The sequence below is a fragment of the Zea mays genome, chromosome 4 (genome assembly GCF_902167145.1).
Source record: "Zea mays cultivar B73 chromosome 4, Zm-B73-REFERENCE-NAM-5.0, whole genome shotgun sequence".
Classification (NCBI taxonomy): Eukaryota; Viridiplantae; Streptophyta; class Magnoliopsida; order Poales; family Poaceae; genus Zea; species Zea mays.
The window spans coordinates 201,799,658-201,870,815 of record NC_050099.1 but is presented as its reverse complement, the minus strand read 5'-3'; the positions used below and the strand labels follow the sequence as shown (position 1 = coordinate 201,870,815).

The window sequence follows — 71,158 nt, the reverse complement described above, 5'->3', positions numbered from 1 at the left end:
TCGCTCCTGTGGCGAGGACGGGAGTGAAGACCTGCCGGTGCGCACTTGGGCGGCCGCCATCCGCCGGTGTGGCGTTGGCGCGCAGGTGGCCGCTGTCGTCGGTGCTGAGGTGGTGGTCGCCATAGGTGAGGCTTCCCCCTGCAGAAGCGGTTGCCTCCGTCGACGAGACCGTTAGTGCCACCTGCGCTCCGGACCTCTGGCTCTTTGGCTTTAATGGCTGGTTCTCGTCCCCCGTAAGGGGACGTGGGCGAGGGTGAAAGTCGCCTAGAGGGGGGTGAATAGGGTGAATCTGAAATTTATAAACTTAAGCCGGGTTAGCGTTAGAAATATTAACGAGTCCGAGAGAGAGGGCGAAAAACAAATCGTAAGCAAATAAAGAGTGAGACACAAGGATTTGTTTTACCGAGGTTCGGTTCTTGCAAACCTACTCCCCGTTGAGGTGGTCACAAAGACCGGGTCTCTTTCAACCCTTTCCCTCTCTCAAACGGTCACTTAGACCGAGTGAGCTTCTCTTCTCAATCAAACGAGACACAAAGTCCCCGCAAGGACCACCACACAATTGGTGTCTCTTGCCTCGATTACAATTGAGTTGATCACAAGAAAGAATGAGAGAAAGAAGCAATCCAAGTGCAAGAGCTCAAATGAACACAAGTCACTCTCTCACAAGTCACTATTTGATTTGGAATGAACTAAGAACTTGGGAGAGAATTTGATCTCTTTGGTGTGTCTTGTATTGAATGCTATAGCTCTTGTAAGGTGTGGGAAGTCAGAAAACTTGGATGCCATGAATGTGGGGTGGTTGGGGTATTTATAGCCCCAACCACCAAAAGTGGCCGTTGGGAGGCTGTCTATCGCATGGCGCACCGGACAGTCCGGTGCGCCAGCCACGTCACCCGACCGTTAGGGTTCGACCGTTGGAGCTTCTGTCTTCTGGGCCACCGGACAGACACTGTTCAGTGTCCGGTGCGCCACCAGGCCCTACTCTGACTCTGGCACGCACTTTAGCGCATTGAATGCCGTTGCAGGCGACCGTTGGCGCGGAAGTAGCCGTTGCTCCGCTGGCACACCGGACAGTCCGGTGCTACACCGGACAGTCCGGTGAATTATAGCGGAGCGGCCTCCAGAATTCCCAAAGGTGAGCAGTTCGGAGTTGGAGACCCTGGTGCACCGGACACTGTCCGGTGGCACACCGGACAGTCCGGTGCGCAAGACCAGGGCACACTTCGGTTGACTTTTGCTCTCTCTATTTGAATCCTTTGTCGGTCTTTTTATTGGTTTATTGTGAACCTTTGGCACCTGTAGAACTCATAGTCTAGAGCAAACTAGTTAGTCCAATTATTTGTGTTGGGCAATTCAACCACCAAAATCAATTTAGGAAAAGGTGTAAGCCTATTTCCCTTTCAATCTCCCCCGTTTTGGTGATTGATGTCAACACAAACCAAAGCAAGTATAGAAGTGCGTAATTGAACTAGTTTGTAGAATGTAAGTGCAAAGGTTGCTTGGAATTGAACCAATAAATATTCTCATAAGATATGCATGGATTGACTTCTTCATTTTTAACATTTTGGACCACGCTTGCACCACATGTTTTGTTTTTGCAAATTCTTTTCAAAGACCTTTTGCAAATGGTCGAAGGATAAAAGAGTAAGATTTTTGAGAAGCATTTTCAAGATTTGAAATTTTCTCCCCCTGTTTCAAATGCTTTTCCTTTGACTAACACAAAACTCCCCCTTAATGAAATTCTCCTCTTAGTGTTCAAGAGGGTTTTAGATATCAATTTTGAAAGGGGTGTACCAATTTGAAATAAAATACCAATTGGAAAATTCATCATTTGAAAAATCTTTTCTAAACACAATTTTCTCAATTGGTGTGGTGGTGCGGTCCTTTTGCTTTGGGCTAATACTTTCTCCCCCTTTGGCATGAATCGCCAAAAACGGATACTTGAGTGAAATACAAGCCCTTTTACGTTCTCTCCCTATGGTAAATAACATAAGAGTGAAGATTATACCAAAGTTGGAGAGTGATGTGGAGCGACGGCGAAGGGTGAGTAATTTGATGGAGTGGAGTGGAAGCCTTTGTCTTCGCCGAAGACTCCAATTCCCTTTCAATCTATGACTTGGTTTGAAGTACACTTGAAAACACATTAGTCATAGCATATAAAAGAGATATGATCAAAGGTATATTAATGAGCTATGTATGCAAGACATCAAAAGAAATTCCGAGAATCAAGAATATTTAGCTCATGCCTAAGTTTGTTAAATGTTTGTTCATCTAGGGGCTTGGTAAAGATATCGGCTAATTGTTCTTTGGTGTTAATATATGCAATCTCGATATCCCCATTTTGTTGGTGATCCCTTAGAAAATGATACCGAATGGCTATGTGTTTAGTGCGGCTATGTTCAACGGGATTATCCGCCATGCGTATTGCACTCTCATTATCACATAGAAGAGGAACTTTGGTTAATTTGTAACCATAGTCCCTAAGGGTTTGCCTCATCCAAAGTAATTGCGCGCAACAATGGCCTGCGGCAATATACTCGGCTTCGGCGGTAGAAAGAGCTACGGAATTTTGCTTCTTTGAAGCCCAAGACACCAGAGATCTTCCCAAGAACTGGCAAGTCCCCGATGTGCTCTTTCTATTAATTTTACACCCCGCCCAATCGGCATCCAAATAACCAATTAAATTAAATGTGGATCCCCTGGGGTAACAAAGGCCAAACTTAGGAGTATAAACTAAATATCTCAAGATTCATTTTACGGCCCTAAGGTGAGCTTCCTTAGGATCGGCTTGGAATCTTGCACACATGCATACGGAAAGCATAATGTCCGGTCGTGAAGCACATAAGTAGAGTAAAGAACCTATCATCGACCGGTATACCTTTTGATCTATGGATTTACCTCCCGTGTCGAGGTCGAGATGCCCATTGGTTCCCATGGGTGTCTTCATGGGCTTGGCATCCTTCATCCCAAACTTGTTTAGAATGTCTTGAATATACTTCGTTTGGCTAATGAAGGTGCCCTCTTGGAGTTGCTTCACTTGAAATCCTAAGAAGTACTTCAACTCCCCCATCATAGACATCTCGAATTTTTGTGTCATGATCCTACTAAACTCTTCACATGTAGATTTGTTAGTAGACCCAAATATGATATCATCAACATAAATTTGGCATACAAACAAATCATTTTCAAGTGTTTTAGTAAAGAGTGTAGGATCGGCCTTTCCGACTTTGAAGCCATTAGTGATAAGGAAATCTCTTAGGCATTCATACCATGCTCTTGGGGCTTGCTTGAGCCCATAAAGCGCCTTAGAGAGTTTATATACGTGATTAGGATACTCACTATCTTCAAAGCCGGGGGGTTGCTCAACATAGACCTCTTCCTTGATTGGTCCATTGAGGAAGGTACTCTTCACGTCCATTTGGTAAAGCTTGAAGCCATGGTAAGTAGCATAGGCAAGTAAAATGCGAATTGATTCTAGCCTAGCTACGGGTGCATAGGTTTCACCAAAATCCAAACCTTCGACTTGTGAATATCCATTGGTCATAAGTCGGGCTTTGTTCCTTGACACCACACCATGCTCATCTTGCTTGTTGCGGAAGACCCACTTGGTTTCTACAACATTTTGATTAGGACGTGGAACCAAATGCCATACCTCATTCCCGGTGAGGTTGTTGAGCTTCTCTTGCATCACCACCACCCAATCCGAATCTTGAAGTGCTTCCTCTACCCTGTGTGGCTCAATAGAGGAAACAAAAGAGTAATGTTCACAAAAATGAGCAACACGAGATCGAGTAGTTACCCCCTTTTGAATGTCGCCGAGGATGGTCTTCACGGGGTGATCTCGTTGGATTGCTTGGTGGACTCTTGGGTGTGGCGGTCTTGGAACTTGTTCATCTTCCTCATCTTGATCATGGGCATCTTCCCCTTGATCATTGCTCTCCTCTTGAGGTGGCTCAACTTCTTGATCTTCTTCTTCATCATTTTGAGCCTCATCCTCATCTTGAGTTGGTGGAGATGCTTGCATGGAGGAAGATGGTTGATCTTGTGCTTATGGTGGCTCTTCGGATTCCTTAGGACACACATCCCCAATGGACATGTTCCTTAGCGCGACGCACGGAGCCTCTTCATCATCTAGCTCATCAAGATCAACTTGCTCTACTTGAGAGCCGTTAGTTTCATCATACACAATGTCACAAGAAACTTCAACTAGCCCAGCAGACTTGTTAAAGACTCTATATGCCCTTGTGTTTGAATCATATCCTAGTAAAAAAGCCTTCTACAGCCTTAGGAGCAAATTTAGATTTTCTACCTCTCTTAACAAGAATAAAACATTTGCTACCAAAGACTCTAAAATATGAAACATTGGGCTTTTTACCGGTTAGGAGTTCATACGATGTCTTCTTGAGGATTCAGTGTAGATACAATTGGTTGATGGCGTAGCACGCGGTGTTGACCGCCTCGGCCCAAAACCGATCCGAAGTCTTATACTCATCAAGCATGGTTCTTGCCATGTCCAATAGAGTTCGATTCTTCCTCTCCACTACACCATTTTGTTGTGGCGTGTAGGGAGAAGAGAACTCATGCTTGATGCCCTCCTCCTCAAGGAAGCCTTCAATTTGAGAGTTTTTGAACTCTGTCCCGTTGTCGCTTCTAATCTTTTTGATCCTCAAGCCGAACTCATTTTGAGCCCGTCTCAAGAATCCCTTTAAGGTCTCTTGGGTATGAGATTTTTCCTACAAAAAGAATACCCAAGTGAAGCAAGAATAATCATCCACAATAACTAGACAGTACTTACTCCCGTCGATGCTTATGTAAGCTATCGAGCCGAATAGGTCCATGTGTAGGAGCTCGAGTGGCCTGTCATTCGTCATGATGTTCTTGTGTGGATGATGAACACCAACTTGCTTCCCTGCCTGACATGCGCTACAAATCTTGTCTCTCTCAAAATGAACATTTGTTAGTCCCAAAATGTGTTCTCCCTTTAGAAGCTTGTGAAGATTCTTCATTCCAACATGTGCTAGTCGGCGATGCCAGAGCCAGCCCAGGTTAGTTTTAGCAATTAAGCAAGTGTCGAGTTCAACTCTATCAAAATCTACCAAGTATAGCTGACCCTCTAACACTCCCTTAAATGCTACTGAATCATCACTTCTTCTAAAGACAGTAACACCTATATCCGTAAAAAGACAGTTGTAACCCATTTTACATAATTGCGAAACAGAAAGCAAATTGTAATCTAAAGAATCTACAAGAAAAACATTGGAAATGGAATGGTCAGGTGATATAGCAATTTTACCCAATACTTTGACCAAACCTTGATTTCCATCCCCGAATGTGATAGCTCGTTGGGGATCTTGGTTTTTCTCATAGGAGGAGAACATCTTCTTCTCCCCTGTCATATGGTTTGTGCACCCGCTATCGATGATCCAACTTGAGCCCCTGGATGCATAAACCTACAAAACAAATTTAGTTCTTGATTTTAGGTACCCAAACGGTTTTGGGTCCTTTGACATTAGATACAAGAACTTTGGGTACCCAAACACAAGTCTTTGACCCCTTGTGTTTGCCCCCAACATACTTGGCAACTACTTTGCCGGATTTGTTAGTCAAAACATAAGATGCATCAAAAGTTTTAAATGAAATGTTAGAATCATTTGATGCAATAGGAGTTTTCTTTTTAGGCAATTTAGCATGGGTTGATTGCCTAGAGCTAGATGTCTCACCCTTATACATAAAAGCATGATTAGGGCCAGAGTGAGACTTCCTAGAGTGAATTCTCCTAATTTTGTGCTCTGGATAACCGGCAGGGTATAAAATGTAACCCTCGTTATCCTGAGGCATGGGAGCCTTGCCCTTAACAAAGTTAGACAACCTCTTAGGAGGGGCATTAAGTTTGACATTGTCTCCCTTTTCGAAGCCAATGCCATCCTTGATGCCAGGGCGTCTCCCACTATAGAGCATGCTTCTAGCAAATTTAAATTTTTCATTTTCTAAGTCATGCTCATTAATTTTGGCATTAAGTTGAGCTATGTGATCATTTTGTTTCTTAATTAAAGCTAGGTGATCATGAATAGCATCAACATTAATGTCTCTACATCTAGTGCAAATGGAAACATGCTCAACGGTAGATGTAGAGGGTTTGCAAGATTTTAGTTCAACAATCTTAGCATGTAAAATGTCCTTTTCACTTCTAAGATTGGAAATGGTAATATTGCAAGCATCTAAGTCCCTAGCCTTAGCAATCAATTTTTCATTTTCAATCTTAAGGCTAGCAAGAGAGACATTCAATTATTCAATCTTAGCAAGTAAACTAACATTATCATCTCAAAGATTGGAGATTGAATCATCACAAACATTTCAATCAACCTTAGCAATTAGTCTAGCATTCTCATTTCTAAGGTTGGCAATAACATCATGGCACATGCTTAGCTCACTAGATAATTTTTCACATTTTTCTACCTCTAGAGCATAAGCATTCTTAACCTTAACATGCTTCTTATTTTCCTTAATTAGGAAGCCCTCTTGGGTGTCCAAGAGTTCATCCTTCTCATGAATAGCACTAATTAATTCATTTAATTTTTCTTTTTGTTGCATGTTTAGGTTGGCAAAAAGGGTTCGTAAATTATCCTCCTCATCACTAGAATTGTCCTCATCACTAGAGGTTGCATATTTAGTGGAGGATTTTGATTTTACCTTCTTCCTTTTGCCGTCTTTTGCCATGAGGCACTTGTGGAAGACGTTGGGAAAGAGGAGCCCTTTGGTGACGGCGATGTTGGCGGCGTCCTCGTCGGAGGAGGAGTCGGTGGAGCTCTCGTCGGAGTCCCACTCGCGGCACACATGGGCATCGCCGCCCTTCTTCTTGTAGTACTTCTTCTTTTCTCTCCTCTTGCCCTTCTTGTCGTCGCCCCTGTCACTGTCACTTGATAATGGACATTTTGCAATAAAGTGACCGGGCTTACCACACTTGTAGCACACTTTCTTGGAGCGGGATTTGTAGTCCTTCCCCCTCCTTTGCTTGAGGATTTGGCGGAAGCTCTTGATGATGAGCGTCATCTCCTCATTGTCGAGCTTGGAGGCGTCAATGGGGAGTCTACTTGATGTAGACTCTTCCTTCTTCTCCTCTGTCGCCTTGAATGCGACCGGTTGTGCTTCGGGCGTGGAGGGGCCATCTTGCTCGATGATTTTCTTTGAGCCTTTGATCATCAACTCAAAGCTCACAAATTTTCCTATTACTTCCTCGGGAGACATTAGTGTGTATCTAGGATCACCACGTATTAATTGAACTTGCGTAGGGTTAAGAAAAACGAGTGATCTAAGAATAACCTTGACCATTTCATGGTCATACCATTTTTTGCTCCCGAGGTTGCGCACTTGATTGACCAAGGTCTTTAGTCGGTTGTACATGGCTTGAGGGTCCTTGCCTTGGTTGAGTAGGAACCGACCGAGCTCCCCCTCGATCGTCTCCCGCTTGGTGATTTTGGTCACCTCATCTCCTTCGTGTGCGGTCTTGAGTACGTCCCAAATATCCTTGGCGCTTTTCAATCCTTGCACCTTGTTATACTCCTTTCGACTTAGAGAGGTGAGGAGTATAGTGGTGGCTTGGGAGTTGAAGTGCACGATTTGGGCCACCTCGTCCTCATCATAATCTTCATCCCCTACGGATGGTACCTGTACACCAAACTCAACAACAACCCATATGCTTTTGTGGAGTGAGGTTAGGTGATATCTCATCATATCACTCCACCTAGAATAATCTTCACCGTCAAATGTCGGTGGTTTGCCTAATGGGACGGAAAGTAATGGAGTATGCTTAGGAATGCGAGGATAGCGTAGGGGGATCTTACTATACTTCTTGTGCTCTTGGCGCTTAGAAGTGACGGACGCGGTGTCGGATCCGGATGTAGAAGGCGAGGAAGAGTCGGTCTCGTAGTAGACCACCTTCTTTATTTTCTTCTTCTTCTCGTCACTCTTGTGCGATCGAATGCGTGAAGGGGATCCATCCTTCTTCTTGTTGGCAGACTCCCTTGATGGAGCCTTCCCGTGGCTTGTAGCGGACTTCTCACCGCCGATCACCATCTTCTTGGCGTGATCTCCCGACATCACTTCGAGCGGTTAAGCTCTAATGAAGCACCGGGCTCCGATACCAATTGAAAGTCGCCTAGAGGGGGGTGAACAGGGCTAATCTGAAATTTATAAACTTAAGCACAACTACAAGCTGGGTTAGCGTTAGAAATATTAACGAGTCCGAGAGAGAGGGCGAAAAACAAATCATAAGAAAATAAAGAGTGAGACACAAGGATTTGTTTTACCGAGGTTCGGTTCTTGCAAACCTACTCCCCGTTGAGGTGGTCACAAAGACCGGGTCTCTTTCAACCCTTTCCCTCTCTCAAACGGTCACTTAGACCGAGTGAGCTTCTCTTCTCAATCAAACGGGACAGAAAGTCCCCGCAAGGACCACCACACAATTGGTGTCTCTTGCCTCGGTTACAATTGAGTTGATCACAAGAAAGAATGAGAGAAAGAAGCAATCCAAGTGCAAGAGCTCAAATGAACACAAGTCACTCTCTCACAAGTCACTATTTGATATGGAATGAACTAAGAACTTAGGAGAGAATTTGATCTCTTTGGTGTGTCTTGTATTGAATGCTATAGCTCTTGTAAGGTGTGGGAAGTCAGAAAACTTGGATGCCATGAATGTGGGGTGGTTGGGGTATTTATAGCCCCAACCACCAAAAGTGGTCGTTGGGAGGCTGTCTGTCACATGGCGCACCGGACAGTCCGGTGCGCCACCGGACACTGTCCGGTGCGCCAGCCATGTCACCCGACCGTTAGAGTTCGACCGTTAGAGCTTCTGTCTTCTGGGCCACCGGACAGTCCGGTGGTGCACCGGACAGACACTGTTCAGTGTCCGGTGCGCCACCAGGCCCTGCTCTGACTCTGGCGCGCACTGTAGCGCATCGAATGCCGTTGCAGGCGACCGTTGGCACGGAAGTAGCCGTTGCTCCGCTGGCACACCGGACAGTCCGGTGCGCCACCGGACAGTCCGGTGAATTATAGCGGAGCGGCCTCCAGAATTCCCGAAGGTGAGCAGTTCGGAGTTGGAGACCCTGGTGCACCGGACACTGCCCGGTGGTGCACGGGACACTGTCCGGTGGCACACCGGACAGTCCGGTGCGCCAGACCAGGGCACACTTCAGTTGACTTTTGCTCTCTCTATTTGAATCCTTTGTCGTTCTTTTTATTGGTTTGTTGTGAACCTTTGGCACCTGTAGAACTCAAAATCTAGAGCAAACTAGTTAGTCTAATTATTTGTGTTGGAGAATTCAACCACCAAAATCAATTTAGGAAAAGGTGTAAGCCTATTTCCCTTTCAGAGGGCCTTTTCACAGTAGCGTTTGCCCTGAGGCAATCGCTGCTGTTGTCTAGCCGCCCGAGGCGGAGGTCGTTGTCGCTGCTGGTGCAGTGGTCGCCGACGAGCCACTTGGAGTTTGTTATCTCGCAGCCCCTCTGGTGTGGAGGTAGTTCATTCCTGCGGGAATGGAGCTGGAGTCTCGTTTGTAAGGGAATATACTGGTATTTGCCTGAGAGCAAAATGTAATTGCTTCAAGTACTAAGACATCTGTCGTAGGTCGGGAAAACTGCCGAGGGCGCTGCCGATGTCTAAGTCTAGATACCATAGTTACCCTAATTATGTGTGTTTGTTCTTTGTGGCTGCTGAGGCCTGAACATTTGGGTATAAAGTCGTGCTTCTTTCCTCTTGTTTCGAGCATTAGGACTTGTTCGTCGGTAGCAGAATCACCTATCCGAGCGTGAGCTACCTTTCGCGGAAGGTGACGAGTGAGGTATCCGTATCCCGGAGGCGTAGGAGTCCCTCGGCTCGATCGGCCTTGCTGTTCAAGGTCTCTCTCGCTCGTGTTTAGGATTCCGTTATCGACGCAGTCGAAAGGCACGCCCAAGCTATGGCCTTACAGCAGCGTGCCCGGGCCGAAGGTATGTTTTGCCCGCTTTGTGACTTTGTTTTTGTCTCCATTCTTCACCTCGTGTCTGAAGAACATTGTCCGGTTGTCTGCAGGGTTCAAGATGGCTCTTAACGAGTCCGTCAAGAACTGCAAGGCGCTTGCCCAGGCGGCTGAGCAGAAGGAGGCCGACCGCGTGGCCATGTCTGAGGCTATCTCGGCCTTCTGCCGGGCCTTTGGCCTCGACGACGTCCCCTCGGGTAGCTCCCTGTAACACCCACTTTGTAATTTGCTAGAAATAACACCAATAGAGAAACAATTTCTCTTTATGTGAGTTTGATCTTTATGCATCATCATATGTGAACACCATGTCCAAAAACAATTAATAAAAAGATATGCTACTAAATCATTACATCATGCTGAATATTTTATTTGTGTGTGAATTTTTGTGACAATATTATAATAATGTAAAAAAAGAAATATGTTAAATATCCAGATGGGGATTTAAATCCTAAAATAAACCTAGAATTAAGAAAAGAGAGAAGGAAGAGATTATACAAAATAGAGGAAAATAAATATACGAAAGAATACATTTTGTTCCTACTAAAATTTTAATTTAGGTATTTAACTCAGTTATGAAGCTCACAAACAAGTTTGAATTCAAAATGGAGATTTAAAAATGAAATGAAACAGAAAATAAAAAGAAAAAGAGAAGAAACTTACCTGGGCCTCGGATCCCACTTTCGGCCCACTAAAGAAAACCCTTACCTTGGCCCATTTCTCCACCCGCACTGCTGTGTTAGACGGTGCCGACAAGCGGGCCACCCAAGTCAGTCGCGGGCGCGCCCTCCTCCTTCCCTTCTTCCGCTGACGTGCGGGCCCCTGGGGTCAGCCACCTCCGCGCGCAAGACCGTCCGTGACCGGTGGGGCTAAGTCGTCAGATCAATCGCGCTCACGCCAACAGACTTCGCGCGGCGACCTCCGATATCTCCGGCGAACCTCCCCCGCCAGAACCGGACCACGCGGACCACGCTGAGGTGCATAAAAGCTTCGGTCGTCGACTCATTCCACTCGTCCCCCTTTTCCCCGGCTCCTCCTTCTGCCTCCTCGCGCGAATTTCGCTCGCCAAAGCCACCGCCGCTACCAGTGCCGAGCCGCCATCGTCACCTTGGGCAATCAGCGCCGCCCGAGCCCCAGAAAGGAGTCCACGGACTTCGTTTGGCGCTGCTGGTGCTCGCCGGGGACCGAACACCACGTTTAATCAACTGCGCCGTCGGCATTAGCTCATCGGAGTCCCACGACCACCGCGAATCCACCTCGCGTCGCGAACTGTGTGCTTGCGATCCTTTATCCCGGTAAGAAACTCGTCCAAATGGGCCGCCTTCACTTCCCCATTGCGTAGCACCATTCAATTTTGGACTTGGGACCCTGGTGGCGTTGAATCCGGTGAGCGCCGGTGAACCTCCACCGCGGCGTTGGCAGCGCCGCCGCGGGCTGGCTGGGGTTTGGGGGAAGCGATTCTGGCCGTTAGATCTGTTGCCAATGCATAGGATTAGATCTGGATAGCGCATCGTCCGCGTCCGTTAGATGTCGATCGGATGGCTCGGGGTGGACTTCTGGTATTTAAAATCTGGTGCATTCGCGGGGGATCGGACGGTTGCGATTGCGTACCGATTCGGATAGAATTGTTTTAATCCCGGCCGTTCCTATCTAATCCAACGGCCGATAGCACACGATACCCCTTCGCGGCGCGCGATTTGTAAAAGAGACCCTAGGAAATGGGGAAATCAACTCGCAGTACTATCAATAGTGTTCTGAGCCTTGAATTAACTTGCACCGTAGCCCCTGACTTCCCTGGTAATTGAGGCGCAGTCCAGGAATTAAATAGAACCGGAAAATAGATTTAGAAATTGAATTTTAGTATAAAAATAATTGTAAAACTTGGGTAATTCATAGAAAATTCATATTAAGCCCAAATTAATCCATTCCAATTCCTTTTCTAATATTATTGTATATCATCTAGTACCACTGTTTTGACATGAAAGTCACATTAAAATTTATATCCCATTTAATCTTATACAAAACACACAGAATCTTCAGAAAATCATAACTCCTCCGTTTTAACTCTGATTTGATCCATTCAAGTTGCGTTAGTCTCATAGCAACGCGTAGATTATTATTATTCAGTTTGTTCTTATATTTGGTGTGATGTTAATTTTATCTATACCATGTTTGTTTGTATTGCTACGGCTAGCGCGAGGACACGTGTCATCTGAAAAGCAAGTTGGTACCTGGAATCTCAAGTCCCAGGCAAGTTGTGCCCTTGATCACTTCTTTTTACCCAGTCATGTTCTGATTAATCATAATGATCTGCATAGGTTAATTTTGATGGGACCCAATAGGTTACCCTAGTTTGATTATCTTTATACCTTGATTACCACCACACTTTTTGGGTAGTACCTGCTATTGCTTTATGTGGTTATGGGTATGGAGATACATTTTATTCATGATTATAATTTTATTATCAGTTGTTATTTACTGTTCGTGATAAGATCATTATGTTAATTGGAACATGGAGAACCACCCGGGAAAACAGTGCTACCACAAGGGTTTATGGAAGCCCTTGGCTAACTAATTAGGAAAGCTAGTGGAAGACTACCTTACCCGAAAGGGGCAAGGGCAGTAGGGGAGTGGTCAGTGTAGGGAGGTCCTTGGTTGATTTTGCTGCGATGGCGGTCAGGCAAGAACCCTGCATTGGAGCTTCCTATAAACTGTAGCGGGTTTTCTGAAGCTAGTGGAACTTTGTAAAGGCCTCGTAGTGTTACCCTACCTCGCCTCCTCGGTAGAGGTGTATGGGAAGTCGCGATCCCTTGGCAGATGGGTAACATGACTTGTGGGTAAAGATGTGCAACCTCTGCAGAGTGTAAAACTGGTATACTAGCCGTGCTCACGGTCATGAGCAGCTCGGACACTCACATGATTAAATTATGGAACATAAATTCAATTTGTCATATGCATTGCATCGCAGGTGATGTTGTTACTTTTGTTCTACTATTTAATTGGGTTGGTATTTACTTATACTTAGTAACTGCTAATAAAATTTTGACCAACTTTAAAAGCAATGCTCAGCTCTAACCATCCTCTTTGGTAAGCCTTACACTTCACATGAGCTCCCACCTTTGGTGAGTTCATGCACATTATTCCCCACAACTTGTTGAACGATGAACGTATGTGAGCTCACTCTTGCTGTCTCACACCCCCCACAGGTCAAGAACAGGTACCGCAGGATGAGGCGCTTGGAGGATGTTGTGGTGTGTTCGTGAGAGGTCTAGGTCGTCGTCTCCCAGTCAACTTTGGGTTGCTGGACCGTTGTCTCCTTATAATGTAATTATTTATTTTGTACAGAACTCTTATTATATAGTAAAGATGTGACATTCGATCATGTGCCATGATTCATCATATGTGTGAGACTTCGTCCCAGCACACCTGGTGATTATGTTCGCGCCCGGGTTTTGGACCCCTAAAATCCGGGTGTGACACTCCCCCCAGAGTCACCTACGGGCCTTGGGCGGCCACGTGTGCAGCAGACTCCGCGGGGCGCTGCACCATGGCGTTAGGCGGGCCTTCGCCGTGCTCGCTTCCCACTACGACGTGGATCTGGAGCGGGTCAACGAGGGGTACTGCTTACCCGACAAAGAGGAGGCCGCCTTAGCCAAGGTCCAGAGGCTTGACGCGGCTGTCGAGGGCCCAAGCGCGGCGCTGGCTTCCTCCTTTGAGGTGGAGATCCTTCCGCCCGTGTCGTTGTCTGAGGCCAGGCCAGATTCTGCCGAGGGTGGAAACGACGCCGAGGGTGCTGCTCCTCCCCCTGCCGATGTCTGAGCCTGCAGGAACAGTTTGTTTTAAGTATGCGTATGTTTCTTGCGGCCGCTGAGGCCTAAACATTTTTATTGTCGGATTATAAAGCTGCATTTTCTTTCCTCTCATTTCGTGCGTTAGGACTTGTTCGTCGGTAGCAGAATCACTTATCCGAGCGTGAGTTACTTTTCGTGGAAGGTGATGAGTGAGGTATCCGTATCCCAGAGGCGTAGGAGTCCCTCGGCTCGGTCGGCCTTGCTGTTTAAGGTTCCTCTCGTTGTTTTTAGGATTCTGTTATCGATATAGTCGAAAAGCACAAAAGTCGTTTTCTTTCCTCTTGTTTCGTGCGTTAGGACTTGTTCGTCGGTAGCAGAATCACTTATCCGAGCGTGAGTTACTTTTCCCGGAAGGTGATGAGTGAGGTATCCGTATCCCGGAGGCGTAGGAGTCCCTCGGCTCGGTCGACCTTGCCGTTTAAGGTTCCTCTCGTTGTTTTTAGGATTCTGTTATCGATATAGTCGAAAAGCATGAAAGTCGTTTTGGCAGAAAACTTTTTCGAGGAAAATTTTGTTGCAGAGGGGGTTCCCCCCTTCTAGCCCCCGAGGGAGGTTCAGTTTTTGCTGAGGCAAGGCCGATCCTCCCTTGACGGTTAGACTTTATTTATACACGTAAAGAAAGCGAGATACATGAACGACTTGAAACATTTTAAGGGTAGAAGCGACGTAGCTGTTGGATGTTCCAAGCGTTGTTGTAGACTTCGCCTCGATCGTTGGCCAGCTTGTATGTCCCGGGCTTCAAAATCTTGGCGATGATGAACGGCCCTTCCCAGGGAGGAGTAAGTTTGTGGCGCCCTCGGGCGTCTTGTCGCAGCCGAAGTACCAAGTCTCCCACTTGGAAGCCTCAGGGCCGAACCCTTCGGGTGTGGTAGCGTCGCAGAGACTGCCGGTACCGCGCCGAGTGTAGTAAGGCTACGTCCCGAGCCTATTCCAGCTGGTCTAATGAATCTTCTCGGCTGGCCTGGTTGCTTCGGTCGTCGTATGCCTTTGTCCTCGGGGAACCGTATTCCAAGTCCGTGGGTAAGATGGCCTCAGCCCCATAGACTAGGAAAAATGGCGAGAAGCCCGTGGCCCGGCTCGGCGTCGTCCTCAGACTCCAAACCACCGAGGGTAGTTCTTTTATCCACCCCTTGTCAAACTTGTTGAGGTCATTGTAGATCCTCGGTTTTAGTCCCTGCAAAATCATGCCATTTGCGCGCTCCACCTGCCCATTTGTCATTGGGTGAGCCACGGCGGCCCAGTCCACACGGATGTGGTGGTCTTCACAGAAGTCGAGGAACTTTTTCCCAGTAAACTGCGTGCCATTGTCGGTGATGATGGAGTTTGGGACCCCAAAGCGATGGATGATATTTGTGAAGAACGCCACCGCCTGCTCGGACCCGATGCTGGTTAAGGGTCGGACCTCGATCCACTTGGAGAATTTGTCGATGGCGACCAACAGGTGCGTGAAGCCCCCGGGTGCCTTCTGCAAGGGACCGACGAGGTCCAGACCCCATACGGCAAACGTCCAAGTGATAGGTATTGTCTGCAGGGTCTGAGCGGACAGGTGCGTCTGTCTAGCGTAGAATTGACACCCTCGGCAGGAGCGTACAATCCTAGTGGCATCGGCCACCACGGTCGGCCAGTAGAAACCTTGTCGGAAAGCGTTTCCCATGAGGGCCCGAGGTGCTGCATGGTGACCGCAAGCCCCCGAGTGTATTTCTTGTAACAACTCTTGTCCTTGGGCAACAGATATGCATCGTTAGAGAATGCCTGAGGGGCTGTGGTGGTACATTTTTCATCACCCAGTAAAACGAATGACTTAGCGCGCCGAGCCAGTCGCCGAGCTTCGGCCTTGTCGAGGGGCAGCTCTCCTCGGAGGAGATATTTCAGGTACGGGGTCTGCCAGTTCAGGTTTGGCGTAACCCCATTCTGCTCTCCCTCGACGCGCAGGGCCTCACCCTCGGCGGGCGAGGGTACCTCGGACTGGGCCGAGGTCTCCTCGGGTTCGGGCGTGTCGTCGATTTTGACGGATGGTTGATATATGTCCCTGGAGAAGACGTTCGGGGGAACTGTCGTTCGCCCCGAGGCTATTTTAGCCAGCTCATCCGTAGTCTCGTTGTATCGTCGAGCAACATGGTTGAGTTCCAGCCCGTAGAACTTATCTCCTAAGCGCCAAACTTCGTCGCAATAGGCCTCCATTTTTCGATTGCGACAGTGGGAGTTCTTCATGACTTGGTCAATAACAAGCTGCGAGTTGCCACGAGCGTCGAGGCGCCGAACCCCTAGCTCGACGGCGATGCGCAACCCATTAACCAAAGCCTCGTACTCGGCCACATTGTTTGACGCCGGAAAATGGAGGCGTATAACGTAGCACACATGTTTCTCGAGGGGTGAGATGAAGAGCAAGCCAGCACCTGCTCCAGTTTTCATAAGCGACCCATCGAAGTACATGGTCCAAAGTTCGGCCTAGATTGGAGCTGTCGGCAATTGGGTGTCGACCCATTCAGCCAGGAAGTCTGCCAAGACCTGGGATTTTATGGCCTTCCGAGGGGCGAATGAAAGTGTTTCGCCCATGAGTTCCACTGCCCATTTTGCTATCCTACCCAGGCCTCTTGGCACTGGATGATCTCTCCCAGGGGGAAGGATGACACCACAGTCACCGGGTGAGACTCGAAGTAGTGACGCAACTTTTGCCATGTCAGAATCACTGCGTACAGTAGCTTCTGGATTTGTGGGTAGCGGATCTTGGTCTCGGATAGCACCTCGCTGATGAAGTAGACCGGCCTCTGGATGAGCAGTGCATGCCCCTCTTCTCGTCTCTCGACTACGATCGAGGCGCTGACCACCTGAGTGGTTGCTGCTACGTAAATCAAGAGGGCTTCTCCCTCAGCGGGGGGCACCAAGATGGGTGCATTAGTAAGGAGTGCTTTAAGGTTTTCGAGGGCTTCTTTAGCCTCGGGAGTCCAAGTGAAGCGCTCGACCTTCCTTAAGAGGCGGTACAAGGGCAATCCTTTCTCGCCAAGGCGTGAGATGAAGCGGCTCAGAGCCGCAAGGCATCCCATGACCCTTTGTACTCCTTTTAAATCTTTGATGGGTCCCATGTTGGTGATGGCCGCGATTTTCTCTGGGTTGGCCTCGATGCCTCGCTCGGAGACGATGAACCCTAGGAGCATGCCTCGGGGGACTCCGAAGACACACTTCTCGGGATTGAGTTTTACGCCCTTCGCTCTTAGACACCTGAATGTTATCTCAAGGTCAGAGAGGAGGTCGGAGGCTTTACTTGTCTTGACAACGATGTCATCGACGTAAGCCTCGATCGTTCTGTCGATGTGCTCTCCGAACACATGGTTCATGCACCTTTGGTAGGTTGCACCTGCATTCCTCAAGCCAAATGGCATAGTAGTATAACAATACATGCCAAAAGGTATGATAAAAGAAGTCACAAGCTGGTCGGACTCTTTCATCTTGATTTGGTGATAGCCTGAATAGGCGTCGAGGAATGACAGGGTTTCGCACCCAGCAGTGGAGTCCACAATTTGATCGATGCGAGGCAGAGGGTAGGGAACCTTCGGACATGCTTTATTTAACCCAGTGTAGTCTATGCACATCCTCCATTTCCCACCTTTTTATTTACAAGCACAAGGTTAGCTAACCATTCTGGATGGAATACCTCTTTGATGAACCCTGCAGCCATTAGCTTGTGGACCTCCTCGCCTATGGCCTTGCGCTTTTCTTCATCAAAATGACGCAGATGCTGCTTCACAGGTCGGGCACCAGCTCGGATGTCCAGTGAGTGCTCGGCGACATCCCTCGGTATGTCGGGCATGTCCGAGGGACTCCACGCAAAAATTTTGGCGTTTGCGTGGAGAAAGTCGACAAGCACTGCTTCCTATTTGGGGTCAAGCTCGGAGCCGATCCTGACTTTCTTGCCAGCGTCGTTGCTGGGGTCGAGAGAGATGGATTTAACCGCCTCGGCTGGTTCGAAGTTGCCGGCGTGGCGCTTCGCATCGGGCACCTCTTTGGAGAGGCAATCCAGGTCGGCGATGAGGGCCTCGGACTCGGCGATGGCCTCAGCGTACTCCACGCATTCCACGTCACACTCGTAAGCGTGGCGGTACGTGGATCCGACGGTGATGGTTCCGTTGGGGTCTGGCATCTTGAGCTTGAGGTACGTGTAGTTGGGGACGACCATGAACTTGGCGTAGCACGGTCTTCCCAGCACCGCGTGATAGGTCCCTCAGAACCCGACTACCTCGAAAGTGAGGGTTTCTTTTCGGAAGTTGGTGGGAGTTCCGAAGCAGACAGGCAAATCAAGTTGCCCAAGGGACAGGACGTGCTTGCCGGGGACAATCCCATGAAAGGGTGCTGCACCGGCCTGGATCGTGGACAGATCGACCCCCAAGAGCCCTAGGGTCTCGGCGTAGATGATGTTGAGGCTGTTGCCTCCGTCCATGAGGACCTTGGTGAGCCTAACGTTGCCGATGACAGGGTCGACGACGAGCGGGTACCTTCCTGGGCTCGGTACGCAGTCGGGGTGGTCACCTTGGTCGAAGGTGATGGGCCTGTCGGACCAGTCTAGGTAGACCGGCGCCGCTACCTTCACCGAGCAGACCTCCCGACGCTCCTGCTTGCGGTGCCGAGCCGTGGCGTTCGCCACTTGCCCACCGTAGATCATGAAGCAGTTGTGGACCTCCGGGAACTCCTCTTCCTTGTCGCCCCCCTTCTTGTTGTTGCCTTGGTCTTTGCCACCTTCTACCGAGGGTCCGGCCTTGTTGAAGTAACGCCGGAGCATGTCGCACTCTTCAAGGGTGTGCTTGACGGGACCCCTGTGATAGGGGCACGACTCCTTGAGCATTTTGTCGAACATGTTGGCCCCTCCTGGAGGCTTCTGAGGATTCTTGTGCTTAGCAGCAGCGACGAGATCCGCATCAACGACGTCGCGTTTTGCTTACGCCTTCTTCCTGGTCTTCTTCTTCGTGCCACGCTGGACGGACGCCTCGGGGGTGTCTTCCTTCTGTCTTCCCTGAGGCTGCTTGTCCTTCCGGAAGATGGCCTCGACCGCCTCCTGACTAGAGGCGAACTTGGTGGCTATGTCCATCAACTCGCTCGCCTTGGTGGGAGTCTTGCGTCCCAGTTTGCTCACCAGGTCTCGACAAGTGGTGCCGGGGAGGAATGCCCCGATGACATCCGAGTCAGTGATGTTGGGCAACTCGGTGCGCTGCTTGGAAAATCGCTGGATGTACTCTCGCAGGGATTCCCCTGGCTGCTGGTGGCAGCTTCGGAGATCCCATGAGTTCCCAGGGCGTACGTATGTACCTTGGAAATTTCCAGCGAAGGCCTTGACTAGGTCGTCCCAGTCGGAGATCTGCACAGGAGGCAGATGCTCCAGCTAGGCCCGGGCAGCGTCGGAGAGGAAAAGGGAGAGGTTGCGGATGATGAGGTTCCGTCCCTCCCAACTGGCACGCCAGCCGGTAATCCGCAAGCCACAACTCTGGCCTTGTCTCCCCTGAGTACTTGGTGATGGTAGTCGGGGCTCGGAACCGGGCCGGGAACGACGCCCGTCGTATGGCCCGGCTGAAGACTCGCGGACGTAGTGGTTCGGGCGAGGGGCTCTGATCCTCCTCACTGTCGTAGCGTCCTCCGCGCCTGGGGTGGTATCCTCGATGCACCCTTTCCTCGAGGCGGGCTCGACAGTCGCGGCGGTGTTGTTCGCTGCCGAGGCGGTCCGGGGCTGCAGGCGTCCCGTCCCGTGTGCGCTCGGTGCGGACCGAGGCCTCCCTCATGCGTCGGGAGGACGTTGTGTGATGCTCCGAGGGGCACCCTCGCCTTCGGGAGGCAGAGCTTTCGGCTCGTCGGACTGCGGCATCTTCCAGGAGATCCTTGAGTTCGCCCTGGATACGTCGCCCCTCGGTGGTGGATGGCTCCGGCATTATTCGAAGTAGCATCACCGCTGCAGCTAGGTTCTGGCTAGCCCCGCTGAAGGCCGGGGGCAGCCCTGCCCTGGCATCGTCAATGATACGGCGCTGGACGTCCCGGGCCCGATGACGCACTCCTCCGGTGAGGGCTCGGCCTGCCCACTCCTGCTCGATATTTTGTCGGAGCTGCACAAGCCGCCCTGCTTCTTCGTCGAGCTTGGCCTGCATCTCGCGGAGTTGCTCGAACTATGTGTCCTGACCCCCCGCATGGACTCGGACCACAGCTAGCTCCCGCGGGATCTCAACACGAGACGCAGGCTCAGGGGCGTCGTCATCTTCTGGCATGCCGAGGTGGTTGTCTTCATCGTGATCCCCCTGATCGATGTGGAAACACTCGCGACTTGGGCCATAACCCTCGTCGTCGAGGTTGTGGTCATCGTCGGAACAGCCGGAGAGGCAGTAGTCACATGCAGACATGAAGTCTCACATGGAACTGGGATCACTGAGTCCGGAGAAATCCCAACCGAAGTCGGGGTCGTCCTCTTCCTCGGAACCCGCGGGTCCGTAGGTTGAGACGGCCGTTAGTCGGTCCCAGGTTGACCACATATGATACCCTAGAAGGTCAGGATATGCCCTTGCGAAAGCGCTCACCAAAGAGGGGTCGCTTGGTGGATCGAAGCTGAATCTAAAGGAAACAGGGTGGAAAACGGATGGTACCTCTTGGTTTATGGACGGTGGTGAAGTCGCATCGGAGACAGAATGCACGGTTATCTCAGGTACGAGGCTAACACCCAAGAAGTCCTTCGCGAGGGTGCTGGCGTCATCAGTTCGCTTGGGGTTGGCACGTTACTGGGAAGCGACACCCGTCGTTGTCTCAGGTGCGGGGACAACATCCGACATGTCCTCCGCAGGGGTGCCGGCGTCGTCGGCTCGCTCTGGTCCGACAGCCGACGAAGTGCTGCCTCGTGCCTGGCCACGATTGCTCTGTCTCCTCCTCCGGCGAGGAGGGTGGCGGGGCAAACCCGGATGCTCCTCTTCTGCCGCGGGGAGATGCCATCGTCGAGTTCGCCGCCGCCGGGTGAGCCGACGATCGTCGTTGTTGTCGTGCTACGAGGGGAGGAGTACCATGTCGTAGCTGCCGTCGGAGGACATGAACTCGAGAGTCCCAAAGCGGAGCACCGTCCCCGGCTGAAGAGGCTGCTGAAGGCTACCCATCTGGAACTCAACGGGAAAGTGTTTATCAACACGCAGCAGGCCCCTACCTGGCGCGCCAACTGTCGGCGTTTCAGACCCGTGAGGACCGTCAACCGACCAGTGAATTTGTCGCTACGTGTCCCTGCCCAGATGGGTTGATGCAAGATGGAACATAAGAGGGAGGATGAGGCTTATGTTATCTTGCACCGGGGTGCTCGTAGTAGGGGTTACAAGCGTCGCGAGAGAGAGGGAGGGTTTGGCCCTGAGGTGAGCTGTCTGAGTTAGCCTCCTCTGCGTTTCTCCCACTCTGCCTGCCTCTGGTCGCCTTTTTCCGCCCCCTTAGGAAGGCCCTGGACATCCCCTTTTATAAATACAAGGAGATGGCCCAGCTATACAACAGGGGTGTAGCTATGTGCTAACGTGGCCGGCGGAGAAGTGCATGAGCCCTGTATAGGTGCTAACGTGGCCGTCGGAGAAGTGCTTGAGCCCTGTAGAAGCGCAGCTGTCGGTGCGGCATGGATCCTGGCATCCTGCTGACGTTTCCTTGCTTCCGTAGGAAGCTGATAACCATCGACGTCATGGACGCATGCGGGGAACCATCATTACATGTTACCGGAGTAATCTAGATGGGACACCGGTCTTGTTCCTTCGTAGCCTGAGGCAGCTAGCTAGGGGTAGGGTAATGATGTATCCCCAGTGGCGCGGTCGGTCCGAGGTCGAGGTCGGGCGAGGCGGAGACTTCTCTTGAGGCTGAGGCTGAGGTCGGGTGAGGATGTGACTCCTCCCGAGGCCGAGGCTGAGGCCGAGGCCTGAGGTCGGGCGAGGCGGAGCTCCCTGTTGCGCCCGAGGCTGAACTCGGGGGAGGTCATGACTCAGTTTTACCCTGGTGATTGGCACAGTAGTCGGAACGGGGTGAATAGTGCTATTTTCCTGTCAGAACGATCAGTAAAGGGGCGAAGTGACTGCGGTCACTTTGACCTTGCCGACTGAGGCGCACATGTCAGGATAAGGTGTCAGGCGATCCCTGCATTAAATGCGCATGCGATACGGTCGGTTGGTGAGGCGATTTGGCCGAGGTCGATGCACGACAAAGTTTGCCCGAGCTTGGCTTCGGGCGAGCCGAGGGTGCGCCCACTGCCTGAGGATGCCCTCGGGCGAGGTGTGAATCCGTCCGGGACTATTGTTCTTGCCCGAGGCTGGGCTCGGATGAGATCACGTCCCTTGGTAGACGAGGCCTTGACTTGAAAACCGTGCCTATCAGTCTTTACGGTCTGTTTTGAGGATGTTTTTCAGCCATGTTAAGGAGTATTGGGGGTACCCCTAATTACGGTACCCGACAGACGTGGTCCAGAGCGGCTGCACCGCGTTGTCCATCGTCAAGCAGGGGGACCTCATGGTCGTTGCCAACGTCGACGACTCTCGGGTTGTTCTGGGCACCGCATCCAACGACGACATCATCACGCTGTCCAGCTCATCGTCCATTTGAATCCCAACCTTCCATGTAAGTCGCTACTAACCGGCCATGAATTCTTGTGTGCTGGGACGACGTTTGTTGTTGACGTTGTGTGAGTATCCTCGAACATGATGTATGTAGAGGAGTAGCCCATCCGGTGGTGCAACGGCCAGGTGTATTACCTTGCTAATGAGCCCGAGGTGCACTTCGTGTGGCAGCCCAGCCAAGAGTCATCGGTACTCGTCATGTCGCGCGCGTTCGACGACTACTATATCGTGGACTGTGGCGTCATCTCAGCACCGGAGGTGACGAAGAGGAGGACCGACAACAATGATCAGTTTGTCATCCTCCCCACCGTCGGGGTAGCTTTTTGTGCTGGCCTGCCTTTAATTATCTTCGTAAACACACACAATTGCTTTTTTTGACGATTTACGAGGGAACTTCTTCCGACAGGCGTGGGACGTGCTCTCCAATGATGAGACCACGGAAATCGTGGCATATATCGAAGTCGGCATGATATTGATGGTTGTAATGTAGTGATGAAACAAGTAGATTAAAATAACAAAATTTATGTATGACCAAGATCACAAATAGATTATGAAACATTTTCTTATAACAGTATAACACATATTTTGTATATAAATTACCGTGGTATTATATGTCCCCATTGCAACGTACGTGCACTCATCATAAATAGATTATGAAGTTCAATTGAAGAGGGATTAAATAAGCTAAAATCTCTTATTATTTAATCGTTTGTCTTGTAACTTTATTATCTATCTATTTACGAGAGTGCCTATACGTTTGCCCAGCTACATATAATAATGGTTGTAGAAGTGCACCGTTGTAATGGTTCTCGGCTCCGATCATGGCCGGCCGGCCGACCGGCTCTGTTCGATCTAGCTGCATTATCAAGCAAGCAATGAAGTTGTTTGGCATCTCCATCACTTTAGGAGCGTGTTGTTGTTGTTGCTGTTGTCTAAGGCTACCCGTAACGATTTCTCCTAAATTTTCTCTAAAAGTGCCGCACTATGCAACCAATTCATCCATATTCTATCCCTACATTTTTCGTCTCCGCAGCGATTCTCCTAAATTCTCCTCCTATACGCTATTATTACCATAAAATATGATTTTATCTACTTATACATCACCTTATCAATATATTTTCTACTAAAAATATGCTGCTGCACACGTTACTCGAGTGCGGGGGCCGACTCGCCCTCTAGATCTGGTGAATCTCTGTAGCATGTGTTACTACTGTAGCAGCTTTAGCGATCACCAATGCGAGCAGTGGCGAAGCTAGAGCAAAATAGAGAAGGATGCAACTAGCTTAAGGGTGCATGATAATAATCGGTAGAGGATGCATATATAGTAAAAATCTGGTATAAATCACTAATTTTATAAAATTTCGTGGGTGCATATGCACCTCTATTTTCTACCTAGCTTCGTCCCTGGATGCGAGAGCTAGCGTGGTACTATCGACTAAACGACGTCTGTCCGTACGTCTACTACCGCTATTGTAATACCACAACAATCTCTGCAACATATTAACACACCGTATTGTCATTAAAAAAATAGTGCAGGCTGATGATTTGGTCTAAATAGTAATACATTATTTCTAGCTTATTAGCTGTCTTCTCGTATAACACGATTCACATGACAGCGTCCCCCTATATAATAATATATATAACCAAGGATGAAGAGGCACCAAGACGGCAACCGCAAGGCACTTTAGGCACATGAGTTGTTGCTGCTGCTGCCGTCTTTTGTTTTGCCGTAACATTTAAGATTTTTTTCTCAATCAAGTGTTGCAATCACAAAGAGAACAACTGCATCCTCATTAGGGGTAGATAACTGGTCAACTGCACCCTTTTGAGGTTCCTTTGAAATTGACATATAATTTTATTTATAATGGTCTTCTGAATTTTATTTGTGACCCAACTTCAAATACTCAATGTTAGTAGTTTTTTTTAAATGGCAAGAGAGTCGTGTGTTATATTAAGAAGAAGAATAACATGTTATAAACATCTCAAACTAATAGTTAGCAGTTATAATTAGATAACGGGGTTAGAGTTTAGAACAGGTCAGCTAAGAGCGTCTTCAAGAGACTATTTTTAACTCTCTATTTGACTCTTTATTTGTCACTTCATAAAGATTAAACTATATATATATATATATATATATATATATATATATATATATATATATATATATATATATATATATATATATATATAACATCTCATTCCAACATACTCTCCAATATTCAAGTTAGCTTGACTAGTGAAAGTTGCTAGCCAAATTTAGGTTGACAAGCTATTTAGCTATTTAATTATTAGTCATACTTTCAAATAGTCGTTAGTTATTAGCTAAAATCAGCTAATAGGTGGTTGATGACCAAAATGTCTCTGACCCTTCCTAATGTCTGCTCGTTTTTTCCATGTACGAAGAGGTCGAAATTTCTATGCCATTTATAATATTTTAAAAAATTATTTGTAATTTTTTTATTTCTTAAATATTCATACCAGCGGTAGCGTACCGGTGAAAAATATGACCCAAAAACAAAGAAAAACAGACATAGATAGTAAGGTCATTTAACATATTAGAACAATCTATTAGCTTCTGGTTCGAGACACCCTGATTAATAGCTGGATTGTCTCCAATATATCGTACAAAAGATCATATAAAATATTGTTTTATATTTTTTATAGAATGAAGTTTAAAATAAGAGATAAAATCGGAGGTAGAATAGGTAACCTGATGGAATCAGCCTTAGCTCACTAATTTATCTAGCAATTTATGAGCCGACTAACAATTAACTTTACAAGTTTAGAACATGACCGAAAGCTAATAACAACTGAACAATAATGCCACACCCTAAAAGTTGATTTGGTGCTAAGAGAATTAGAGTAGGTCCATAGGGAGGAAATTCATTCATATTCAAAATTAAATTTGGACGGTGTTTTCTTCCCTATAAATCCTCTCTAACTTACTGATCAATAAACCAGCCTTGAAGCTAAAGTATACACATCAATGGGTCAAGAAAAAAAACAAAAGAATTACCAGATGTTTTGCTCCGTCCGCTTTCCAAACAGTGTGATTGGTTGGAAGGACCAACAGCGCCGAGCGCTCGTCGGCCTGGGTCGGCAGCGAAGCTCCTCCCATTCTTCCCCACACATGTAGGTGGGAGATGGAAAAAACACCTGTGTTGCATGCGCACATACGAGCTCGTTTGGTGCCGTACAACCAACCAAACACATGCACATTTCAAGTCAACACACCTACTCAACCTGGATATAAACAGCGCGGCAACCAATCACGCCAAAAGCCTCCCATTCATCTCAAACTTTGTCTAGTACTTGCTGATTCGTTGCGCTCGAAAATTCGTGCGTTTCTTTTCTTCCATACTTTCCAGTACATCTAAGATGATGAGAGAGCACGAACCTTTTTCTTAAGTATGGGTAGTTTGAATGTTTCCATACTGGTCATAAAATTAAAATAGATAACAGTTGCATATACTTACTGGTCATGAAACGTGTGCTCCTCCCACGGACAGCACACGTCATTTCTAATTTTTGTTTGCACAAACATACACTCACACAAAACAGCGCTGTCATCACTCAACTTTCGTTTATTATTATACAACTATAAACAACGATCACACATGAGTCATCGTGCACGTCGCCGTTCCTTGTCTCTGTCGGATCCATTTTTACCGTCTTTTATTTCGAGGTGTAACTTTGATGGCCGGTTTACCTTTACTTTTACATCAATGCAATCTGTGAAAACGTTGTTTATATAAAATAATCAACACACTTTGAATGATGACTCTCACTGCTAAACAAATGATTTTGCCTACATTAACGAAGACAGCCACAAAATTATCTGGGTATTTTAGGAGGGAGGCGGATGAAAATTGTCCGCCTCTCAAAATAATTTTTGTGGTAATAGGAGTGAACATACTTACATCCACACTGCAAAATATATAAATTTTTTGTGGGTGTACTACGTTTTAAAAAAAGGCATGGCCAAAATTTGCAACCTTTTATAGGCTAAACCCAAAACATACTTTAATTATAAGAAGTAATATTTAAATCTAAATATGTGTTTGAATTTAGTTGGGTTTGTTCATATAGTTGGTCCGGTCAGCGTCCATTCTCCATGGCCATCGTCGTCGTCGTCTTCCACAATCCAATCGGTGCTCACCCCGCCGGCCGGCCGGCCGGAGCACCTCTATAAATACTAGCCTAGGGTACCCCGGACCGGCCGGCCGGCCGGCTGCACGCACGCATCCTCCGCCTGCCGCACCCGCCACCGCAAGAAGAGGGTTCAAAATACTCAAGATGGCTCCGCCGGCACGGCCGCCACGTGCTGGGGAGGACTTGGAGGAGGGCACAGGCGAGAGCTCCCCACCTCCTCGGTCGCCACGTGCGTCCAACCCCGACTGCCACGAGGTGCAGAGGAAGATCTGCGAGCGCCTCCGCCAGACGGGGCGGCACGACCGTACGCTCGCCGACCCCACCTTCAACGCCCGCTTCGCCCGCCACCTCGAGAGGTTGCCGCGGAGGTACCTACTCGACCTCGACCTGGACGACAAGCTCGAGGATGTCTTGCTGCACTGGGGGATTCTCGACGAGTGCGCCGACCCCAATAAGCGACCCGTCTTTCGCGCGCGGTTCATAAAGGTCCACTCTTTTTTTTTTCCGTCCGATGAAAATGAAAACGAGAGAGGGAGAGCAGTAATTTAACAGGGTGATTCCGAAGCGGCAAAGAAGAAAAGAAAACAAAAGAGGATGATTGATTGTGTTTGTGTTGCTAATGCTCTGCTTGCCTTGATTGATGAGCAGTATAAGACAGTTCCTAGGGAGGATGACGGCATTGGTCATGATCAAGATCACGAGGAGCCGTGTCAAAAGTTGTTGGAGGACCTCAGTTTGGAAAGAAGAAAGATCGCGGACAGAAATGATTCCCTGTCTATCTCCTCTAGGTAGTGCATGTCCCTTTATCTGCTCCCTCTGCCTATGCTGGCTTCTTCTTCTTCTAGCAATAATTGGATTCACGTTCCTTCCTTTCTTTCATTCCTTTCCATTTTTTTTCTTAAGAAGACAGTACACAGGATTTAGATAGAAATGGTTGTGCTGATGTTTTATCAATAAAAAAAGTTGTTACTCAATTTTTTACAGGGGCGATTTGAAAACTGTCCTCCTTCATGAGATCATTTTCTCCTCCATCGACAAGCCCAAGCTCCTAAGTCGGGTAACGCCAAGTACCTTATCAGTTTATGTACCGGTCATTTTCATGTAGCCTGCTCCTCTTGTTTGGTTCAAATCTTCTCACGGCAGATGTTGGTTCAACAGCTAACTGCGTTGCTCTCTGAGGTTGGACTGAATATCCAGGAAGCTCATGTGTACTCCACGAAGGATGGTTTTTGTTTGGATGTTTTTGTTGTTGATGGCTGGAAGACAGAGGTAAATTTAAGCGTGCACATATGCTTACTGCTCAGTGTTGTGGACTATTCTTTATCTGAAATTTGACTATGGGCCCAAAATTATTTAAAGTAATGTGTCGATGTAAATCAGTTAGTACCAACTTACATTTCTAATACACAGAGTGAACCATCTAATATGCAGTTACATTCTCTTGTACTATGCAACTACACATGGCTTGTCTGGAAAATGGTGCTCATTCTGTAATTATTCATGCAGGAGACTGATGAGCTGATCGCGGCGATTAAGGAGACATTAACACAAAAAAATGTACAACACACTACTATTTTGAACATATTCCAGTAATTCTAGTTTATGATTAAGGATTAAGTCATGAATAAGCCATCTTCACACAGCAAATGTGGCGTTATGCAGAAAACTCTGATATTAGCCGGCATTTCATGGTTAACATCTTTTTAGAGTTCATTGTTATTAACATTCTTTTCTAAAGAGTTATCTCCATGTAATATGCAGGCATCACCATCTAATTCAACAAATTCTTCGACGCCGGAGAAAATAGTTGACCTACAACAACAGGTTGGAGATTATGAAATTGACTTAAGCATGCTAACTAGGGGGGACAAGATCGCATCTGGATCATCCGCAGACTTGTAAGCACTATTTTGATGCGTCAATGTTCCCAATAATATCATGACCTTAAAATTCACTTCTTTGAATTTTGAAATGTTGTGCCCACTTTGCCACTTCAGTTCTAACCTTCCTTTTGTGCCAGCCTTTTCTCTCTATAAATATCTACGGATGCTGCTTGCCATCTGCTGAAAATGAATATATGATTTTTAATTAGTAGATTAAGCCAGCATGTGTATTAACTTATGCTTTGCTTCCATAGACAATTCCATAAAATAGTTTACTGTCCAATGCTTACCATTGATGTGGTCGTTCACAGATATCGAGGAACTTATAAAGGCCATGATGTTGCTATCAAGTGTCTCAGATCTCTATATCTCAACAATCCTTCAGAAGTTGAGTTTCTGCAGGAAGTACTTATTCTAAGGCAAGATTTTGCTATACATAATTGTTAGACTGTGTGTGTGGGCCGGCACCACTGTTAGACTGTCGACCTATTAGGGTTAGGGTTAAGTCTCTCTCTATATGTACCCCCTTCTCTATGCAATACATCAAGCACTTCATTCTCTCACATGGTATCAGATTAGGTTTTCCTAGCCGCCACCCCTTTTCACCTCAGCAGGACACCAGCCGTCAGGGCCTGCCGGCGCCGCCGTCCTCGTGAGGTTCATCGTTCCCTCCCGGGGGCGACCCCCTCCCCCTGGCTTCCCCCTCCCGTCGAAGACCCTTCCGACGCCGACACTCTGCTCACCCTCAAGTCCTCCCTCATCCGCCCGCCGACAGTGGGGCATAGCCTCTGATGGTCCGAGTCATGCCTCCGGATCTGCCCCGCGCCTGCCGTTCGGGCCGCACTGGCTGCCTCGACCCGCCACCGGATCCGCCCCACACCCGCGCCAGGCCGTCGCGCCCACGGTTCCACACGCAGTCGCGGCCCCACCCTTGCCTCTGCTATGTCGGAGGCGCGACTGCCCCCCCTTCCCCAGCCTCGGCGCGGTGGCCCCTCCCCGCGGACTCCCTCCCTCCCGGCAACGCACCCGACCCCGCGGCGGCTTCCCCTGCTGCGACCGGAGCGGCCCCGCCTCGTGCAACAACCGCCAAGGCCTCACGGGCGCGCGTGCAGCAGCCGCCGCGAGCTTGCCCTGGTATGGTCGGGGATCCCCTGCGAGCCCCCTTCTCGAGGCTCTACGACGCAGCCTAGGACGTGGTCGCCGTCCTCAACCGCGCGGTCGTGGCCTAGATCCGGCGCACGTGCTCCCCTTCGCCCGGCCGACAAGCCTCCTCTTCCTCCCCTGGCAGCGGCACGGATCGAGTCGTCACTCTTCGACGCGTCCTCGCTCCCCTCCCCAACGTCATCGCCGACGACCGTGATGACCAGGCTCCTCTGACTGCACCTTCACGCTTCTTCTGTCATCGACATCACCCATCCCCTGCCAGGCCCGGCGCAAGCCCCTGCCCGGCTGGACCCGTCCCGTCGCTCTCCCGTTCATCGCCTTAGTTGGATCCGTCGCTGCCGTGGCCTTCTATGCTGGATTCACCATTGATGCGTGCGACCTTCCCGGCTAGATCCGTCGTCCCTTTGGTTGGGTCGCCATCTTCTCGGCTGAATCCATCGTTGTCGTGGCCTTCCCGGCCGGATCCGCCGCTACCCCTTCTATTCTGCAGTGGGTGCGGCCACCATGACCGGTGCAGACGCGTGCGCTACCGTCGGCCTCCCTAGCGGGGCTCCTCGACATTCGAATGATCGAAGAAGCTAGAAGGTCGGCCTTGCGGTGCTCTTTTGTTGTGTCGCCCTGCTGCCCGTTGACGCTAGAACGTCCACCGCTCCCGAAGAATAGGCTATTGCTGCGTGTCTCCCGACCACGGCCACCTCAACTTCGGCTACCTCGGCATCCAGGGGCTATCGTCTTCTTGGAGTCCACACCGGTCTCTACTACATTCGCACCTTCACGGCGCTGCGACTGCGGGGGGATTTGAACCCGTCGGCTCCTACCTTCGGCTTCTACTCTAGTTTCATCGTGTGCGGTGCCCCCGTTGCGACTGCGGAAGGATGTTAGACTGTGTGTGTGGGCCGGCACCACTGTTGGGCTGCCGACCCATCAGAGTTAGTGTTAAGTCTCTATAGATATGTACCCCTTCTCTATGCAATACATCAAGCACTTCATTCTCTCACAATAATGACTGAATAAATCAGTTATATTTTGTTCCAACTAATTCTAGATATTTTCTCTGCAGTGGTGTTAATCATGAAAATATTCTGCAATTTTATGGGGCATGCACAAAACATCCAAACTATTGCATTGTAACAGGTATGATCATTTGCCATTATTTTCTGCTATTTGGGTGGGATTGGATATTTGAATCTTAACCATTGCTGCAAACTCAAATAATGGTGATATTATTCTTCTGCACACATAAAAAGGAGAGACCCACCGGTGGAGGCTCCCACATGAGTGGGGTCTAGAGAATGGATAAACCGAGGTAAGCCTTACCTCCGCAAACGTGGAGAGGATGCTTCGAACTCGCAACCTGGTGACTTAGTGAGACATCTCTCACCACTACACCAGGCCTTGTGATATTAATATTGTGTACACATGCGACATGAATAAATGATAATATCACCCAGCTACCTGCATGCACATTTTAGAAATATAAACAGTGATAGACTTGTAATCTTTCAGTTACCTATTAGGGAACATAACAAAGAACAAACCATTGAGTCCTTTAACAATTAACGACCCATGGTCTATTTAGTTGGTGATGTGCCGATGTAGCTGTGCAGTGTCGCTTCTTCGTCTCCAGTCTACTTCTCTGTTCCTCTTCTCTGTCGAGATTGTTGGTGGTGTAGGCAGCATACAGTTCCCTGGTGCACTGGAACCATCATGGTCAAACATGTCAAGGAAAAAATAAGAGATGTTATGAGAAAAATGTTTGTCTCTGATACGGATAGTCACAAAAGGTAGCAACATAGGGGCTGCATTACCTAGAATGGTGGTGAGTGGATAACCTGGCAAAGATTCAATCTTTTTCTTTGGAACTGCCTTAATTAAGTAGTTGTGATATGTGAGATCCAACCACCTAGCAAAGATCCCACTGTTCTCTTTCTAGTCCTAGATATTGTTTCTATCCATTCACTAGTTGTTTCCATCCTAGTGTTTTTAGTGTTTGTTTTTCTGTTCCTAATGCAATATCATGAATGATGTTTCTGTGAAAAAACAAGTTTTGAGAGTGATCTAAGCAATTTCAGTGTATCCCATTTGTCTATTCTGCATCTATTATTCATTGATGTTTATATTTTGTATTCCGGTAGCTCAGCTGCAAATGCAGCTATAACCTCACCTTTCTCTTTTGTCATTGGTTCTGTTCCTTTCAGAATACATGCCTGGAGGGAATATATATGACTTTCTTCACAAGCAAAATAACTTCTTGGACCTCCATAAAATTCTAAGATTTGCTATCGATATCTCAAAAGGAATGGATTATCTGCACCAGAATAACATTATACACAGAGATTTGAAGTCTGCAAATCTTCTGCTAGGCCATGACCAAGTACGCACACTTATTCAGTATTTTGAAGCTAATTATCAGTGCACATTCTCTTCCTCATTTCCAATTCTGTACAAAATCTGGAAAATACATAAAGTAAAGCCAGTAATTCGCATAGTGCTCAACTTGGTTTTAGGTAGGTACTCAGACAGGACTGCTGCTGTATAATAATATCTTTGCTTTAAATGCCTAAAGATGATGCCAATTAGAATCCACTTCTGGCAGACTAGCAATTGCATGATAAATAGCATGTTCAACGGATATCATTTTAATTTCCAAGAAATACTTTGTAAGTTCCTCAACATATATACTGCACAGAGAAGTAAGCCCCAGCAACTGAATGAGCATCTATTACATGTAAAAAAATATGATTCTTGTGATCTCTCTATCTATATATTACAGAATTAAGATGTGTTGATGCCAGAGCTTGGTAAATGTTTGTTTTTTTCCATTGCATTGATCTGATCTGCTAAGCTGTTAACTTTTATAATATGCTTTTGGAAATAGGTTGTTAAGATCGCAGACTTTGGTGTGGCGCGACATGGAAGTCAGCAGGGGCAGATGACTGCTGAAACTGGAACCTACCGATGGATGGCACCAGAGGTATGGTTGAGATCTTGTTTCTTTCCCTCGTGGAGAAGTGGTTTGTCTTTCATTAGTATAGTATAGTATTTCATTCTTTTCATTCTGACTTGTAGTTTATTGTTCATCTAACAGAAACTTCTAATTGTTACTAAATGTGGCAAAAATTTTATCCAATCTTTTATATTTAGTTAATATTCTATATGCAAGGTTAGCAAGTATTGATTCAAGTGTTGCATGTGAACTTGAGTTTCCTCCGGACTTGTTTGGTGACAAGGAAACCCCTCCAATCCCCCTCAATTCCCTTGTCACCAAAGGAGCTGTTCAAGAGAATTCTTTTCATCTCCAAGGTTTGGTCTAGATGAATAGAATGATTTAGCATGACATTTTGTTAGACTCTTTGACTCTTTAGAAGACTATTTTAAACTCCTTGAAATTCAGGGCCCAACCCGGCAAATTGGTTTACATGTACGCTTTAATTCATTTTTATTTGTTCCACGGTTTAACATTCAGCAGATGTGTTTCCATTCTTTTCACTGAAACAAACAGGCAAACAAATGAAGTTTATTTTGTATCTCTATGTCTCAGGTTCAGGAAGTTCTGTTCCCAAAGATAACAAATCCTCTTACCCCCCTTAAAAAAAGTTTCTACCTTGAACATTGTATTTGAATAGCGTGCTCATAAGAGTCGGTTGTCTTGACAGATAATTAATCATAAGCCGTATGACCACAAAGCGGATGTATTCAGCTTTGCCATTGTTCTTTGGGAGCTGGCAACTTCAATGGTAGGGCTTGGTGTTGAATGCAGCTTGAGATTACTTCCAGGCCGTTTAAACATTAGTATTCTGTTTATTAAAGATAACATGAAGTCTTATGTGTACCATAGGTCCCATATGACAACATGACACCCTTGCAAGCTGCATTAGGAGTAAGACAGGTACGGATTTCTGTCCCAGATACTTGCCAGGCCAATTTTCTAGGTAAATGCCTTTATTGATGATGCTTGTTTTAGAAACGTAGCGTTAATCTATATACTATTGCCATTTTTGTATGACAATGAAGCCAACACCACCGTGTAAAATGTAGCAGTCGGCATCCTGAGACTGGTTTCTGTAATCAATTGCATCTGTTGGGAGATTCTTGTCGGTCGAACTTATTTGTTTCTTAACACACATTCATTACCTTCCTTTAGGGATTGCGCTTGGACATTCCGGGCAGCGTGCACCCAAGATTGACCAAGCTGATTCGACAGTGCTGGAACGAAGATCCTGATGCGCGTCTGACTTTTGCAGAGATTACTAAAGAACTCCAAGATAGTCTACACCATATCGAGGTATTATGATCCACTATAATACCGTGCAACTCTTATATGAGGGTGGGTGTGATAATAAGCAAATAAAGTCTGAGCCATTGTTTCTTGAGAGCTAGTTGCCATGTGTTTTTGTTTACAGTAACTGTGACCCTGAGCATATATTGCTTTTAACAGGCACCCAAGGGAGCCAGCCGTCGATCTAGAGCAAAGATGCAGAAGAAATAAGAGGGCAAGGTTTCCTACTTTTTTTTGGGTGTGTTACACTAGTTGCAGTATGAGTGTTTAAGGTGTATGTCGCGGTTATAAATATTTTAAGGCCAAGGAAGTGTTAAAAACCGACCTTAGCTCAGTTGGTAGAGCGGAGGACTGTAGTGGATTGCAGATGAAATCCTTAGGTCGCTGGTTCGAATCCGGCAGGTCGGAGTTGTTTTTAAAATAACATTTTTTTGCTCAACAATGTTAGGCTACTCGCCTACTCACCTGTCGCTACTCTGTACTCACTACGGTTAAAGTCGTGCTCTTTTTCTTAACATTTTTACAAATGTCATTTTGCACAAAAAAAGGAAAAAGGGGATGCATATGTGGTCACATTATTATTTGCATAAAAGCCATGCAGATCAATATTCAGGAACAGAAAGGCCAAACGCCTGCGAAAGTTGTTGTGAGAGACCGTTGCTTAATAAAAGGCAAAACAGAATGTAACTATCCCGTGAACAAAAATTTCAAGGCCACGTTTTCGTTCTTATAATATAACTAGGTGTATGCCCGTGCGTTGCTACGGATTTAACATCTTTTAGAGGTTAAAAAGATCTACATACATTAAAAGATATATATATATATATATATATATATATATATATATATATATATATATATATATATATATATATATATATATATATATATATATATATGTGTGTGTTTGCTTTGCCATACAAATTTAAAAATTATCAAAAAGTATTTATACAAAACTGTAATAGATATATAGATAGTATCTTTAAGCAGTGTACATGTGTAGATACTATCATAAATTCAAATCCATCCTATAGCCCCAACCCCACCACATCCCCGGGAAGATAAACTGCATGATAAAAAACAAGGGGCACATGTTTAAGTTTTGAGAGGAGAGATCGATTTGGATCAGGTTAGAAATAGAGGATCAAATCGATCTCAGGCCAGGTGTTTAATACTTGGAGGGTCTTGTCCACGTTCTTGGCCCTTTTCTTGGGCCGCTGGGGCAGCTTGGTGCCCTTCATCGCAAGGAAATCGTCGTCCTTCTCCTTCTGTGACAGCGAGATGTAGATCAGCGACAGCTCGAACCGCTCCACGCCTAGCTTCTCGCCGACGGTGGCGGTGGCGGCATCGTTGCCCGTCAACGGCGACTCTTAGTGGTGGTGGTGGTAGACGGCGTCCATGGTGGACCTGTGCGCCTTGTCCAGCGATGACCGCTTCTGCCCGACGGCGGCGCCGCCCGATCAATCCTCGACGGTCCTGAAAAGAACGGAGAAGAAATGTTAATGATGACGCGATTGCGATGATGGAGTGAGTAGTCGGGGCGACGGTTGACAAGTTGAGGAAAAAGGGTGGGGGTCGGGTGGTGTGGTGGATCGCCTACCAGAGAGCCTTGGGGCTTCACTCCTACACTCTCAGCCCAGCCTCAACAAATGTGGACTGAGCAAAGCACTGCTCCTGTTGTTGTATACTATGTGGTGTCTACAACTCTAGATAGAAAGAATGGATAGGAAGCTGAGATTTGTATATTTATAACCCATCTACTCTATAGTGTAGCAAAGACCCTAAAATATGCAATTCATTCATCCCATTGACAGCATCCCAAGAGAATATTGTGGTTGGTGCAGAAGAAAGTGTGCATAGCGACACTAATGAAGTTGCATTACACAAGGGAGCTTTCATTGTATAATTCATGTGCACAGCAGACTGGATATGCTACATATATACCTCCGCGATGGAGAGCTCAAGGCGAAACTTTGGGCCATCATAGTGGTGTAAAACTGGACATAACGGCTTGCAAAGCTTCCTAACGCGGATCCTCACCTGACATGATGAAGGTGTCAGAGCAAGAAACCAAAGGAGATGAGAAATTGACATAGCGATAGATGTTATCAGTACCTGCGCTGGGAATCTAGATTCACCTTTACACTTCTTATCCTCCCATGCAGTGGGATCTATATTAGACCCACCGAAACTGGCAACCTGAGCAAATCCATTTGGAAAAATAGAATATAAGAGTTTCTTAGATTTGTACTGAAGTGCGATTGAAATTTAAAACTTCAAAGACAACAAGACATTTTATTTACTTAAACCAACTAAAATGATGAATCGGTGATCTAACAGAAATGGGTAGCAACAAAAAAGTATAGATCTAGATGTATACAGAGCACACCTACACCGAACTACAAAATAATGTCCTAACAGTTTTGACCAGTACACCAACAGTGCGCAAAACAATACAAATGATTGGATACAGGCTAAAACCCAACCATTAAAAGACTGCAAATCATCCACCTACAATGCAATCAAACCACGCCTCTTTTATGCATTTGCAATAGTAGCTGGATGTTCCTTTTTTTAAATGTCACCAAACCATTTGTAAGAATGGATGAATCAAAGAGGCTTTGCAGGAATAAGGAGATCAGACTATCTTGTCATGGGCACAATTTTTTAGCTCAGCCTATCTTACATATAACGAACAAACAACTGTTTAACAATTTCAGAGAGGCTTCGCGGGAATGAGAAAATCAGATAATCACACACCTCAAATACCCCATGAAGCTGGTGATTAAATGTGCTGCCACATAAGCAAATATGATAATATTGGACGAATTTAATAAGAGAGTGAGTTTTATTGGATGTGTTTCTCTCACAACTATATGATGGACAACATGTCTTTCACTACCCACGAGGCTAAAGGTAATGATGGGTGTTGCTCTAGATACAAGCGTTATAACCACGGATAATTCTTTATTTACATACCAAGAGTGTTAATTATTATAATGGGCAATCCTGTTGGTTGTTTCTTGTACTGCAGAACCCCTTAACTTTCTATATTGGTGTCTTCCTCTGTGGACCTGTGTCTGGTCATTATATGCAGAATAGCTGATAGTATTGATAACATTCAATATTCAGCCAACTTAGAACTCTTTAAGTGACCATGGTTAAACTGCCGATTAGTAACACCATATGATTGAAGCCTATTGGCTTAGATAAGTGTAAAACAAATGATAATGTTGGCTAGAGATCAACATGGTGACTATTGGGTGTTCAGGGGCAATTCATGCACTTGTGCAGCTATTGAGTAATGGAAGTCAACGGGGTAAAAAGGATGCAGCAACATCACTGTTTAACTTGTGTAGTATTTACCAGGGCAACAAGGGGAAGGCTGTTAGAGCTGGATTGGTACCTATACTACCAGAACTGCTCATGGAGACTGAAAGTGGGATGGTAGATGAGGCCCTTGCAATATTGGTGATGCTTCTGCAGTGCCTGTACTTGTTGGAGTTATCAAGAAATGCACCAAAAGGTGTTCCTAGCTGCATCTGTATATAAACCAGATCATCATGAAACAAAAAATGAGTTTAAAACACACTGGAAGACAACCCAGTCTAGCATATAATTCAGAAAAATATTTTTTGGCATACCTTTCTAGCAATATAACCATCTAGCCAATCAGTGACTGCGACAGCAAGGAAGATGCCTGTTGTGGTCATAGCTGCCCATGGACCCTCCATGTAGAAAGCTGTTGGTGGTAGAAATGATAACAACATGTAAAAATAAGAGAAACAAACCAAAAAAATGCATCGTCAGTCCAATAAACACTATTATATTGAACATAAGCATCAAACCAAAAAACTTGTAAGCAGGTATAAATAGCAGCGCCCAGTAGAAACCAAAAGAAGTATATTGTGTCTGAAGCAATAATGCATGGTTCTTAATCCTGCTACATAGGAGCAGAAGAAAAGACAAAGTTGTCCAAGAAGGTTCGTGGTCAAGTCCAACTGCATGAAAATTAAGTTTGATGCATAGGAGCGTAGTTTGATGCAGCAAGCGTAGTTTAGGGAGTGTTATCGCGTGACAGAAAATTTTAGGGAGAATCTGGTGAAGAAACCGAGTATAATCAAGGTTTAGCAAATACAAAAAATGAGAAAAACAAACAGCTGCTTCTGCAGTGTACATGTAGACCTAACATTTTCAAAGCAACTCAACAAGCAATGCTTGCCCCGTCAAAAAGAAACAAAGCAATGTTTGATACTGAACTTTTCTTCGGTACACAGTTATTAGCTACAACAATGAGAGACAATAAGAGAAATTCGTACAGTGAATTGAGAAAATAAGATAATCATGACATCGGTACTATTAACCAGTACCCTTCCTCCCTGCCACCGCTGCCCTCCGTGGCAAGGTGAGCGATGTTTCCCATGCTATGAGCACGTTGAAGAGCTAGGGTTGGTGGTGGCGAGAAGAATCTCTTTGTGAGTAGAGGATGGACGACGGAGGAGGAGGATGCTAGAGGGGGCGTATAGACGGCGGCCATACCTGAGCCAGGGCATGAAGACGGGGGCCATGAGGATCCAGAAGCGCACCCTGCCAGGGCAGCGTCGCCGGGAACGCCGCCTCTGCCTCCTCCTCCCCTACCGCTGCAGCGTCTCACGATGAGATGCCAAAGCTTATTATTGATTTACCTGTTGTTGCTCATATCTCTAGTGACAACAACCCAAGTTGTCGCAATTGCATCAATGCCTTCTATGATTGATGTCATACCGTATTGCGGGAGAATGGTTGGAATCTGCAGATTGTTAGCCCAATGAGATTTATATTCAGTCTGGTCTTTCGATAGTCAACGAAACAAAATAAACAAATCTGATGAGTTAGATCCAACCCCTGTCTGCACCAGTTAGTCCATTGATGTTTCTCTACTCTAGACTGATAGGAGACAACCCATGTTATACTCAATAATCAATATGGGGTTAGATGATTAAATATTTGCCATATCTCCTTTTTTAAACACCCCAGTTAATGTCTGGTTAAAATAGCACCATAAAAGAGTAATATGCCCAATTTTCAGAGAGAGAGGAATTGTTGTCAATAGAATATTTATTTCATGTCACGTTGTATGGTACTGCAGCTTTTGAAATGGGCCTTTGCCTTCCTAAGCAGCATAACTAATACTCGCTTTCTTTCTCGAGCTGCTAAAACATACTCAAACACGATGCTCTAATAAATCATGTCATTTTATTTTTAACATCAAGCCAGTATATCGTCTCTTGAAATTCATCTGCTGCTTGTGATAAATTTCATGTGGATCCTAGGAAAAAAATGTGGGTTATCATGATGCTAATACAGTCAGAGGTTCACCCAGATGCAAGTATTTCTAGTCTTTATTGAGGAAAACAAGTGCTTCTAACATTAAAAGAAACTACAACATCCATATTCATTCAGGTTTGAAGTAGTGTACAAGTGCAAGAAAAAAACATTCATATTCCATTGTTAGAAGTAGTGTACCCGTACAAGAAAGATTAAAAGTGTGCCAACAAACCTGGATTATTTTGTCAACAGCCTTGTAAGCTGCATCGACTGGACAAAGTAATATATCAAATACCTTATGGATGAGAGGGAGGACGATGGAGTAGTAATATTTTGTCAACAGCCTTGTAACCACATCCACATAAAGAGAAAACAAAGAAGTCGGTTCCTTTTAATTCAAAATGTGCCCTTGCATATACATTTGAAACCATGAAAGGAAGATGACCTCTCGATCAAGACAATGATACACTTTTTGATGGGCGAAGCAAAGCAGTAGCACAAAAAAGGAAAGTACTCTGAAGTCTGAACAGTTTCGTAAAGTAACTTGGAGATATTGGTTGGGAAGCATAGATCAGTTAAATAGTGTATTTCAAGAGCAAATAATGGTCAGGTGGCATGTAACTGCATGGAAGAATGGCATGAAAATTTTAATGCTTTTAGTTGAGTCTCAAACTCCCATCACGACAAGGAGATTTTGTTGTAGGATCTTAATACTACCTTACAGCACAGAACAGAAACTTCACAAGGTAGTAAACACTAAAACAATCAGAAAATTCAATAAATACTTACATGAAAGAAAGCTAAGGCAGAATGCTGCTTGCTTGTACACATTTTGCTGAAAATGAAGTTCGGAATTCTACCTGTTTGCATTGAAATAAAAATATCCAGTCATCAAAGAACCAGGGAAATTGAAACATACACCTAACTTTATGGGCAAGAAACTTCTGGGGCAATTCTTAAAAAAGAACCCCCTACAAGTTTCCTCACTAACCAAAAGAAATGAGAAGACTCCAAACTTCATAAGGTAGTCAGATTTTGATACTATTGCTATCGAAGTAGACAAACTATATTTTTAATGATAGGCACTAAAGTTATATAGTAATTGTGTCTCTAAATTAAGTTGCGTAGTTGGGTAAGGAATTTAACTGGTTGCCATCAGCCCATCAAACCATATGAAATTCTTCTCAGGCTCCTCTAATCCTTCTATAAGATGAGAGTGACACATTTGTAACAGTTGTAGGCACCTACAGGCTACAAGTCTTGATAAAATAGTAAAGCGGGCAGGAATGTACTGGAAATTTGGGAGATAACAATATTAGAATTCCATTAAAAACATGTACAGATCACCTACACTAACTATTCAACAGATTACTATATTTTTTAGACAAACACCTTGTATACAATGGCATATGAAAGCAAGAAGTAACCATCATGACAACCACCCATTGAGGAAGAGAACTGAATAAGTGGAGCATTGTACGTTCATTGATCCCAATATTTTTCAGAAGTGTCAATATGCCACATTCTCTGAAAAATAATAGTACGTTCATTGATCGTCAAGCTTTTCAGCGAGTTTTAGAGGTTAGCATTATTTCTTTCACTGGGCAGAAAATTTGTATCTATGATAAATACATTTCCTTAACCAATATAACTTAAACTTTACAGTTGGACCCTCATAATGTTGATGCTCTAGTAGCACTGGCAATCATGGACTTGCAAACAAATGAAGGTAAATTCAAAGCATGCTAAGAGAAAGCTCACCTTGTGATCTAAGCGAGCATCGGACAGTCCAATCAATTCTAGGAAGATCTAGGCTCTGAAATTCGAATCGTAAAGGAAGTCAGCCACAGTCAATCAGGGAAGTTCAGTGACATCAATGCATTCACTTCGCTTATGGAATAACAATTGAAATCAGTGCTCAAGGGCAACATCAACTCAATTACCTAAGGATATTCCTGCACCTGAGGCGCAAGAGTCTGCTTCAGCTATTCCTGCACCTGATAAAGCACCAAATTACATGACAACTAAACATAAAAATGCAACAGAAAGGTTTCACCTGTTACAAATCGTTTACACAGGTTTCCTTGACTAAACTGTGCAGACACCTGTTTATAAGAGCACAAAATAGCTTACATACCTTTGTATTTGTACCAATATATGCACAACCTGGTGAAACATCGAGAATGCTGAATAGTTGGTCTTGAGAAAGTGAAGGGTTCACTACATAAGCATCCAGCTGTTCATTAGTCAGAACATTAGAACCATGAGGCACCTTCACTGTCTCAATGCTACTCCAGAAAGCATCAGAAGTGGATTTAATACCCAAATCAACAACCTCTTCAAGTTCTTTACTCATCCATCTTGAAAAGCTGTCATTTTTCTTCAAACCAGGAGTCTCAATCGTCAATAGATCCAATGATGACTGCTTCAAGAGTGAATGTTTGATGCTACCATCATTATATCTATCTCTGTTCACCTGAAAATTTTGCATAAATGGTCATTGTCATAAATCATATTGAACACCATCAAATAGTTGTACCCATGCTCACACTATAAGGGTCATACAAGCATTAGATGTACATCTGCTTTCATTGCATATTGTTGTATTTTCAGTTCCTTTAAATCAAATGTATCATTAGCAATTGAAGTACACCTACTCTGAACGAGCTACAATGCTTTTGATGCAACATGTTTGGAGGCTACAAGCAGCTTTGGGAGAACAATCTGAAATTACCAAGTGTACCAAACAGGAATATGATGATATTGTAAATCGGTTTAATTCTCAAAGTATTAACATTAGAATCAGGGTTACACTGCCTAAGGTCCTTATTGTTGATAGCTTGGATCTAAATGGTTCCTTTTGTGTAAAGGGCATATAAAGTGAATATCCTTCAAATCTAAAAAATAAGAATGTAGTCACAGTAAAGGGGACTACATTTTGAAGCCTTTCATATTCCTATTTGGTCCTTTGTTTGGCATTTTTCTAACCACCTCTGGTGGATTACATTTGGTGATTTCAGATTGTTCCATATACTTGAATGCATAAATTGTATTATTTGAAAGTTGAATGCCATGCCATGCAGTGAAATGGTGACGAGACAAGTAGAGAGTTTAGTGAGTGAGGAGACAACAACATCACCTTCTTGATGACCAGCAAATGCTAAAGCAACTGAGATCCTTCTGTCCTTGGACTCCACAACTACAAGAGAGGGTACACGAGCCATATAAATTAACTAAGATTTAGTAAGTCCAGATCCAAAAGCAAGAAAGATATAACCCTTTGGTTAGATTAATTGTACTGGTAAGCTCATGAGAACATTCTATTCATGAATGATGAAAAAATAGCAACCATATTATCACATATAAGCAGGCAATATGCTTTTGGAGGTAAGAAGATCAAGGCCCAAGTTACCTGCAAGAAAAGGTGAATACTCTATGATAAGGAGACTGACAGGATGGTTCTTTGAGTGAATTTCTTCCACTTTGGTGGCACCAGTCTGTGGTTTCACCAGTCGCCAGTTGCCTGCTACCTCGAGTAAGCTAGAAAGATCCCTTTGTGCTCACTACAACCAAGCACCATTCAGCTTAGCACAAAATAAGAACAGAAGCATAGAAAGGAAATAATTATAAAATCATTTGACTCACGAAGCTAGAAGGTGCTGAAGTACATGTTAGCCGGCGGCGGCACCCTACCTGCAGATCTACATGTTCGAAAACCAGGGCCTTGTTTTGGATGTCCAGAATGAACCCTTGACCTTGCAAATCTGCTTGATCCGTTTTTTAAATCAAATGGAGAAGATTAACCGTCGGCAACCCAGTTCAACAAACCAATCACAAGTACATAATCGTGCAATCTAGTCGCCTAACCCACCCCGGTCACACCTTTGTTCGGGTCGTGCCCCGCAAAATGGAATCTAATGATAAACATGTAAAAGCGCAGCTCGATGGCATTCGCTGCATCGCGCTGAGCCTGCTTCGAAATAGACCTGTCTCCTGATACACCCCGGTGCAGCTATCTAAGCAGACCTAGTTCGTCTTCGCCTTGGGGACTTCTTGCCGCCCTGTCGCTTCGGGATGGAGTTCTTCATGCCCAGAAAGAAGAGCAGAGCTCCGATCAGCGCCAAATCTTGGGTGAACTTCGCAAAGAGGCCTGCAAATTCTGCCTTCTCCATATCGTAGTTGTAGAAGTCATGGATGATAGGAGTGATCAAAGCAAGGTACAACAGTAGGAGATAAGCACCGAGAGAGCTGCTCAAAATAAAAAGGAGGCTTCCAAGACCCTTAAGACCAATTGTAGCAGCAACCACATGCTTCAACTCAATGTGTGGCACAGCTACTCCCAGATGAGCAGAGAATGCAAGGGGCTCCAGCGCCAGCGGTCCAGCGGGCATTGTAGGTGATTAGGATGCGAGAACTGTGTGTGCTCTCTTCAGATTCAAAGTTCATCAGGATTCAGGAGCTTGAGCTGACTGAGTGAACACTGAACAGGGAGCCAAGGGGGGGATCACAGCCTGCGGTTCTGGGAAGAGAAGGCGAATCAGTTCGTTCACACCGGCGGTATCCGACCTGCTGGAGATTGCCAGGGGGCCCACGTGCAGTGCTGATATGATGCCGCAGCATCTGCAGGGTGTACCACAGCTTAATAATATCATATCATATCATGACGTGAACCATGGTAGATTAGGAACGATGGCACCGATGATAACATGTAACCGGCAGCAAAATACAAAAGCCTGTTCTACAACATCTGCTCTGCGTAACATCAGATCATCCTGGACTATGCATGTAGCTAACTGCTGACGGTTATGCCAGTGTCTCTACTACTGCTTGAGGACGACCGTACCGTAGCAAGGACCAAGGACGACACCATGATTACTGTGGCAAGCTTCATCAAGGAGATGCAGATCCATGGGTTTACGGCCGGCCGACACCTGACACCACCATGAGTCCACGGGTTTAATTGCGACGTTAACGTACCCGCGGCGATGGGGACCTGGCCTGTGCCTATGGAGCTCTCTCGGATGGTGGGATCGAGACGGCCGGGGCTTGATCCGTTTGGATCTGCTTTTTGCTGGATCTGAAAATAATGTTTAAGTCGATGGTTTACTACGGGAACACCTCAATCGGAGGTGTGAGGTGTGGCCCAAGGGCCTGAGTATTACCGCCTCTTTGAGATCCGGCTCGTCGCGACCAATGACATGCTTACCTCGCTGCTTGCGCGATGACTCGAGGATGAGGCTGAGCACGAAGACGAACATCTCGCTGACCAGAACTCCAGGACCAGAACTTCAGGAGCATGAGGAGCGTGAAGACGACGACCTGGGAGCTGGGCATCGCACCACCTCCTTCAGCATGAACCTCGCGACTCCGATCTTCTCGGCCACTACCCACGAGCATTGTGGGCTTCCCCAGGACGGCGCCCACGGCGGGAAAGTCGGGGGAGGTCGTCGACGCCGCCACGACCGCGGTTGCGACGGGGCGGTGAGGCGCAAGCGCTCGGCGTGGGCATGGGGATGTGCGCAGAGCGAGAGGCGGAGGGAGGAGAACGTGGGACGGTGGTGGAGACGATGGAAGCAGTTGTCAGGGAGAAGATGTGAACGCACAAATCGACAACAATGGGCCGCACCAACTGTTGGGCCGCACAAACTGGGCTGCATAAACCGCAGCGCTTCTATGTGTTTTTTTATTAGTGCCATACCGGCTACGGAGAGCATAGAAACGTGGCTTATAAGCGTTAGTGTATGTTGTCTGTTGCTCAGACTAAAAACGTTAGTGTGTTGTCTGTTACTCAGATTTTTGGGCGGCGCGGGACTGTCCGTCGATGGCAGAATGGGTTGGTGGCAGAACAGTCAGAGGCAGACTACTATTACGTACTTAATAAGTAGTAGAGATAATCAGATGACGCCCTAGTATAGCATACCAGAAAGACACGACTATTTCGGCACGACACGATGCTTAGACGTGTTTCCAAACTCACCGGGCGGCACGAACACGATCCATTTAGGTGTTGTTTGGTTGGTTCCAGGGACCGATAATGTAAATGGAAATAGAGAAACCAGAAAGACACGACTATTTCGGCACGACACGATGCTTAGACGTGTTTCCAAACTCACCGGGCGGCACGAACACGATCCATTTAGGTGTTGTTTGGTTGGTTCCAGGGACCGATAATGTAAATGGAAATAGAGAACACCGCTACCAGTTACATTGCATCGAATAGCAGGCTTTGTTTGGTTTTATTTCAGGGACAGCTAAAGGAAAAGCTACGCACACAATACTTCCTAAGCAGCAGCGTTATCTGTTAACAACTGGAGTCAGACGGGATCATAAGTACATAGACCGTTATCGGATTACAGGGTATTAGATTCCAGGTTGAGCCAAACCAAACATTAGTATTGACATCTATCCCCCTCTGTAATCTGATTACATTACAATTTGCCGAACCAAACGCCTCCTTAGTGTCGACTCATTTAACTTGATGCTATGCGGAATAGCCCATTAGATTGAGCACGGTCTGACATGACTCATTCATGATCCGACCTTACTCTAATCTAGGCACCATATATACACATATGAGTATATGACCAACTCGACCCCACTTTAAAGGTACTTTCGAGCTCCATTACAAAAGATGAAGAAAAATTAGCAATAAAAGATAGAAAAAACAAGTTGTTTTCGAGCTCTGTTACAAAACGGGTCATGAGTCGTCCGACACGGTAGCACGGCACAATGGATCGACACAACATATTTTTAAAACTAGTTGAGTCGTGCTTGACTTAGACTTTCGGCTCACAGGTGGGTACGACACGATCCACTATTTATCCGTACCGTGTCTCGGCTCGATTAAATCGGTGCGGACCTTGACGGACTTGGGCATATATGCTGCTTTCTCCCTCGAGAAGTGAAGATCGCAATCATCCTTTCCATTTCTTGGTGCCAACACCCTAGTGAATGTGAATCCACAACGTCATGCGCCTTCCTGTAGGATAGGCTCGAGCGGGTGCGGGCCCATCAAGGAGGGTGTTTCCGTCTTTTTCGCGTACATTATTCTCTCTCTCATGTAGCGCTCCGTCTGATCAGCTTCCATTTCTCTCTCGGCGGAAGCGGAACCGCCCCAAAATCCAGGTAACCCTCGCTCCGCTCCGCTCCGTTCCATTCCATTCCATTCCCTGCTAATCCAGGAGAGTGACTGTTACACGTCCAGCTCCGGCAAACCATACAACATCAGCAGATACAAATCCTGAAGCGGAGGCCCAACTTCCATGCTGTAGCACGCGGCCCATGAAGCCCAACCCAAGATATGTCGGCGGACTGAAGTAGAGTATTTGTATTATGTTAGCTGAGGGAGAGATATTTATGCATTTTGTAAACCTGAACTGAGAAGTAATCTCCAGCTTCGCTGTCCTATCCTTCTCTGTTCTCCACTTTCCCTTCCTTCCTTTCCCAGTAGCTAACAATTGGTATCAAAGACCTCGTCGATCCCTCCCCGATGGCGTCATCCACCCCCTCCCCGATCGATCCCAACCTCATAGTCATAGCAGCGATCGACACGGAGTTCGACAAGCGGATCTCATCGCTGGACACCAAATGGGAGCAACGCTTCTCTGCGCTGGAGAAGTCCGTCGCGGGCTGCAACGCTGGGTTCACAGCGTTCATCGAGGAAATCTCCAGCGATTTCACCAACCAGATCGTTCTCTCCGAGTCAACGACTTTAGCATCCATCACCCGCACAGAGCAGACCATCTACGAGCACATCGACCGCGTGGAAGGGTCTCTAGCCACACGGCTCGGTGGCCTGGAATCCGCCATGCACGCGTTCGACGATTGGTGCCCCCGGATCGAGTCCTCCGTGACCGATCTGGAACACTCCATCTGCGCCGTCCGCACGGATCTCTCACGCCTCTCCATCCGCTGGGATCGCGACGCCCGTACCACAGGGCAACTTTGCCGGGCCTCCTCCAGGGATCTGGGTCAGTAGCGAGGCGCCCACCTGCCTCCGACAACACTGCTGACGGCCATGGTTGGCACGTTGCGGCTCTTCACCACCGGGTCGATGAGTGCGGGTAGGTTTTCACCCATACTCATCACCCGGTCAAGGGTAAGCACGATACCCCACTCCCTCGATTCACTGCAAATTTTGACCCCCCACCCAATCAATTCCGAGGCGAGTCAGTTACACCCCATCCGGGAGCTCTAGATGCTCGCGACAACCTTCCCAAAATGTCGTTCCCTCATTTCAATGGCGAGAACCCTAAACTATGACGATCCCGTTGTGAGTCGTACTTTGAGATGTACTCCGTAGACTCTACCATTTGGGTTAAGGTCGCCAAAATGTACTTACAAGGTCCCGCTGCTCGCTGGTTCCAATCCATTGAGCGGAAACTCATCCATCTCTCCTGGTCCGGATTTTGTGCCCTCCTTGACGATCGTTTTGGCCGCGATGAGCACGCCATTATGATCCACAAACTATTCCACATTCGTCAAACCCAATTAGTAGCAGAGTACATAGCTGAATTTTCTAAACTGGTTGATAACCTCCACGCTTATGAGTCGGCCCCAGATCCCCTATATTACACCACTCGTTTCATTGACGGACTTAAGGGTCTGATCCGCTCTGCTGTTCTTCTTCAGCGCCCTCCCGATTTCGATACTGCCTGCGTGCTTGCTTCTCTGCAGGAAGAGGAAATGGAAACTGAAGCAGCTCGAAGATCGGAGTTCAAACGCCCCTATTATTCAGCAGCTCGACTAGAATCCCCCAATGCTATGAAGCCAACATTCTGAGGTGCCCTTCCATTGCCGTCACCACCCCAAGCAACAGATGACAAGACTCCCTTGCCGACCAACAAATACAATCAATCAGCTGCTGATAAAATGGAGGCTGTCCGAGCTTACTTGTAAAGTCTACACAGAAAAAATGGCACAAAGGGCATAAATGTTCAGCTGCAGTTCAGTTACACGCCGTGCAAGAGCTTTGGGATATCTACCAGCCTGAGGACACAGATTCAGCCCAAGTGGACGAGGACTCTTTTTCTCAACTTTATATGACACTATCCTCAACAGCTTACACAGGATCAATTGCTCCAAAGACCATGAAATTTTTGGGCACAATGCAGTCTCAGCAGGCCCGAATATTGGTTGACAGTGGCAGTACTCACTCTTTCATCAGTTCTACCCTCGCCGAGTCATTACAGGGACTATCCCCACTACCCAATGCACTCAAGGTTGTTGTTGCTAACGGCAATTCTCTACATTGTTCCACTCAGTTGGCCGACTGCATTTGGTCCACACAGGGCGTCACCTTCCAAACAGACTTCAAAGTTATTCCCCTTCAATATTATGACATCATTGTGGGTATGGATTGGCTTGAAAATTTCAGCCCCATGGAGATACACTGGAAGAACAAGTGGATGCTGCTACCTTATAACAATACCAAGGTTTTGCTGCAGGGCAATCTTCCGGAGCACCCTCCGCATACAGTAGTCCAACTCCTTCCACTCACAGCTGCTCGTTTTGCTATTGATTTTTCACAATTTCCTGAAGACTGAAAGCTCTCTTGTGAGTTTTGGTGTTTGGATGACAACTCAATTAAAGGACTAACAAGTGTACTAAGTGTTGAACAGGTGCTTAAAGTAAAGCCTACAGGGTTCAACACAAGTGAACAAATGTGATGGTCCAAGAACTGGATTATGGATACATAATGGACATCACAAGTAAGATGGACATTGCAAAAGTGAGACTCGGGTGCGTAGCTCGGAGACAACTGATCAAGCCAAGGACGGAGGCAAGAAGAGCTTCGAGGTACCAAGTGCACGGGAGAAGGTCAAGGAGGCTGAGGAACCCAAAGCCAAGGGTGAAGAAGAAGGCTTGCAAAGTCAAGGGTGATCGAGTTGAGAACAGCTACGACACATCAAGGATCACTACATAAAAACGTGACTTACATCCAATGAGGTAACAGCTACAGTTATGTGGTGTAAGTCATAAGGCTCAAGAACAAGCTCTAAGAAGGAGATCAAGGTCACTAGAAGGAGAACAAGTGTCAAAACCAGAACTGGAAGCAGCCCAAAAGAGCTAAGTTCACCTTGATCTTTAGTTTGGGTTGTTCCTATGTTTGGAGATGTTCTATGTGACCTTTACAGGATGTTGGAGCCAAGTAATGTCAATCTAGATCAAGACAAGCCGACTTGATGATTTATGAGTCCAACATCAAAGCTCAAGCATGTGGAATGCTATAGATTTAATGATTAAGAGAAGGTATGTTTCTATACTTAGTACATTGGTTTTGTGGACTAATATACTTGTCTAAGTGTTAGAAACAGAAAGAAGAAGAAAAGAAGAGAGGTGCAAAGGGCTTGGCTATGTACAGCCAAGGCAGCTCAGTCTGGCACACCGGACTGTCCGATGGTGCACCGGACAGTGTCCGGTGCGCCAGGCTGAACTCTGGCGAACTGGCCGCTCTCGGGAATTCACCGGCGACGTACGGCTATAATTCACCGGACTGTCCGGTGTGCACCGGACTGTCCGGTGAGCCAACGGTCGGCCGGGCCAACGGTCGGCCGCGCGATCTGCGCGGGACACGTGGCCGAACCAACGGCTAGATGGAGGCACCGGACTGTCCGGTGTGCACCGGACATGTCCGGTGCGCCAACGGCTCCAAGACTGCCAACGGTCGGCTTCGCCATAGAAGGAAAGAAATCGGGCACCGGACAATGTCCGGTGTGCACCGGACTGTCCGGTGCGCCACCCGACAGAAAGAAAGTATTGCCTTCCAAATGGGATTCCAACGGCTCCTAGGCCCCTTGTGCCTATAAAAGGGACCCCTAGGCGCCTTAAGCAATATAGAAGTGCAGCCAACAAGTGTAGACTTCATTGGAATCAATTCTCGCTTTCCCTCTTGTGTGTAACTCTATAGTTTGTGTAGAAGGCACAACTATAAGCCTTTAGAGAGAGGAATAGTGCTGCTAAGAGCTAGAGCAAGGTCTTGAGCGTATCGTTACTCTGCCGAGGTGCTGCCAAGAAGTTTGTAAGCAGCCGCGGTTCTGTTGTAACCCCACTCAATAGTGAAAGGCTCTATCTGTCATACTGACAGATCTAAGCAAACGGAGGAAGGAGTTGAAATAGACTCCAAGCCCAGGTGTGGCTAACTCCAACGAGGACTAGGCAAGCATTTCAGGCTTGGCCGAACCTCGGGATAAATCCTTGCATCTGTGTGCTCTGTTCTGTATTGTATCCTGACTCTCTGTCTTACTCGTCTTTATATCTGCACTTCAATACTTATCTGTGGTATAAGCTTTATTTGAAGTGCAGGACATTTTTGAGACAGGATCTCTGATTCCGCTGCAACCTACTCGAAGAGTCTTCTCACTCCACTGCGTACTAAGTCTTCGAGTAGAGTAAGAATTTAAGTTTTAAAGTAATAAGTTTTATTCGCCTATTCACCCCCCCCCTCTAAGCGACATCCAGATCCTGTTCCCGGGTCAAAGGGAACTTTCAATTGGTATCAGAGCTAGGCCTCTCCAGTGTGGGCTTAGCCGTCCGGAGATGACGATGTCGTCACAAGAGGTAACTGTAGAACTTCTTTTAGGCGATGGCTCTAATTACAAGTCTTGGTCTGTCTCTATTTATAGTGCTTTCATGAGTGTTGATCCTGATTTGAGACAGGTCTTTAGTAGTAGTATTTTTCCCTCTAATATTAGTAAAAATCCTTCCAATGAAGAACTAAGATGTTTAACTCTAAATCATCATGCATGCAACATCTTAGTTGATTCTCTATCTAGAGGTGCCTATTTTTCCATCATGAGTAGTGATAGTGATCTATTTGTTGATGCTCATGATTTATGGAATAGGATTAAAGAAAAATATTTTGTGGCAAACTGTGATGCTCCTACTTCCTATATTACTTGTGATACTAACCATTCAAAGGGAGAAGAACAAGAACGATGGCACCCAAACGATGAATCCACCTCGTCGACAAGTTTGTTCTCCACTAGTGATAAATGTTTTATTGCTAACAATGATGGTGGAGACGAAAGCCATGATGAGGAGGAATATGAGGATGATAGCGAGGATGAATCTTCATCATCACAAGGTACATTTTCCTATATTGCTTCCACTGACATTAATGACAGGGAAAATGAGACCGATGATGTGGAAGAAGAGGAGATTCGCCGTTTCTACAACCATCTCAACAAAGCGGACAAAGCTCTCTTGGTTAAGTTGTTGAGAAGAAACAAGGAACAAGGCGAGACGCTTCTCAGGCTAGAGGAGACTCTCATCAAAACCAACGACAGCCTGGAGAAGATGACCAAAGAACATGAGGAGCTAAAGTACTCTCATGGGAATTTGGTCCAACGGTATGAATCGATTTTAATTGAGCAAAGAAATAAACATGATGTATTATCTAATGCTGCTCAACTTAAAATTGAAGATTCTATGCTTAGGAATCAAATAGAATTGTTAAGTCATGATAACCTTGCTCTTACTGAAAAATATGACTTATTGTCTTGTTATCATGATAATCTCTTGGATAGACATATCATGCTTGAAGTTGCCCATGAGGTCGTAATTACGAACTTAAATTCATGTGAACTTCATTCTTGCACAAGTACACATTTAGATAATTCATCTCCATGTGCTAACCCCTGTTGTTCAAAAGAAAGCCAATATTTGAATAAGCATCAAGCTGCAGGGTCACAAAAGAAATTGTGTGGGAACAAGAAGCAAAGACAACTGAGGAGAAGACACATTGCTCAACTCTCTCAAGATATCCACGGGCGCGTGGTGAAGAAGCTTGAGAAAGGAAAAACTGCAGCAAGTGTCAAGCTCAATAAGAAAAATGTTCCTAAAGATGAAGAAATCAACATGAGCTTGGAAAAAGGTAAAGATTCAATTAATCATGTTGTTTGCACTGACCTTCTCTCCATGTCATTCAAGTACAAAAAGGGAAAAGGAAAAAGGAGGTGTTTCAAGTGCAAGAAGTTAGGCCACCTCATCGTGTCTTGTCCGTACAAAGACAAGAATGAAGGGACAAGGAGTTGTTTTGGATGCAACAATAAGGACCACACGATCACTTCATGTCCGGTCATGAAGAATCAAGGATGTGCATCCTCCAAGGTGACCCTCACCAAGGAAAATGACACACATCACGCGTCATGTCAGGTTGAGCGACGCTTCTGCTACAAGTGTGGTGAGCAGGGTCATCTATCCAAGGTATGTTATAAAGGTAAGATTCCTAAGCAAGTGAATTTGTGTCAATCTTATTCGCGTAGGAGACCCAAATCATACACTTGTGCTAGATCTATAACGAGATCACCTAGAACAAGCACAAAGGCAATTTGGGTACCAAAGGCACATTTAGATGATCATTATGTACCCATCCCGAGATGGGTACCAAACTGTGCTAACTAGACCATGCAGGTGCCTTGAGATGGACTGGAGACCATGGGAGAGCTTAGGACGGTTATCTAAAACTCTATGCTTAAGCTGTTAATTGTTTTGGTGTTTATTGACCCAAGGTTGAATTATTGTGAAACACTAATCCCATGTTCATCTCAAGTGAAATAAGGTGTATAGGTCCTGAATCATTATTGGTGAATCAAGTAAAGGAATTCGATGAGAATCTACAACTTGCTCTCCAAAGGATGGTACCCGTGTATTTTAAGTACATAATTGCAATTTAGTATTGCTCTTAAGTTGGCTTGTTGTGCTACCTGTCTTTGGAGTAGTTATGCTTTATGATTGCCTGTGTTAAATGAATCATAATGATGTTTGCTTAATCATGACTGGTGCTATATAGGATATATCTTTTGAATCATTCATGGGTAGCTCTTACATTTGTTATATCCACAACGATTAACTCTCTTGGTGTATATGGATAAACCTGTAACTTTTTGTAAGTCATGCTATGTGCAATTATGACATTTTGTTTAGTCCATGTTCACATGATTACCCTAGTTTGGTACTGTGTGAATTTCAAATCCATGCCGTGCCCTTCTGAGCTATGAGGTGCATGAGCAAAAGGAGCCCTGAATTGGTGATAACAAGTGCTCTCATAAAGGCAAAGGTATGGAAAATGGAACTGTGCAATTATTATTGAATATCTTGAAGTTCCATTGATAGTGATCATAGCTGTGTTCTTGCATTTCATTGGCAGTATCGTGGCTTAGGAGACTTATGCCTTAAAATGTTGTTTCTTTTGGTGTACCTAAAGAACCTTCTTAACTATGATGTGCTTAGACATGATCATGTTGTTTTCAATTAGTATATGTGATGTAATGATAGTTAAGTATGAAGCATGTCTAAGTTGCGTGTAAATGTTATACTTCCTGTGCGTATTCAATTGGCTTAGGTGCCACTGAGGCATGCATTGTTGTATTTAGTCAACCTTTCATTTAGCCTTCAATTGGTGTTAAGTGGCTTTTCATTTGATATTCAAATTGGCATCTTTGTGTGATGAAAGTGATAGAGTATGCCTTGATCAAGGTATGTTGTGATCCCCTCTAGTTCTAAGGAAGCTAGAATGTGCAAAGTGCAAGTCATTCAAATACTTGATGCACAACTTGAGGGGGAGCACACATAACTTGTGTCTTTTGAGACTAACTATTTCTTGAGCAATCTTGTATAGTCTCTAGGTGGAAAAGAGAAGATAAGCATGAAATGGAGCAATCAGGATTTGGGTACCTCTGTAAGTCAAGTAATTGGTATCTTAAGTCATGAGTAATTGTATATCTTTAGATTGCTCATGCTCTATAATATCTGGTGATAATAGATGCTTATTCTTAAATATCATGGAGCTATGATAATAAATGAACTTGCAATTGGTATTTTTCAATTGGTATCTTTCAATTGGTAGCTGTGATAGTTTGCTTCATTTGACATCTTTTGATAATCATTAGAATAGAAGTTTCTTCTTGTGCCCAATACTATAACTTGTTCTAAGTTTGGTGTCTTAGCAACAAGAAAAGGTTAGGATAAAGAATCAGGCACAAGTGTGGAGAAGCTTTCGAGAGATTAAAAAAAAAACTTTCAAGATGGGAAGTGCACTACAACATGGTAAAGGTACAAAAGGAAGTATTAATCTTTTTGCATATATATCTTACCTAAACGTGATAGTGCATATGTTCAATAAGTAAGGGGGAGTTTTGATAGTCGTTTTTTGCTCCTTAGACACCCTGCTGTCCCTTGACATCATCCTATGTTCTTGCTCGAGTATGGTTTTTGGTGTTTGATGTCAAAGGGGGAGAATTTGTGCATTAAAGCTTATCTCAACCTGAGAGGAAAGCTTATCCTAAGGGGGTGATGTGTTAGTTTAAGCTTTGCTAGTGTGTTATTCATATGCTTCCTGCAGTATTATATGTGTTGCATCATATGGACTAGTGCTTCCGTTGCTATGAACTAATTGGCATCTATTGTGTTCATTCTGAAATAGATAGTCATGTGGTTAATGGTGCTTTAAGATTGTTTTCAATTAGTGTCTTAGTTTGAATTGGTATCTTAATGATGAATAGTGGTAGGTTGATATGTCTGTGATATACCCACTAAATTGAATGGTGTTTAACTCTGATTATATAGTGGTAGGTTGATATGTCTGTGATATACCCACTAAATTGAATGGTGTTTAACTCTGATTATGTGCATTTGTGTGTTATAGCATCATGGTTTGATTCTTGCCACAATGCATACTAAAAAGTGCTAAGGTATAGAAATGTTTCGATTTGCCTAAGTATGTGCAAATTGGCGTCTGAGGCCAAAATTATGTTTTTGAAGTAAGCACTTATTTAGGGGGAGCATTCTATAATCTTAGAATTCAAATTTGTGCTTCAAATCTTATTCTTATGTAAGCTTTAATTGTGTTGCCATCAATCACCAAAAAGGGGGAGATTGAAAGCTCTCTTGTGAGTTTTGGTGTTTGGATGACAACTCAATTAAAGGACTAACAAGTGTACTAAGTGTTGAACAGGTGCTTAAAGTAAAGCCTACAGGGTTCAACACAAGTGAACAAATGTGATGGTCCAAGAACTGGATTATGGATACATAATGGACATCACAAGTAAGATGGACATTGCAAAAGTGAGACTCGGGTGCGTAGCTCGGAGACAACTGATCAAGCCAAGGACGGAGGCAAGAAGAGCTTCGAGGTACCAAGTGCACGGGAGAAGGTCAAGGAGGCTGAGGAACCCAAAGCCAAGGGTGAAGAAGAAGGCTTGCAAAGTCAAGGGTGATCGAGTTGAGAACAGCTACGGCACATCAAGGATCACTACATAAAAACGTGACTTACATCCAATGAGGTAACAGCTACAGTTATGTGGTGTAAGTCATAAGGCTCAAGAACAAGCTCTAAGAAGGAGATCAAGGTCACTAGAAGGAGAACAAGTGTCAAAACCAGAACTGGAAGCAGCCCAAAAGAGCTAAGTTCACCTTGATCTTTAGTTTGGGTTGTTCCTATGTTTGGAGATGTTCTATGTGACCTTTACAGGATGTTGGAGCCAAGTAATGTCAATCTAGATCAAGACAAGCCGACTTGATGATTTATGAGTCCAACATCAAAGCTCAAGCATGTGGAATGCTATAGATTTAATGATTAAGAGAAGGTATGTTTCTATACTTAGTACATTGGTTTTGTGGACTAATATACTTGTCTAAGTGTTAGAAACAGAAAGAAGAAGAAAAGAAGAGAGGTGCAAAGGGCTTGGCTATGTACAGCCAAGGCAGCTCAGTCTGGCACACCGGACTGTCCGGTGGTGCACCGGACAGTGTCCGGTGCGCCAGGCTGAACTCTGGCGAACTGGCCGCTCTCGGGAATTCACCGGCGACGTACGACTATAATTCACCGGACTGTCCGGTGTGCACCGGACTGTCCGGTGAGCCAACGGTCGGCCGGGCCAACGGTCGGTCGCGCGATCTGCGCGGGACACGTGGCCGAACCAACGGCTAGATGGAGGCACCGGACTGTCCGGTGTGCACCGGACATGTCCGGTGCGCCAACGGCTCCAAGACTGCCAACGGTCGGCTTCGCCATAGAAGGAAAGAAATCGGGCACCGGACAATGTCCGGTGTGCACCGGACTGTCCGGTGCGCCACCCGACAGAAAGGAAGTATTGCCTTCCAAATGGGATTCCAACGGCTCCTAGGCCCCTTGTGCCTATAAAAGGGACCCCTAGGCGCCTTAAGCAATATAGAAGTGCAGCCAACAAGTGTAGACTTCATTGGAATCAATTCTCGCTTTCCCTCTTGTGTGTAACTCTATAGTTTGTGTAGAAGGCACGGCTATAAGCCTTTAGAGAGAGGAATAGTGCTGCTAAGAGCTAGAGCAAGGTCTTGAGCGTATCGTTACTCTACCGAGGTGCTGCCAAGAAGTTTGTAAGCAGCCGCGGTTCTGTTGTAACCCCACTCAATAGTGAAAGGCTCTATCTGTCATACTGACAGATCTAAGCAAACGGAGGAAGGAGTTGAAATAGACTCCAAGCCCAGGTGTGGCTAACTCCAACGAGGACTAGGCAAGCATTTCAGGCTTGGCCGAACCTCGGGATAAATCCTTGCATCTGTGTGCTCTGTTCTGTATTGTATCCTGACTCTCTGTCTTACTCGTCTTTATATCTGCACTTCAATACTTATCTGTGGTATAAGCTTTATTTGAAGTGCAGGACATTTTTGAGACAGGATCTCTGATTCCGCTGCAACCTACTCGAAGAGTCTTCTCACTCCACTGCGTACTAAGTCTTCGAGTAGAGTAAGAATTTAAGTTTTAAAGTAATAAGTTTTATTCGCCTGTTCACCCCCCCTCTAGGCGACATCCAGATCCTGTTCCCGGGTCAAAGGGAACTTTCAAAGACCTGCAAGCAGTTCTATCAGAATTCAGTGATCTGTTTCAACAACTCGAAGGGCTACTCCCAATCGAGCTTGCGACCATGCCATTCCACTTATTCCGGGAGCTAGACCAGTGTCTATCCAGCCATACCGTTACCCTCCTACAGTGAAAACTGAGATTGAAACACAAGTGCAAGCCATGCTGTCTTCTGGCATCATTCAGCACAGTACAAGCGAGTTCAACTCACCTATCTTAATGGTCAAGAAGATGGATAACTCTTGGCGATTCTGTGTTGATTTTTGTCACCTCAACGCAATGACGGTCAAAAGGAAATTTCCAATCCCAGTTATCGAGGATATCTTTCAAGAATTAGCAGGCGCCAGTTGGTTCACAAAACTGGATTTATGGTCCGGGTTCCACCAGATCATGCTTCAATCGGGGGAAGAACACAAGACAACATTCTCTACTCACGAGGGCCATTTTGAATTCCGAGTGCTTGCCTTTGGACTCACGGGTGCCCCAGCGACATTCCAGGGCGCTATGAACGCCACACTCAAGCCCCTTCTCCGTCGGTGCGTTCTCGTCTTCTTCGACGATATCCTGGTCTACAGCCCGGATTACCAATCACATCTGCTCCACTTGCATCAAGTCATGTCCTTGCTAGCAGCTGAACACTGGAAAAATCAAATTAAGCAAACGCTCCTTTGCTCAACGGCAGACAACGTACCTGGGACATTTAATCAGCTCTAACGGTATTGCCACCGACCCAACCAATATTTCTACCATCGTATCATGGCCAGTTCCCAGCTCTGTCAAGGAACTTCGCAGTTTCCTCGGTCTCGCAGGGTACTACCGAAAGTTCGTCCGTAATTTCAGAGTTATCAGCCGTCCCCTCACAGATCTGCTCAAGAAATCTATAGTTTTTCTCTGGACTCAAGTGCATACCTCGGCCTTCAACACGCCGAAGATAGCTCTCCAGTCATCACCTGTGCTGGCTCTCCCAGATTTTTCTCAGCTGTTTTGTATTGAAACCGATGCCAGCGGGTCCGGTGTGGGCGCAGTCCTCATGCAAAACAGCCACCCCATCGCTTATGTCAGCAAGGCTTTGGGTCCTAAAACCCGGGGATTATCCACCTACGAGAAGGAATACCTCGCCATTCTCTTGGCAGTCCAACAGTGGCGCCAGTTCCTGCAGTTTGGAGAATTTATTGTGAAAACTGATCAACACAGCCTTGCCCACATCTTTGATCAACGTCTGCACACTCCGTGGCAGCCATGGTTGCACCCAGTGTCTCCTGCCCTTCTGCCATTAGGGCGTGGGTTCAAACCCCACCTCCTGCACCGCTTTACATTTTACGTTGATTTAACAAAATGACCCGACAGGCTAACGGGCCGACCCGACACAGTCAGCCCGACGTGCCGTGCCTAGGCCGGAGCTGCGGCCCGTGGGCGTCGGGCCTAGCGGGCCTGCGCCGGGCTGCCGTTTGGCCTATATATGCGGAGGTGTAGTTTGAGACGTGAAGTTTAATTGCGCGGGGAGGACGGGCGTGCAACGAGTTAATTTGAAAATAATGCGAGGGGTTATTTGTAAAAAAGATGACGCGGAACGACCGTTGAAACTGGTGCTTTAATATAGTAAAGAATTCAGAGAAAGTGATGTGCAGTTATATGGGTCATGAAATGAAGAAGTTATTAGGGCAGAGGCAAGGAGCTATCAGATGATACCAATTAATCCAATTCAGAGAAAGTGATGTGCAGTTATATGGGTCATGAAATGAAGAAGTTATTAGGGCAGAGGCAAGGAGCTATCAGATGAGACCAATTAATCCAATTCAGAGAAAGTGATGTGCAGTTATATGGGTCATGAAATGAAGAAGTTATTAGGGCAGAGGCAAGGAGCTATCAGATGAGACCAATTAATCCAACCTCACAACTTGTTTTTGAAAGCCAATAGCTGGAGGAAGCTTAGCAGACCGACTATATATAGCTAGCTATAGCTTCACCTTCACCTACAGGTAAGTGAAGAATGTTCTGCGAAAAGAGCCTGACGCTGAAACAAAGCGTACAACTTGAAAAGCTACCAAAGTAGATATTAGGATCGAATAAAGAAGCAACAAGAAGAATATCGCAATGCACGCTTGAAAACAATATATATACTAGCGTTAAAAAAAAGAAGTTGGCTTCTTCACTCTCCTGTACATCATGTCCTCTGTATGTGTATATTCATACTATCAATCAATCACCATGTGGTCCTTTAGTTGGCAAACATCCACAACAAGTCTAAAGTTCATGATCTGAGTAGGATATGGATATGCATATATACATCCATAATAATAATAATAATAATAATAATAATAATAATAATAATAATAATAATAATAATAATAATAATAATAATAATAATAATAGTAGTAGTAATAATAATAATATGTAGGCATTCTTCATAACTACTCCTAAATGAACAATTTGTAAATAAAGTTGTCTGGTACAAGTCGTGGTGTTTGGTTTCAAGGGGCTAATTTTAAGGTTGACTATTTGACTGTCCACTGTTTGGCTTGTGAGCTGCTTACTTGCAATTTTAGTTGTGTCAAAGGTTTAGATAAAGCTTTAGAAAGTAAATTAAGATTGACTAGCTAGGGTAAAACAAAGTTATTTGTACTGGGTGCCAAATTAAAGGGAGCCAGGTGTGCATGATAAGGAGGTGGGTAGGTGAAACGTGCATGGACACGTTTCAGGCAGCGGTTGGACCGGCCAGCCCAGCCCAGAAGAGCCGTGGTGCTATCAAATCGGACATGCAGCTTCAGGCACCTCGCCCGCCCCGAAAGCTCAGCGGTTTTACTGTGCGTATACTAGCTATACAACCCAAGCAAGCATGATGGGGATTAATTAATGGGACGATTGATTGAAAACCACCAAAAACCTGGGCGGCATGGCACCCATCCTCACCACACAAGCACCAGTAGTGGCAGCTGTACTATATATATGCGTCGTTACCTTCATTCATCGATTCTTCTTCTTCTTATTCAGACATTATCAAGAAGTTGGCAGCAGCAGCGGCAGTAGCCATGGGCATCCTGGACCACCTGTCGCATCTGTGCAGCATCACGGAGACGAAGGAGGCGCTCAAGCTCAGGAAGAAGCGGCCGCTGCAGGTACGGTATGGTATGAGAGCTAGCTGCTTGCTGCTGCCTCCTGCTGCTGCTAGCTGCTGCTTTGTCTCTTGATTCGCGCGCTGCATGCCATGGTTGCTTGGCAGACTGTGAACATCAAGGTGAAGATGGACTGCGAAGGGTGCGAGCGCCGCGTGAAGAGCGCGGTGAAGTCGATGCGCGGCGTGACGAGCGTGGCGGTGAACGCCAAGCAGAGCAAGTGCACGGTGACCGGCAACGTGGAGCCCGCCAAGGTGCTGGAGCGCGTCAAGGCCACCGGCAAGAACGCCGAGATGTGGCCCTACGTGCCCTACGCGCTCACCACCTACCCCTACGTCGGCGGCGCCTACGACAAGAAGGCGCCCGCGGGATTCGTCCGCAGCGCGCCGCAGGCCATGGCGGACCCCGGCGCGCCGGAGCTCAAGTACATGAACATGTTCAACGACGACAACGTAGACGCGTGCACAGTCATGTAGTTTCTTCTCTTCTTCTCTTTCCGTGGATCGATCGGATATCCCTGTCACTGTCATCACCGGCCGGCCGGCCGGCCTTATTATTATTCCTACTGAAACCAACGTCAATTATATCCGTTCATGCATCTTCTCCTCCAAAAGTTTCTGCTTTTAAGAAAACACTACTCCCTCCTCGATTGTCGTTTTATCCCTTAATTTTTATATCTATATTTAAATAAATGATAATAAATCTAGACACATATATAAAATAAATACATTAATTATTGTATGAATTATTTAAAAAGTAAAACTAATTTTATTTTAAGACGGAGGGAGAGTATTTATTATAGCAACCGTGACATCTAACATAATCGAAACTCGCGCAAAGTCTTAGTTACTCTTGGTGGTTGTCATCACATCACAAGTAAGGCAGTCGTGAACATATTTGTACTAACGTCTTTCAGAACCACTGATACTAGGGACTAGTAGAACAAAATATTTGTATAGACGGGTAACTGAGAACCGTCGGTGGAAATCGATTTTTATTGGTGGTCGGGCTAAGAAAACCGTCAGAGAAATCGATTTTCCGCTAGCGGTCGAGATAATAAAACCGCCAGTAAAAATCTTTTCCAGGAAACATAAAATTTGTTTTAAAAATAGCAAAAAAATATTGATCGAAATTGCAAGGGTCTCGCACAAAATTCATTTCTACGTGATTGTTGGGAATCAAACCCACATCCTCACCCCTATGTGTAGTCCCCTCTACTACTTCACTTATCACTTACTTCATGCATATGTTGCAGTTTCGTTGCTCACATATTAGAACAATTCAAGTATAAATTGACTATTTGAAGATGTAAACGAATTCGAATAAAAAAGATGTCAACTACAAAGTTTCATAACTTTTGAAGTTGTTCAACTTTTATTTTGGTACTTTTCCCATCCGAGTTCGTTTGCAAAATTTGCATTCTAAATTTGACAAATTTAAATGCAATTTTTAAGAGCCAAAATGATTTCAAATAAAAAGGTTTTAAAGATCTACAACTTTTATGTTGGTGGTTTTTTTCTTACGAGATCATTTGAAAAAACTCAAAAAATTAGGATACAAATGATTTCTAGTGACAGTTTTTTTTTTAAAAAAAAAACTGTCACTAGAAATAGCACTGACGTTTGATAACTGAAAACGTCTGTCAAAATTAAAGTCCACCACAGGCTTTTGAGAAATTTTCTACTAGTGCATATGAAGATGGCATGAAAATAGTTAGAGTTGTTATTCAGGATTTTCACCGGTCGTCTCAGATCATTCTTGCAATGGGCTCTTTGCCCATTTCATATGTGATTTTTGTGAAGAGCAGTACTATAATAGAATAGTGGGTTGTTGGAGTGAACGGTGCCTCTTCAGGGAATCACCAAGGGGAGAGTAAACTATTTCTTCAGAATTTTCTTCTGAATATCAATATAATTAAATATGATAACAATAGGCAAACTGTTGGCACCAATCTAGACGCCAATCTCTCGAGGTGTACCGGCGGCAATGCTCTCTGCGATGCCACGGACGGTCCACGGCCTAGGGAGAGACGGTCTATGATCCTGCGACAGGAGTGGGTCTTCGCTGCGTTGAGCCGAATGGTCTGCGCACGCAGGGGCGGCGGCAGTCGCCAACAACACTTGGATCTCGACCCCCGGGAGGGACCCCGTTGTTGGCGCCGATCCAGGCACCAATCACTGCGTTGAGAACCTGCGATGGTGCTCTCTGCACAGGCGCGAACGGTCCGCGGCCAGGGGTCGGACGGTCAACGACCTGGCGCAGGGCTCGGGTTCCCTGCTTGACAGGCCGGATGGTCCGCGCGTGCGCAGGGGCGGCGGAGTTCGTCGGCGGCGCCTGAATCTCGCTCCCGGGAGGGACCTCATCGGGGTGGAGAGAGTCTAGGTGTTGTCTAGGGTCAGCAGGCTGACCTAGACACCTCTAATTGACGTAGAGCCGAAGAGAAGCAAAGAATTTGGGCATTGAGAGGCTAAACTAGAACTACTCCTGATGCCCAAGGTAAAAACGAGAGATAAACTGATTATTGATTCGATTGTTAGGGGTTAAATTGGTCGTAGCCCTTCATCTATATAAAGGGGGAGGTCTGGATCCGCTGCAAGTTGTTTCCCGAGCTAATCTCGCGGTTTTAGGTAACAAATCCCGCGAGAAACTCGGAACCCTAACTGACTCTGCGCACGCGCGGACCGTCCGCGAGGCCACTTTTTGAGCTCAACACCCATTACAGAAGTGAGATCATAGGGTTGTCTTGGTGTTGGCAGGCCACCCAAGACGCTGCTTGACAATGTAGAGTTGAAGAGAGATGAGGATGGAGAAGACGAAGTTATTGCTACTCGTAGGGCATGAAAGTAAAGAAACGGAAAGATAAATTGATTTGGTTCGATTGTTGGTGCGCACAATCGGTCGTACCCCTTCAAATATATAAGGGGGTCTGGACCGGTTACTAGGTGTTCCCCAACAGAATCTGTGTGTTTAGATGGATAAAAATGAACGGAAAGAGTGATTAAACCGCCTGATCTGATGTCATCACGGATTGTCCATGGCCCGGACTGTCCGGCCTCTCCTGGTAGCACATATGGTGCTCAACACATGCCCACATCCTTTTCTTATCGTAGGGCTGCTAAATCGACCAGGTCTAACTCATAATCTCCTAAGAAAAAATGATCATGAAATTTTTGTTCTATATCCCTCCAAGAGTAAATAGAGTTAGGTGGTAGGGTGGCATACCATGCGAAGGCAGCACCAGTTAGGGATAATGAAAATAAACGCATGCGGAATGCCTCTTTGTCGATCAATTCCCCTAGTTGTGCTAGAAATTGGTCTATGTGTTCATGCGTGCTCTTGCCCTAGTCACTTGAAAATTTTAAAAATTCGGATATTCTAGTCCCATGAGGGTATGAGTCATAGCCAAATTGGCTCTCATATGGTTTCCAATATGACTGCTCTCCATGGGTCATGTTGACTTCGAGTTTGTCTCGGAATGCTCCAGCTACCTCCTCTCTTACTATGTAAATGGCAGTCCACATGTGTTGGTGTTAGAGTATCATTATGTCGCTATTTTGCCCAAGGGTTTGGGTTCTGTGGGGCATTAATGCTAGCTCTAGGTGGCCATATTGCATGTTTAGATCTTTTCGGTCTTCTGGGGTCGAAAAGGGTTCGTACCCATATGTGGGTGGGTTCATTCCACGACCTTGAGGTGTCGTTGGTGCTAGAGAGAAGCTAGTTTGAGGTTGGTGGGAGGGTTGCTAGTAACAATCTGCGTTTTGTTCTACATATCCCGTCGCTGACGGTCCAATGTAATATCCGGATGGTTTGGTAACATATTCAGACGGTCCGCGCGTGTAGTCGGATGGTCCAAGCGTGTCTGTTGTCACAAGTGTGAGCCTCGATGGTTTGTCGCGAAGGACAATCCAGCTGTCGCTGGGCCGGATGGCCTAGACTCATGTTCGGACTGTCTGGCCGTACGTAGGGGTGTGGGCAGAGGATGTGGCTGTCCGGTGTAGGAGTTCATCGGTATCCCATAAAGTGTCTGGGATTCGGCATGCCCATTTGCAGCTGATACATCTTGTGTGTTTTCTTTAGTCCCAACATCGTGCGATGAAAAATTAGCAACATCATATTTATCGAACACATGTGCTAGCCTCTTGTAATCCTCTTGCATACCCCTAATACTTGCTGCATTTGTTCGCGTTGTTCGTCTATGCAAGATCAAAGAGCTTGGATGTCGTTCGTGTTACTTACATTAGGGGTAGTCGTAGTAGGTCGAAACGATGCCATGTCAGTCTCCCATTGCTGGATGACTTTCTAATGCTTGTCCACCTTGAAATTGGATAGGTATTTCGCCCAGCCTCCTTGATTAGCTGCTTCTTGATCTTCTCGAATACATGATAATCTTTAGCCAATAGACTCTCCATAGTTGGCTCGATGATATTGCGGGGGAGATATCAGAGTTATCCTTAGAACTAGCCATATAGGGCTAATCTGTGTTAGGTCACACCTAATTATGATCGTGACCTGATAAATCTGTTCCCAGTGGAGTCACACCTAATTATGATCGTGACCTGATAAATATGTTCCCTAGTGGAGTCATCAAACAGTGTGTTGGCATCGATCTGAGCGTCAATCACTATAAGGTGTAGCAGCGGCGGTGCTCTGTGCGGTGCCGCAGACGATCCATGGCCTAGGGGCGGATGGTCTGTGACCCTATTACAGGAGCGGGTCTCCCTTGCGTTGAGCCGGATGGTCCACACGCGTCCAGGGGCGACGACGGTCGCCAACAACACTTGGATCTCGACCGCGAGAGGGACCCCGTCAGGGAGGTGGGATCCTAGAGTTGTCTTAGGATCGGCAAGCCACCAAAGACGCTTTCAGACGATGTGGATATGAAGAAAGGTGAAGATGGAGATGGAGAAGGCTAAGTTCCTGCTACTCCTAGGGTACGAAAGTAAAGAGACGAATGTTAGATTGATTTGATTCGAATGTTGGTGTGTGCAATCGGCTGTACCCCTCCATATATATAAGGGGAGGCCTGTCTCCATTTTTAAACATTTCCTAACATAATCCGCGGGTTTAGATAGATAAACATGTACGAAAAGAGAAATTAAACCGTCTGAACTGATCTAATCGTGCGTATGTGCTTAAGAGCGGACCGTCGGACCTGTCTCGTCGGGTGGCACATATGGTCACAACATTAATAAACATGCATCTTCATCCCACTAATTAACTGATCCACATAATTTATTCATAAGCTGGATATGTTACACACAAGAGCAAGAGCAAGCGAAGCGACGACGCAGAGCGCTTGCTTAGCATTTGGGGATGGCTATGCCGCACGAGGTAAAGGTTTTGGCGGTGTTGGGGTTGTTGATGTATTTTGCAAACTTGGGGTCTTTGGCGTACACGCACAAGCATGCCTCCTGCGCACGCAGGGTGGAGCAGCATGCTGCCGCGGGTTTCGCTCCGTCCATGAACGCCGGATCGCACACCACCAGCGGCTTGGGATCGCACGCCGCTGCCGCCCTGCCACCGCCTGTGCTCGTCGTCGCCATCACCACCACCAGGGCCAGGGCGGCTACAAACATCGCGGTCGACTTGGCCATGGTATCTTCAGTACAGTGATCGAAGAGAGTGAGTGAATGAAGATGATTATGTGAGGACTGGTTGTGGTGGTGCAAGGGAATGCTCTGTCTTGCTATCTATATATATTATAGGGCCGTACGTGTACACGCTTCACTCCCTTCTATATTATTGCAACAGTGGATTATTTAATATATATGTACACGCTTCACTCCCTTCTATATTATTGCAACAGTGGATTATTTAATATATATATCTAACATGTTATTATATTATGTAGATTATTAATAATTAAGGTACTAGTCGTTGGAGTCGTATCTATATCTATCTATATACTTATTATAATATTAAAGTATATCTATATCTATCTATTACGTCTATATCTATCTATATCTATCTATGTACTTATTATAATATTAAAATAAGTATATCTATCTACATCTATATCTATCTATATACTTATAATATTCAAGTACATGGAGTGTTACTATATGGTCATATACTGTTCCATGCATGTATGAGTTAGAGGAGCGTGTTCAGGATGAATGAATGGATATAGAGCCTAATCGATTTAAGATGAATCGAAAACATGATGTGATTAATCTCCTAGCCTCGTATGTCCATACGAGGTGGAGCAGTGCATGTCCATTCATGATATAAAGTTGATCACTATTTGGAAGCAATCTAGTTTTTAAGAATCTAATTTTTATCTTTAGTTTTTAAAAACTGTTTATGAAGAAAAAAAACTTTTATGGTGTTTAGAACCATTCAACCATCTCAATTTTTATAAATTATTTTTAGCTAGGGAGGCTAGGTTCTTGGTTTTTAAGAAACTGAGAATCCAGATTCTATAAACTAGGATATAACCTAGTATGTTTGAAACCAACTCAGCTTTTATGAACCAGATTTTTAAAAACTGGGTGCTTCCAAATAGGTGCTAAAACGCATTACTATGTGCGACTGCATTGCTATATCGTTCTTCAAGCCGCAAATCGCATAAGCGGCTACACAGCAACCATGTCCTGGTGGAGCTATACAGGTGTGTTTGGTTTGAGGAATGAGGTGGTCCATCTTCTTCTCACTCCTCACTTTTTTATTTGGTTTGTGGAATAGAATGAGTCGATCCATCACCACTACATTCCTCATAAGCTAATAATCAATATATAAATAAGGAATGAGTTGATTCCGCTAAAATTTATGGGATGAACTCATGATGCATCACCTCATCAACAATAAGGTGACTCCACAAACCAAACACACCATACATATCTTTCTTGCAAATGCATCTAATCATGACATTAAATTGTTTCAAAGGTGCATTTTAAATGACTTCATAAATGAACTCGTATATGTTGATCAAACTCTCGGGGTTTAAACATCCTAGATATCATAATCATGTTTATAGAATATGATATATAGGCTAAAGCAAGCTCCAAGGGTTTGGTACGAACGTCGTCAAAACTTTCTCATTCAGAAGGGCTTTAAGATCGGGCAATCAACACCACATTATTCACCCAGAAATACTATAGTGATATATTAATTTGCCAGTTTATGTCGACAGTATAATCTTTAGCTCGACAAACAAAGGACATTGGAAGGAATTTTGTGAGTTGATGTCAAAGGAGTTTAAGATGTCGATGATTGGCGACCTTATGTTTTTACATGGCTTGATATACTGCTGTTAAAAGAATTTTGGTTGTCGCCACTATCGTGGCGCTCTGGTCAATAGAGATGTCCAAACGGGCCGCCCGGCCCGGTGAAGCTCGGCCCGTTTTGGGCCCGGCCCGCCAGGCACGATTAAAAAACCGGGCCGTGCCGGCTAAGCACGCGGGCTCAATTTCTTGTCCGAGCCCGGCCCGCAACGGGCCTAAACGGGCCGGGCCGGCCCGTTTAGCACGAAAAAGCGGGCCGAAAAGCGGGCTATACGGGCCGAAAAGCACGTTTTAGTGTAAAAAAAGCGGGCTTAACGGGCTTAGACCTAAACGGGTCGTGCCGGGCTAACCCACCGTGCCTAATTTCCTGTCTGAGCCCGGCCCGCTTATTCGTGTCGGGCCGGCCCGGGCCCGCATATAACCGGGCCGTGCCGGGCTCGGACCGGGCCAAAAAGCGGGCTTCGTGCCGGGCTCACGGGCCTCGTGCTTATTGGACATCTATACTGGTCAACCATGGTGCGGGGCCTTTGGCTTGCAGCCGTGTAGTGAGGCGGAGCGGGCTTCAGGTTTCCGGGTAGGTCCCCCATTCGTTCGGGGCTTCCGCCTCGGGAAGCTCGCTCATGAGTACTGCATCGGCTGCAATGTTCCGACGCGTCCGAGTGTGCCGTGGAGGTCTGACCTTGCCGTAGGTCAGACAGTGCGATGTGTGAGCTGCATTGATGCGTGTTTGCCAAACGCCCGCTGCAGCTTCCCTGTTCACCATCGAGGCAGTACTGGCTTCCTGATGGAAGGAACTCAACTGCTCCAGGTGGGGTCTTGTCCTGGTGGCGATCCCTGTTATGGCAAGTCAGGGTGAGTTGGGGCTGACGGCATGGCGCGCACCGCGATGTCAGCGAGGTTCCCCTCGAAGTCCCCTGATAGAAAGGAGGGGGCCAATCGACGAGATCACGAGGCATTCTCGAGTCAAAATGTGGGTAGTCCCATACGACGGAGAATCGGGTTTGTCTCCTGATCTTGACAGGGAAACCAAATAGTGGTCCCTGATGGAACTCGATGACTCCAAGGCCTTGGCAAAAATGGGTTGTAGTGAGTCTGGCCGCATGTTCCCATCTTCTAAGGATCGAGGCGGAGGTGGTTAAGGCTTCCAACAATGTCAAGCGATTCGCCCATCAGGGGAGTTAGGGCTTCTAGGGCCCTGTTCGTCGTTTCTTCATTGCCGAGGGTGTTGTCAGAGTTCCCAAAGCGTTTGGTCACTCCGGGAGCCCATGCTACACCAACGTCGTTTCCAGCCATCCGGAGCTTGGAGAATCTCGTCGCGGAACGCGCAAGGCCCCTACCTGGCGCGCCAACCGTCGATGTTTCGTACCTCGCTCCGGCATGTAAATTTATTGTACGCGTTCTGGGCTCGGAGGGTGTGCACGAAGGGCACAAGATTTTATACTGGTTTGGGTAGAATGTCTCTACTTCCAGTCATTGGTGGCTTGCGCTACCAGTACCATTGATGATCAAACTAGTAGTAGTAGGGGTTACAAGCAGTCAAGAGACGAAGGAGAGGCTCCCAGATCTCTTATCTGGGTGGAAGTGGAGATTATAAGTTGCAAGGTAGAGTCCTAGCTAAGTCTTGGCTTGGCGAGGTTCTGGCCTCCTGGTCCTTGTTGGCGCTCCTTCTTTTGTTCGTCCTTATGGGTTCATCTCCGTCTAAAGGCATCTAGCTGTGTCCAAGAGCTCTCTCTTCAATTCCCCTGCCTAGAGGTCGGTCTCGACCTTTTATAGACCGGGACAAGGGTTGGCCAGCAGTGGCTTCCCTGGGAAGGAGCCATAAGGTAGGGATAAAACCAGCGTTTTACCCCGGGTGAGGTCATGCGTACTCGTGGGGCCCGGGGCTGTGAAAGGGAAATGACCTTAGCCATTTTCTATAATCAATTTTGGTGCTTGACGCCCATCACAAATCTTATTGACTAACTAGTTTGCCCAGTTGATCATTTCATAGGTGCATAAAGTTCATATATATCAATTCTAAGTCAACTGTCTGGAATACCGACAGGTGAAGCTTTTTGGAAATTCACTTGTGCGCAGACCGTCCGGGCCCTTGCGACGGACCGTCCGCGACACCAGAGTGACCCTCGGATAGGAACACTACAAAAACAAGCATTTACACTACGGACTGTTTGAAGGAGAAGAGAGCACCGTCCGAGACCAAGCACGGACCGTCCGGCCTCAGGCGTGGATAGTCCAGTCGTTGAAAAACCAGAAATACCCGAAGGTGATGGGTTCGGTAAAATGCATTTTTATAGTCCTCGTGGACCGTCCGAGTGCACGGCCGGACCGTCCGCGACTGCTTTATCTAACATCTGATGACACATTTAATGCACTATAGTCGTTGATATAGCCGTTATTGTTGACCGTTGCGATTTCAGTCATTGATGTGCAGGGGCGGACCGTCCAGACCAGGGGTGCGGACCATCCGCGGTTGGTATAAAAGGAGCAATAGCTAGGGAGTGGTTGGTGGCTATAAATACAACCCAACCACCTCCATTCAAAAGATTCAAGCATTCTACACATACACATTCAATACAAGAGCAAGGAACTCATTCTGTTGGGGACTTGTTCTCAAATGCTAAGAGTTAAGAGCAAGGCAACATAAAAAGTGTTAAATGTTAAAGTCCTTCGTCCTTCAAGACATTATGTCCCTTCGGATATAATGAATTCCGGACAAAGGTTAAGAAGGAAGAGACCTTCGTAAGCTCGATAGATGATAAAGAAGAATGCGTATATGAAATACGAATAATAATACAGATATTATCATCAACTTATTTTTTATTTGCATTATCATATCCATAATAACAAATTATAAATGTACCTTCGGATTGACGGAAAGTAAAGATACAGGCGTGATGCGAAAAGCGAATGCCAAGTCAGCGTGAACAGTACGGGAGTACTGTTCATCTATTTATAGGCACGGGGCGCAGCCCGTGTAGAATTACATTAATGCCCTTTACATTTATCAATAACTCTATAGTAATTCTTCGAGGTCTAATTTGGCTTTTCATCTTTAAGTCGGTTCCCCTTTTCTGTTGTCATGCCGAAGCTTTTCTGCGCATAGCTTCGTGATCATCTTATCCTTCGTCATAATCGCCTTTCGTCCCACTCAAGCTTCGTCCTGACCATACTCTTGTATACCCACAACCCGTTTCCGAAGATACCTGTTCACATATTTCACTTGGAAACATTGTCAAATCATGTTTTTGAGGACCTTCGGAAGCCGAAGGCCCCCAACACATTCCAAGACACATTCAAAGCTTCCGATCCTCTCCAAGTGCCACAATTGAGACAAGTGATCAATAGTAATTATTGACTTGAGATAGTGTGATTCGTGTTTCATTTGTTTCTCTTCTTGCTTGGTTTTTAATCGTTCTTTCTTCACCTTCTTCTTAACTCTCTAGTGACTTGTAAAGCTAGCAAGAGACACCTAAGTGTGTGGTGGTCCTTGTGGGGTCTTAGTGATCCTTGAGATAAAGAAGAAGCAGTCAACCGGTCTAAGTGATTGATTGAGATAGGGAAAGGGTTGAAAAAGACCCAGCCTTTGTGGCCTCCTCAACGGGGAGTTGGTTCATTGGAACTGAACTTCGGGAAACAAATCGTTGTGTTTATTTGTGTTGATCTTCACCTTACGATTTGACCCTTCCTCTCACCTCTCTAAGTTCTCTTGCTAACAATCTTTTGAGTTACCTCCTAAAGTCATC

At 46.0% G+C, this 71,158-nt stretch overlaps 3 protein-coding genes, 1 long non-coding RNA gene, 1 other non-coding gene and 1 pseudogene across 6 annotated transcripts; 3 read left to right on the top strand and 3 right to left on the bottom strand.

Annotated features, from left to right (window-relative positions):
- The first annotated feature begins 26,533 nt into the window (after positions 1–26,533).
- On the top strand, positions 26,534–34,450 carry LOC100280199 (putative ACT-domain containing protein kinase family protein). 2 transcript variants are annotated; one of them, NM_001158560.2, is made up of 14 exons: positions 26,584–27,093; positions 27,256–27,395; positions 27,592–27,664; positions 27,766–27,876; positions 28,114–28,164; positions 28,369–28,505; positions 28,802–28,909; positions 30,715–30,788; positions 31,853–32,028; positions 32,533–32,628; positions 33,311–33,391; positions 33,493–33,543; positions 33,799–33,939; positions 34,093–34,373. In NM_001158560.2, exons 1-14 carry the CDS (start codon positions 26,752–26,754, stop codon positions 34,141–34,143), a joined length of 1,632 nt encoding a protein of 543 aa, NP_001152032.2. In that variant the 5' UTR covers positions 26,584–26,751; the 3' UTR covers positions 34,144–34,373. The 2 variants fall into 2 exon arrangements, with proteins under 2 accessions (XP_020407098.1, NP_001152032.2); XM_020551509.3 differs by lacking the exon at positions 28,802–28,909 and having other exon boundaries at positions 26,534–27,093; positions 34,093–34,450.
- Positions 34,254–34,341, top strand: TRNAY-GUA (transfer RNA tyrosine (anticodon GUA)). Its single transcript is given in 2 exon segments — positions 34,254–34,290; positions 34,306–34,341. It is a non-coding gene; the product is annotated as a tRNA-Tyr (tRNA).
- A 478-nt stretch (positions 34,451–34,928) lies between the features above and the next one.
- On the bottom strand, positions 34,929–35,390 carry LOC111591345 (uncharacterized; annotated as a pseudogene).
- Positions 35,391–35,938: 548 nt separating this feature from the next.
- On the bottom strand, positions 35,939–36,718 carry LOC103654443 (uncharacterized). The gene is made up of 3 exons (XR_002268862.1): positions 36,694–36,718; positions 36,049–36,132; positions 35,939–35,973 (listed from the first exon to the last, which is right to left on the bottom strand). It is a non-coding gene; the product is annotated as an uncharacterized lncRNA (long non-coding RNA).
- Positions 36,719–59,863: 23,145 nt separating this feature from the next.
- LOC103654446 (heavy metal-associated isoprenylated plant protein 26-like) lies at positions 59,864–60,805 on the top strand. The gene is made up of 2 exons (NM_001301753.2): positions 59,864–60,195; positions 60,300–60,805. The coding sequence occupies exons 1-2, from the start codon at positions 60,109–60,111 to the stop codon at positions 60,666–60,668; spliced, it is 456 nt and encodes a 151-aa protein (NP_001288682.1). The 5' UTR covers positions 59,864–60,108; the 3' UTR covers positions 60,669–60,805.
- A 4,592-nt stretch (positions 60,806–65,397) lies between these two features.
- Positions 65,398–65,928, bottom strand: LOC100280457 (uncharacterized). The gene has a single exon (NM_001153377.2). It carries the CDS (start codon positions 65,784–65,786, stop codon positions 65,493–65,495), a length of 294 nt encoding a protein of 97 aa, NP_001146849.1. The 5' UTR covers positions 65,787–65,928; the 3' UTR covers positions 65,398–65,492.
- Between the last annotated feature and the right edge of the window lie 5,230 nt (positions 65,929–71,158).

Excerpts from the sequence above, each read along its gene's own strand:
- LOC100280199 (NM_001158560.2), top strand. The coding sequence starts at position 26,752 with ATGGCTCCGCCGGCACGGCCGCCACGTGCTGGGGAGGACTTGGAGGAG. Across the intron at positions 27,094-27,255 it reads TTCGCGCGCGGTTCATAAAG|TATAAGACAGTTCCTAGGGA; the intron begins GTCCACTCTTTT and ends ATTGATGAGCAG. Across the intron at positions 33,544-33,798 it reads CTGCATTAGGAGTAAGACAG|GGATTGCGCTTGGACATTCC; the intron begins GTACGGATTTCT and ends ACCTTCCTTTAG.
- LOC103654446 (NM_001301753.2), top strand. The coding sequence starts at position 60,109 with ATGGGCATCCTGGACCACCTGTCGCATCTGTGCAGCATCACGGAGACG. Across the intron at positions 60,196-60,299 it reads GGAAGAAGCGGCCGCTGCAG|ACTGTGAACATCAAGGTGAA; the intron begins GTACGGTATGGT and ends GTTGCTTGGCAG.
- LOC100280457 (NM_001153377.2), bottom strand. The coding sequence starts at position 65,786 with ATGGCCAAGTCGACCGCGATGTTTGTAGCCGCCCTGGCCCTGGTGGTG.